The sequence below is a fragment of the Gracilinanus agilis genome, chromosome 3 (genome assembly GCF_016433145.1).
Source record: "Gracilinanus agilis isolate LMUSP501 chromosome 3, AgileGrace, whole genome shotgun sequence".
Lineage (NCBI taxonomy): Eukaryota > Metazoa > Chordata > Mammalia > Didelphimorphia > Didelphidae > Gracilinanus > Gracilinanus agilis.
The window spans coordinates 191672027-191738600 of NC_058132.1; the positions used below are offsets into that span (position 1 = coordinate 191672027).

At 36.1% G+C, this 66574-nt stretch overlaps 1 protein-coding gene across 1 annotated transcript; it reads left to right on the forward strand.

The window, feature by feature from the left end:
• Nucleotides 1-33653: 33653 nt before the first annotated feature.
• Nucleotides 33654-56243, forward strand: FDX1 (ferredoxin 1). Its single transcript, XM_044666299.1, has 4 exons — nt 33654-34051; nt 48927-49051; nt 52271-52400; nt 55182-56243. The coding sequence occupies exons 1-4, from the start codon at nt 33867-33869 to the stop codon at nt 55294-55296; spliced, it is 555 nt and encodes a 184-aa protein (XP_044522234.1). The 5' UTR covers nt 33654-33866; the 3' UTR covers nt 55297-56243.
• The last annotated feature ends 10331 nt before the right edge of the window (nt 56244-66574 follow it).

Consider the following 66574-nt stretch of genomic DNA (forward strand, 5'->3'; position numbering starts at 1 on the left):
CCTCTCTCTGTACTACACTCCAGAATTGAATTTGAAGTTTTCTTTCAAAATTGTTTGGAGGGTAATATTGGGAGAGTTCATTTAAGTGCTTTCTCTATTCCACCATCTTGGTTCTGTCTTTGGTAGTCTTCTGCTTTCCCTCTAATTGGCTGCATTGGTTTTGTTTGTGCAAAATCTTTTAAATTATAAATTCTCAAAATCCAATCTCTCACAAAAGCAATTTAAGCAGAACTCTGAGCACATATCAATTATCAAAGAGATGAATAGTGTAATGCAGGATTGCTGCAAGAATCTTTTGCATTTGCAAAATCACCTGAAGCAATCCTGGCAGTTAGGGAAATGAAATGTTGAACCAGCCTGGCCCTGGTCTCACAGCAAAACCGTTGGAGCTGGGACTATAAATATCCCTGGAGAACCAACTGCGGGGGTTCTGATTCCTTGACCTTCCCTGTCATCCTGCTATCCCCTGGATCTCCGCTTGGGCCCTGGGAGGAGGGAACTTGGTGGGAGGAGAATGTGGGAAATTAGTTTACTTAGGTAGGCAGGGACATCCCTAAACCAAGCCACTATCCTCATTTGTTAACCTGCTAGACCACCCTATATCAAGGCAGTGAAATTTATCCCTGGCTGAGGGGCTGGTTCCCTCAACCTGACCCTACCTTCTGAGACCCTCTCCCAGCAGTGGCCTTCATTCTTTAGCACCAGTTTCCCAGACCTTAACCCTCTTCCCTCAGCTTACTTTGCCTTTAATAAACCCCTTGGCCTTTATTCAAAGAGCTTCGGTTGATTCATTTATACCATCAACTAGGGCCAGGGCCGAAGAGGGAAAGATCACTTTCCCTTGTTTCCTGAGGGGCTAAACCAGGCATTCATCTTGCTCAGGAAGTTTGTTCACTTCCTCTTGGCTTTCAATTTCTCATCAGGAGGGAGGGGCATCTCACTCCTTACCTCAAGGAGCTAAGAGACAACAGGGAGACTGACTGAAACATCTCAGCCTAGGCTCACACAACCCTGGCTGACCCAAATCAACCTATTCTGAAGTTATAGTCTCCCTGCCTAGAAGACTCAGCTGGTACCACCCAGACCCCTCTAATATAAGCCTCATATGGCCCCTATTATTTCTTTATTACAATAGCCCATGATCAATTGGATTCAAGATCTGCCTCTAGTTCAAGGACCCCTATGCTTTGTTTCTCTGGGTTCTAAAAAAAGAAATTGAGAAATTACCAAAAATAGAATAAGGCATTACAATTCATCGTTGGTCAGTTTGGTAAGTAAGGGAACCCTTATGATTGACTAAAGGAGATGTCCATCAAACATCAACATATTTCAGGATTTAGTCAGTAGGATTCTGAGACTTTCCACAATAAGTTAAGAACATTAGAATTGAAAGAAGAGAAGGACAAAGTGTACTGTGGGCTTTTTGTTGTTGTTGTTTTGCCACAGCTCTCATTGTATATTCATAGGAGTAACAGGGTAGTATTAATATAATAGATCTCTTTTTCTAACACAGGTTTCTAACTGATAAACTATAAATCTATTTTTTAAAAAACCTATCCTATAACCAAATATAAATAATATAATCATTAATTCATAATAGGTTAATTAATTATAATTCTTTTATTCTTATAGCATTAACTAATATAACTAACTCAAACTTAATTCTATTTTATTTGAATTATTAATATAATTACTAATACTCATTAATCACAATAATCTAAGTTGATACTGATTAAATTGAGTAGGGATATCAAAATTATCTTCATGTAATTTATCAAACTTATCTATTTTCCTCCTATGATCCTCTCTCTTGTTTAAACATGAACTTCTCTCCTTTTCAAAGACATAAGAAGTAATTTTCCCCATGCTCCACTAACCTGCTTATGATATCAACCTTTACATTTAAATCAGGTACATATTTGAGGTTATAATGACATATGACATGAGATTTTGGTCTGTGACTAGGTTTTGCCAGACTATTTCCAGTTTTCCCAGTAGTTTTTGATGAATAGCAAATTCTTGTCCCAGAAGGTCCTTTGGGTTTATCAAACATGAGGCTATTATGATTGTTTACTCTTATATATTTTGTATCTGATTTATTCCATTGATCAACCAACCATTCTATTTCTGATCCAATACTAGGTTGTTTTCAGGATTACCATTTTATAGTGTAGTTTGAGATCTAGAACTTCCAGGTTGCCTTCTTTCACTATTTTTTCATTGATCCCCTTAGCCAAAACCTTCCAAATTCCCCTAAATTCTTCTCCACTTTTTTTTTCTCCATAGTAACTATTGACCAAAAGACAGAAAGACTTTCCCTTTCAAACAGGCTCTTATTCTGCTTCTTGTGTAAGTTCCTCTTTGATGAATTCATAGTAAATATTTCGCCTCTCAATATTTTAAGACTATAAATTAAAGTGATTTAGCAATCTGTATTGATCATGCATAATAAGAGTTCCCGACATTAATGAGTTACATGTCCTTACAAAAAATTATTTCTTGTGAGCAAGAAAAAAATTAAGGATTTTTAAAATGCTTTTATGACTGATTGAAGAAAAATTCCTAACCAGCTCTTGATATTAGAATAAGAAAAAATAAGACACATTTCAGTGTCAGCTCAAGGTTCTGTCAACAAAAGTTAGGGAAATTTGGCATTCACTCTAATGTTTCTCAATCTCAATTCAAAGAAGGTCAAAATTACTCAGGAATGTGAGCTTTTAGTAATCCCACACCATAACTTAATTGAATTTTTTAAATACTCCCTAGTTTGCCCCCACTTAAAAAAAAAAAAACCCTTTACTTTTGTTTTAGAATCAATACTAATCATTGGTTCCAAAACAGAAGAGTGGTAAAAGGTAGGCAATTGGGGTTAAGTAACTCACCCAGAGTCCTAGCTAGGAAGTATCTGAGGCCAGATTTCAACCCAGGACTTCCCAGGTCCAGGCCTGGATCTATCCATTGAGCCATCTAGCTGCCTCTGCCCTTTTTATTAGATAGGCAGATAGTACAGATAATCAGATAATAGGTAGATATAGACAGGCAAACAGAGTTTTTTTTCAAGCACTTACTATGTACCAGGTTATATACTATGTTCTGGGGACCCAACTATAAGAAAGCAAGATGGTCCACAAATTTTATGCCCTGAAAAGGAGAGAGATTACTCTATTAATACTTTTAAGAGGTCCTAGGTTCAAATCCAGCCTCAGACACTTCCCAGCTGTGTGACCCTCGGCAAGTCACTTGACCCCCATTGCCCACCCTTACCACTCTTCCACCTAGGAGCCAATACACAGAAGTTAAGGGTTTAAAAAAAACAACAACAAAAACAAAAACAAAAAGACATTTAAAGGCATAGATACATGAAAGAAAATGAAAAAAAGAATTGGAGGGCAACTTCAATAGGTGATGAATTTATCAAACTGAGATTTATCTCAGAATAGTAAATTCTCCAGTAGGTGCCTTGGAATCATTCCCTTCAAAATCAAAGAATGCAAAAGACTCAGTTCTGTTTTGTACTGCCCTCAGTATCCCTTCTGAATGGATACTTCTTTCTATTAGATCACAATTTGAAAACTCCTCTATAAATTTGCCAGGTTTTCCTACATTTTCATGTTGTACTAAAAGGTAAAGTGAAGCATTAAAATTTCTGTTGATGATCTCTTAAAAATTCATGTTGCTTAAATATAGCATTCCAATTATCCAAAACTCAGGGCTGTTTTATCTGTCAGACAAAATGGGAAGTTGGTCAAAACCCATCACTCTGAGGAGACTGCCTTGTCTGTTCCCTTTTTCAGGGTACCTTATAGCCCAGTCTGTGGTTCACTGTTTGCCCCTTCCTGCTTCTCCTGACAGCCCTCCAAAAAAGCTACAAGTTGGGTATTCCTGGAGGTTCAACTCAGTTGAAAAGGTATTTATTAAGAACCTTGAATACTTGAATACTTCTAGGAGAGTACTAAGTGTTAGGGCTATAAAAATGAAAATGAAAAATAGCCTCTGTTCTAAAGCAACTTCCATTTCAGTGGTACAGACAACATGTACACTGATAAATCAATGCAAAATATACACAAAATAAGTATAAAATAATGATTGAGGGTGAGGCAAGTAATCACACTCTGGAAAGCAAAGGAAGGAATCAAGAAAGGCCCCGAGAGAGGCTGAGCCTTGAATGGAACTTAGAATTCCAAGACACAGAAGGAGGGAACATACTGCAGATATGAGGTGAGAGATAAAATATTTTCTATGCAGACAGCAAGTAGGTCAGTTCAGCTGAACCTGGTTGAATACACAGAAGGATGTGCCCCTGTTGATAAAACATAGTCCCCTGGTTATGGGGGCTAACAAAGTCATGAGAACTTACTGGCTTTTTCTGCTTTAATAGTGTCCATGGCAGAACCTTCCAAAGAGTTAACGGTTTTAATCTGTACAGGTTATTTAACTATTGTGCAAGACTTTTAAGAGTCCAGATTATGTACAGAAGAGATATGATTTAAGATCCCAATCTCATATTAGTGATTTACCTTCTCTTGATTTAAAGTATTCATCTGTCACCTTCGATCTCTTTCTATTCATTTCCCCTTTTTGAAATTGTCTGTCTTCCTCTAACCCTGACTCTTGCTAGTTCATGTTTCTTTCCCCAATCCAAGGTTATTAGAGATTTGATGATGGCATATACAACACAGTCAACAATTCTTCATCATGTATCAGAGCCAACTGCAATAAAGAGGCTGAAAGGTTATAAGCCTGTTGCATGTAGCCAATCCTAACATCGAAGTGGATGTTGAAGGTTTCTTCTTGTCAATCAATACACACTCCGTATTCCCTGATCCACCCTCCAAAGCCTCTCCATTTCTGAGAATTCCATCAGGAGGGTGATATTACCCTTTGCCCTTTGAAGACCTTTGCTAAAGCACTGCTCACTTCTTTTCCAGGAATTGGGTGAGAACTTATCTTCATCTTTGTCCAAAGACACAGGATTGTCACCAAGTTGGCTAAGGCATCTCATTTCTTTCATGCAAATTCACCATCACCATAGTTGTTTAGTGACAGTTTTGCTTCCCAGTATGCTGTTAGACATCTAGTCACCTCCCAACATAGTACCCCATATTCCCCCACATCATTTCTGGGAACAAGTTATGTAAACTCTCCCAGAAGAAAATAAGCTTGAGGGGAACTTGAGCTACTTCTCCAGTCTACAGAGCCCTTAGAGGGATCAGAGACCTTGAGGTCCAATCAATTCAATGCCAGGAAAGGAATCAGGAAGGTTCAGACAAGGTTAATCAGAACTCCTTCTAACTAGGGAGAGCTAGATAGTACAGTGGCTAGAGCACAAGGCCTGGAGTCAGGAGGACCTGGTTCAAAATTTACATCAGATACTTCCTAGTTGTGCTGAGCAAATCTTGATCCTGATTGCCTAGCTGTTGCCCTTCTCTCTCAGAGTTGTTATTAAAACTGAAAGTAAGGGTTTAAAAAAACAACTAAACCTAAAAGCAGTTCATTTTTATCAGGTAAATGTTCTTAGAGACAGGATCCAAGAAGCCACTGGACTGGAGAAACTTTCCCCTTCCTAGAATAATATTAATCTGTCATAGACATGGCACAAAGAGCCTAGTTAGGTGGGAATAGTTCCCTTATTTTTAATTAGGGAGATCATATGATCCTTTATTCAGCACAAAATGGCATTGTCACTTCAATCTCCATATTACCACTGAAACCACTTCCCAGCCTCTGCTTTTTTTTCTAACAGCTTCAGAATAGTTGTTTAATTGGGTGAAGAATATATGATATCTCTGATAGATGCTAACGTTCTCCATAAACAGTGGCATTGGGAGGCATTGGCAAAATGCCAATTCCTTCTCTAGCCATTTTAAAGATGAGGAAATTGAGGCAAACACAGTGCAGTGAATTGTCCAGGGTCACACAAAGAACACATGTCTGAGGCCAGGTGTGAAGATGATTCTTCCTGTCTCCAAACCCAGCATTCTATTCACTGAGCCACTGACCTGCTCCCTGCAGGGTCATAAGATCCCAAAAGGTGAAAATGCTTGATAACTTACTTTGGATTTTCCAGGATTGTAGCCTCTTCTGGACCCCATGTGAAAGAGGCAAACTTATGGGTAACTCAGTAAATAGGAGCTATCAAGATATAGAGGTAGGTAATATTCCAATGTATTTTGTGTTTTCTAAAACCTGAAGAGTCCTATTAGTTTCTGGGCTTCTTCTTAGATCATAGGTTATTACTTCAGCAGCTTATGCCAGACTGTTCTTAGGATACTCTGAGTTTTTCTCCCCTGCTGTGTTCTTGTGTTCCTCAAAACTTAACTGAACAGTATGAACTCTAGATCTTCTTGGGGCTGATTTCCCACTCCCTTTAATTATATATATGTATATGTATGTACATATATATGTGTATGCGTACACACATATATATGTGTGTGTACACATATATAATTTTATTTTTATTAATATATATTTATTGTCATCAGCGTAATGGTGTACACATCAATTCCCTTAAGAAGGGAGGCTTCTTTTAGATCTCTGCTTACCAGAATGTAGCAGTGTGAAATAGAGTTTGGATAGCCCTGAGGAAGGTCACTTAAAGTCTTAGTTATAGGAATAGGGAAAAACTATTGATGGAGTCAATAATTTGAGACCTATTCACCTGGGCCTGGGTTATCCAGCCTCTCACAATAATGACATGATAAATTTGTTCAGCTCCATGTTGTCCCTTACAGTCTTCCCAGCCTTCCTCAGAGGTTACACAAAATTATTTTAAGGGGAGCTGGTAGAACAATATACTGCAGCTTCTTTTATCTTTATCACTAGAAAGGAAATATCTTTCACCCCTGTGGGGACCCAATATTGTTTTGTGTTAACTATATGGGTGGTTCAGGAAATGCCAGTGTTTCCATTTGACCTATTCACAATAAAGTGCAGAGGCTGCTGAAAGGACCTGTACAGATACTGACTCTAAAGAGTTCATGATACCCTCTTTCCTCCACAGTCTGATCTCTGTAACCCCCTCTTCCCATCCAATACACACACAAATTCGATGATCCCGATGGGGGTGGGGGCTTTAGAGGATATCTTAGGCCCTTCAGGGGCTAAAGGGCCCCTACTTCCCTGGTGCTAGATCTCTTAATATAGTTTTTATAGCAACCTCCTCCCCCCAACAGAGACTGGCTATCAATGGATTTTCTTATCAAACCCATGGTACAGGAGCTATACTCTGAAATGATTAAAACAAGAAAAACTCTTTTTATATTATTAGCTTTATTAAAGTAAGAAAAACCAAAGTTTCCCCCAGCTAAAATTAACGAACTCCCCACTACTCTGAATCTCTTCTCATTCAAAGTTCTTTTCCTAGGCATGGGATTGGTCCTTATATAGACCAATCCTGTGCCTGGAAGTAGGGGGCATGGTCTCACCCTAGCATGGGATGGGTTCATTCAGGACCAGTCCCATGTCAGGAAATAAGGGGTAGTAACCCCTGGGGTATTCTGAGTGATGTAGTTCCCCTAGTCATACCACTTCAAAACCCACAACTTAAAGTTCCTACTAGATAAAGATGTCAACACCTTATATACATCTAGCAAGCTCTGTGCCTCATCTTTCCATTCCCAGAATATCTACTTATACTGACAGCAGTGTTTACCCAAGACAGGTATCTCAATCTTCTGTTCAAATTTCTCCAGTTGATCAAAGTACACCTATATAGTTGTGTGGCAGGGAAGAATGATAGCTAAAATCTAAGACTATTTAGGTGAGGTTCTACCCAGAAGGCAGAAACCACTTATCTCTGAGATGGGTGGGCTAGATTCAGTCCTATTAAACCTATTTTCCTTAAGAATTTCACCCCTTGCTTTGCAGGCTCTCAATGGGGAGCAGACTATAATAGGAACTCATCTTTATGGGATCAGGTACACATAACTCCTCATATTTCCCACCTGAAAAAATGGAACAAAGGGCAGTCTCTATATGGTGTATGAACTGCTTCTACTGACTTTGTAATGGTAAGTCTTTAGAGAACTCCTAAAGCCTCTAGAACGCTATTGAGGAAAGAGTCTCTTCTTTGGATCCATTTAGACCATGCCTCAGCAGCCCAGTCCAACTCCAATGATTCATCAGTTTTTTTTAAACCCTTATCTTCCATCTTAGGATCAATGATATATATTGCTTCTAAGACAGAAGAGTGGTAAGAGCTATGGGAGTTAAGAGACTTGCCAAGGATCACACAGCTAAGAAGTATTTGAGTTCAAATTTGAACCCAGGACCTCCTATCCCCAGACCTGGCTTTCTATTTACTCAGCCACCTAGCTGCCCCATCACAAGCTTCTATTCTTGAAAGCAAGAATATTTCTAAATGCCATTATAATAAGGCTGAAAGTAAACTGACTGGGCAAATACAGCAATTAGAGATATTCTCGCTTTCAAGAATAGAAGTCAGGTTTTGCCACTCCTCTTAGAACTCTCTGATTGGATAGTCTTAACCTCAAACCAGGTCCAAGTTCTGCCTCTTAGGCAAGCCACCTATCATATGGGGACCTCCATTAGCCCCTTCCCTATTCCAGGACACCAAGTAGTTGTGTAGATGGGGATGATACTGATTAAAAATGGGTTTTCAAATGGAATAAAGTGGTATAATTTATATTAAACTCACACAATATTCACACAGCATATTCAAGTGTTTAGCTTGCTAGACAGGGTTCCCTTTATTTCTATATAAGAGAGGTAGGGCCTGATAACTCCTAAGATCTTGGGACATTTTGTCATGTCTAAAAGGTTTTGAATACATGAGACCAATACCTAGTGTGACTATTATAATTACATTACTTAATTTTTTTTTCCAATCATACTATGATAGCCACTTTATATACACAGGAAAGCTATCAGTAACAAACAAATAGAAAGGATTGCGATAAACTACATTTAATATAGATATTTCCAGTAATTATAAAATAAATTTAATCAAATGGAATTTGTCCTTGAGGTTTCAGTATTCAATAAATGATAAATGGATTAGATCTTACAAAAAAGCTTCAATAATTCCTTTGGTTTACTTCTTTAGGTATAAATTCAGGTTGGTCACACTAGTGACCTAAAGTACCAACCAATAAAAAAGATCACCTACCCCAATAGAAAGAGAAAAAAATATCATTTAAAACTACTAAACAATCTCTAAAATATTTTGGAATGAACTTATAAGCACATATTGGAATCATAGGACTCCAAAACACTTTATAATAATGAAGACAAAGTTAAATAATTACAAAGGAATTAATTACATGAAAATACTATTTAAATTAATTTATGTAACCAGTCCCATAGAAATCATTCAACTAAATACTGCTTTATTAAAATATACAAAATTAAAAGAAATTTATTTAAAAGGAAAAAAAAATCAAGAATCTAAAGGGAAATAATAAAAATAGTAGAATCATCAATCTGAGGTTTCCTAGCAGTACCAGATTTCAAACTATACTACAAAGCAATCATCTTCAACCAATTCTGTAGTGTTTAAAGAGATAAAAGTATATCAAGAGTAGATTCAAGCCACACAATCCAGAAGCAATTGAACACAGAAGCATAGTGTTTGATAATCTCCAAAACACAGATTACTGGGAGAAGGAATCATTATTTGATAAAACTTCTGGGAAATTTGGAAAGTATTGATGGAGTAATTATGTTTAGCTAAATCTCTCATCATATACCATAATAAGCTCTAAATAGATACTGTTATAATCATTAATCCAGGATGAGATGGATGTCACCTTGACTGACAGGAATGGCAGTTGAGAGATTTGGAATGTTCCCAGGTGCCGTGAGCCAGGGGCAAATGTCGGTTAGCCCCACCCTATATATACCCCCTTACAGCTACAGTGGAGGAAGTCTCTGGACTCAGAGTCTCAGAACTGGAGATCACAAATCTCTGAGTTGAGACTTGAGCAAGCCTCTGTGAATCAGACTGGGCAAAGGGTGGCTGAAGGATGGTTGAAGGGTGGTGGTTGAAGAAGAGGGTAGGAAAAGCCTGAATCTATTTCCTTGCTAGACTGTGAGAGCTAGTGAACCATCAACACTATTGGTGAGAAAGCTGAGAGAATACAAAGACCATCAATATCTATTTTCAGCAATAGCCTTCCCCATTCTCTGGCTTGGCTGTGGCCAGGTCTGGTCAGAGATAGAGAGAGGGTGAAGACCTCAAGCCTCCATCAGCCTAGCAGCCTCCAGTTTGATTATCAATTAGTACAATAGTCAATAGAGCAATAGGGTTTCCAATTCCCAATCCTTTACCTTGTTATCCTTTCCCTATCAATAGATAAACAGTGTTTAATAGCAAGTATCTTCCTGAGTGGTCATTCTATCATAGCCCTTAGGAAGGGAATTCAAATACGCAGTCAGATCCTAATCATTATCCAAAGCTAATCAATAGCCCATTACCAATCCATCCAACCCCAAATTGGGCCTAGAGAGGTTAACCATTCACCTAACCTCTCAAGGGTCCTCACTTGGGAAGCTATTAAAGGAATCACTGACAGGTAAATCAACCAAGCCTGTCAGGGAGAAGGGGATAATTTACAGCAGCAGCCACGGTGAGAGGAGTAGGTGTTCCTCCCCGCCAACTGCAATTGAGGAGATCATAGATAGACACATATCATTATCATTATATATATATATATACATATATATATTACTCCATTCTTTTAATAATACATGACCATAATCAAAATAATAATGTCATAAACAGAGAAACAGGGGAAGAATTGCCTTTTATGACTATGGGTAGGGGAAGAGTTCCTGACCAAAAAGAGGATAGAAATCTCCAGGGAAAAAATGGATAGATCTTATTTATGTATTCTCACATTTATATCAATTTATATCAATTCATGACTCCACCAACAATGTATTAGTATTAAATTAGCATTACATTTAATGCCAAAAATCTGACAAGTTTTTATACAAGCAATACAAATGGAATTAGAAGGAAAATAGTTAATCGGAGAAATCTTTTTGCAGTGAATTTCACTGATTATGGTCAGAAGTCCAAAGTATATAGGGAAGTGATAAGACTATANATATATATATACATATATATTACTCCATTCTTTTAATAATACATGACCATAATCAAAATAATAATGTCATAAACAGAGAAACAGGGGAAGAATTGCCTTTTATGACTATGGGTAGGGGAAGAGTTCCTGACCAAAAAGAGGATAGAAATCTCCAGGGAAAAAATGGATAGATCTTATTTATGTATTCTCACATTTATATCAATTTATATCAATTCATGACTCCACCAACAATGTATTAGTATTAAATTAGCATTACATTTAATGCCAAAAATCTGACAAGTTTTTATACAAGCAATACAAATGGAATTAGAAGGAAAATAGTTAATCGGAGAAATCTTTTTGCAGTGAATTTCACTGATTATGGTCAGAAGTCCAAAGTATATAGGGAAGTGATAAGACTATATAAAAGAACAAGAACAATTCCCAAATAGAAAAAATGGTCAAAGCTCATGAACAGGCAATTGTCAAAAGATAGGCAAACTATAACAACTAAATGAAAAAGTTCTCCAAATCACTAAGAATAAGAGACATGCAAATTAAAACAATACTGAGGTTCTACCTAAAATTCTCATTGGCTTGTTAAAAATTACAAAAAAAGCAAAATAACAATTTATGGGAAGACAGGTAAACTAAAACTAATACATTGTTATTGGAATTGTAAACTGATCTAGCAAATCTGGGAAACAATTTTAAACTATACCAAAGAAAGAAATAAACTGCATGCCTTTTGATCCAGTGATATCACTACTAGGTAGATACCTCAGAGATCAAGGAAGTAGGGAAAGAGCTCATTAATACAAAAAATACATAGCAAAACCTGTTTTAACAATGATTAGGGAATATCTGAACAAATTTAAGAATGCAATGGAATATTGTTGTATCATTAGAAATAACGAAAGTGTCAGATTCAGAGAAACCTGAGAATGAGTATGAAGCTATAGTTAGAGAACTAGGAGAACTATACCTTGACTATAACCTTGTAAAGGGAAAATAATCTTAAAACCATCACAGGCTGGCCTCTCAGTGATGTGCAATTAATATGCTTAAGAAAACACATTGAATAAGTGTGAAAACAGGAGGAAATATAAATGGTATAAATCACTAGTTGTATGTTTGCTGAGTAAGTATGTGTTGAAAGACCAAGAGTCTTTCTGTGTGGATCTCCAGAGTTACTCCCATAGGAGTAGCCAGGAGGTACTGAGTGTGGATCTTTAAAGCTGATTCTATGTTGGGGAATGAGTTTTAAATGAATTAAGGCAGGGATCAAAGACCCCTTCCTTCGGCATTGCCAGAAAGGGAATGGTTTCATACTCAGTTCCATTGCTGATTCAAATGCAGCATTACTAAGTCATTTATTCCCCAAAATTTCACAGCAGCTTATTCAGCAATTTCAGGTCCTATATGTAGCTTAAGGCATACCTCCTCCCCAGGAAAAACTTCAGGCTCGAATAAACCAGGTTTGATCCTGAAGGCCTGACCACAAAGGGGTTAAATTTTCTATCTGGCTCATTGATAGCCCCACTTGGATTTCTCCTGGAAAGTTTCTAAGATAAAGCTTTATTATGGCTCTGTTTAGGATTTTCCAAAATGTGGATGAACAAAGACCTTTCCCACAAAAACACACAATTGGTATTGGATATAGGGCTACTTCTTATTTTCTTCATTACAGAAATTATGTATAATACAAAGGACTCACAGACGTGTATAAATAAACCCAGAGAAAAAAGTCCCCTTTAATTCTAGTGTCTCCACTTTATTGGTTATCTCCAATTTATATAAACATGTACATATGTGTATATAAAACAGATGTGACAGATATGTACCTGTGTGCCATATGTTTATTACATAGGTACAACACAGAGTATAATATATAACTGTGTGGGTATGTATATAATATGTGTGGGTATGTGTATAGTATTAGTGTGCATATATATGTCTATAGATTACATAGTTGTTTGCATGTCTACCCAATTAGACTATGAGCTTCTTGAGAACACAGACTTTTTTTGTATCCTTAATGTTTAGCACATGCCTGATACATAGCAGGAACTTAATAGGTATATCTTTTTTTCTTTTCTTTTCTTTTTTAAATCTATTTGTTTGTTTGTTTGTTTGTTTGCTTGTTTATTTATTTGTTTGTTTGTTTATTTAGGAATATTTTCCCATGGTTACTTCTCCCTCCCTGCTCCCAGAGCCAATGAGCAATTCCAGTAGGTTTTACATATTGATAAGAATTTCTTGATAGACTAATCTGGAAACGCAAAACATTCTGCCCATTATAATACCCTCTGTGGGTCTCACTTTAGATTTGTCTGAACAGCTCACAGAGAGATCCAAATAACCTGCTCAGCCATGATATGGCTTTAATATTTTAACTACAGGACCCTCCTCCTGGTGATTTTCCTTTTCTTCAAGAAGTCTGTGCCATTACAGTAGTATTCTTCCTCTGGCCAGCTGGTGATTGATTCTTGAGTTTAAGGACTCTCAAATTCAGTATTATCCATAAGGCTGGAAATGTCTATTTTTCGAATTTGGTAGTCAGTGAGAAAAGGAAACAGATGGCAGCCAGAACTGGGAGGGCTAGGGGTTCCAATGTTAGGCCTGTGCAGGAGAGCACATATTGCCCTCTGCTATGTGCTTTTGATATCACCACTGTTGCTAGAGGGAAAGGGAGAAAAATTATTTCTACCTCTCACTCCAATATAGAAATCCACGGGAAAGAAAAGGGGAAAAAAATGTCACAAGAGACAGAGCCACTTACAAAGATGGGGGGAAATTCCTCTGATAGAGTCTGTTTTTCCTTAGTTTCAGACACAATTTGTCATCAAAATAGCTCAGCCTAGCTCCATAAGAGGTTCTCCTTTCCAACAAATGTCTATGTTATGAAATCAAATTTTAAGTGGTACTCTCCTGATCACTGTTGCTACACATATATGCCTGTTTTTTCCTCATATCCTAGATTCTACTAGACTGTATGTTTGGTGACTTTAACTCAAGGACATCAAAATGAACTTTTCCATCTCCTCACTTGCCTTGAGTTTCAACAACCTGTCAAAATTTTGTGAAATTACTAGTTCAAAGCTTGTTCTTGGTAGAGAAAAAAGAAACAACATAAAAAAATTATTTCTCTTGCCTTCACTCTGTCATCCATTATCACTCTTTGACTGAGACAAGTAAGAGTTCATATCCTTTCTTTGATCTTGCTTTTGATGTATCATGATTTTTAAAGTCCTTGGTGCTGTTCTTAGTATCCATAATCAACCTCATTTCATTCTAAACTTCAGAGGTTTAGATACTAATCAAAAAAGGCTGTGCATCTCTTGTATCTTCATCATCTTTTGTTTCTTTTCTTAAAAAATTTTTTTTTACTTTTTTGCTTCAGTAAGAACTCTAATACAGAAGGCCAAGGGCTTGGCAAATGGGGTTAAGTGCTTTGCCCAGTGTCACACAGCTAGGAAGTCTCTGAATCCATATTTGAATCCAGATCCTCCTAACTCCATGCCTTGCATTTTATCTACTGAGTTACTTCACTGCCTCCATCTTTCTTTTTAAATTTATTAGTACCTTATGTTTTTATGTCATTTATATTTTCTAACATATTCCTTCCCCTTCTTTACTGATACAAGGAATCAATTCTTATAACAAAGTTCAATGTGCATATTCCATCATTTCACTAAGATAATCCATTTGGAAGATATCAGGGAGTAGTTCAGGGTTGGTGAACCTTTTCCCAGTTCCAGAGCCCAGAAGGCAAATTCAGATTACCAGAGAGAGTTTGAGGGAGAAAGTGCTTGCTTTGGGTGGCTGGACAGAGGAGTAGGAAATGCAAAAAATGTCCTTGGGAGCTGGGAAAGCCCTCTTCCCAGCTCCCTAAAAATTGGGAAGAACATAGCCAGTAGGAGTTTGAGACAATAGCAATAGAGAAAAAGCTACCACAGACTATTCTGGGTATATTGGATCCCTGAGGAGCAATGTAGCAGTATGGCCCTAAGAGAATGGAGTCATTGTATACCATTACAAAAGAAAACAAAAAGGAAAGAAAAAAGCAGTTCAGCAAAATTAATAAACACATCAACATTATTCTCAATTAACTATATTCATCCATTTTCTGCCTTCTTAAAGAAGAGAGGGAGGTTATCCTAATATCTCTTCTTTGAACCAAACTTGGTCATTACAATTATGCAATTCAGTTTGGATTTATTTATTGTTATTTCCATTTCTATTTTTAAAAACTCAATTTCTGTCTTAGAATCAATACTATCATCCTAAGGCAGAAGGGGCTAGGCAATTGGGTTTAAATGACCTGCTCAAGGTCACAAAGCTAGGAAGTGTCTGAGGTCACATTTGAACCCAGGACCCCTTAACCCCAAGCCTGGTGCTTTATCTCCCCATGCTACCTAGTTGCCTATTTACATTCTTATACTCATTATATATATTTTTCCTACTTCTGTTTCTCTTTTCTTTAGTTTATATAAGTTTTCCCATGCTTTTATGATTTCATGTAGTCATTTCTAATAATTCAATAAGGAATCATTATATAAGTATATTATAATTTGTTTAGCCATTAATCAATATGAATCTGCTCCCTACCCCAACTCAAAGTCTTTACTACTAAAAAAGTGCTGCTATATTTTGGTATATATGAGAACTTTATGACTTTGAAATCCTTGTGAAGTATTACTAGTGGTGAGATTTCTAGGCCAAAGGATTATAAGTATTCTAACTACTGTTTTAAAGCATAATTCCAAATTGATTTCTAGAATAATTCAACCAATTCAAAGCTCCACCAATGGTTTATTAGTATGTCTGTCTTTCTACACCTCCAATGTTAACTATTCCCATTTTGGGGATTTTAAAGCAGACTTAGACATAGAAACCTTTTCTGATACTAGTAGTGCCACCAGAGCTTGGTCTTGGCGTAAGCATTTCTGCTGTTATGACATATATGAATTATATATCTTTTAGAAGAGGAAGATAGAGAAAGGAGCTTTTTTGGAAAGATTTATACTATCTAGTCACTGATGGAGAAAGAAGTAATAATTTTTACACTGGCTCTGGTCTTATTTCTTTTTTGTTTGTTTTGTTTTGTTTTTAAACCCTTAACTTCTGTGTATTGGCTCCTTGGTGGGTCTGATCTTATTTCTACTTCTGCAACTCCTCTAATTTACTTAAGTCAAATTTAGTTGCCCAGTGGAAGGTATTAGGGATATGCTTTCTAAAAAAATGGTGTTGAGGGGGCAGCTGGGTAGCTCAGTGGATTGAGAGCCAGGCCTAGAGACGGGAGGTCCTAGGTTCAAATCCGGCCTCAGACACTTCCCAGCAGTGTGACCCTGGGCAAGTCACTTGACCTCCATTTCCTACCCTTACCACTCTTCCACCTATAAGTCAATACACAGAAGTTAAGGGTTTAAAATAAAAAAAAAATATTTAAAAAAAATGTTGTTGAGATTACCTTTTACAAGTGAGTCCAAGCTAAATAGTTATAGAATTGCAAAGTCTCTATCAGAAGTTGGTTTACTAGAAAAACAAAAAAGAAATCCCCTCTAAAATTCTTCCTAGCTGCCAGGGACAAGCCTCCTTTGAGGTTAAGCTAAAAAAGAAGTGGAGATTTCAAAGAGATAGTTCTGAAAACTGCCTCTGGTTCTAAGGGTGCCATTGAAGCCATAGCTTTATCATAAATAGTGTGTTTTAACAATCTATTCAAAGTATTCTCCTTCCTGGAGAGGCAGGCTAAGATAGGGCTTATTGAACCAAGAAGGCACCTTTACTCCAGGCATTAATGAAGTCATTTTACATGCAGGGGCTGATCTTGACTTCATTAGCATCTTGATTTGGTTTACTTGCATAATTTTTGTTGCTTAAGCTATGTGACACAGTAGATAGAGTGTTGGGCCTGGAGTCAGGAAAACTCCTCTTTCCGAGTTCAAATCTAGTCTCAGACATTTAACTAGCTGTGTGACCCTGGACAAATCACTTAACCCTGTTTGCCTCAGTTTCCTCATATGTAAAATGAGCTGGAGAAGGAAATAGCCAACCACTCTAGTATATTTGCCCCAAAAATCCCAAACGGACTCATGAAGAGTTAGACATATATCAAGGGGCACCAATCAGGATCACACAGGACCTGGCAGCCTCCACACTAAAAGACCCCAAGGCTTGGAACATGATATTTAGAAAGGCAAGAGAACTGGGTCTACAATCAAGGATCACCTACCCATCAAAACTGACTATATATTTCAAGGGGAAAGTATGGGCATTCAACAAGATAGAAGATTACCAAGTATTTGCACAGAAAAGACCAGGACTAAATGGAAAGTTCGATATCCAACCACAAAAACTAAGTGAAACATGAAAAGGTAAATAAGAAAGAGAGGGGAAAGAAAATTCTTATTCTTAAATTTACCTCTTTAAGGGCCTTAATAAGATCAAATTATTTGTATTCCTATATGGAGAAATATTATGTGTAATTTTCAAAAACTGTACTCACTATTATAGTAATTAGAAGAATTATTCATACGGAGAGGTTAGAGCACTAAATGGTCTAAGATGAGATGGGGCGGGGGGAAAAGAGGCAGAGTGAATAGTAGATGGCATCAAGAGAAGCTACAATGAAGAAAAATAGGATATTCTATACCACACAAAGAGGGCATGGGAAGGGGAGGGGATTGATACTATTATAAAAAGGAGAGGAAGAGAGCATTAAGAAGTAATATTTAAACCTTACTCTCAGTGGAATTAACCCTGAGAGGGAAGAGTAGCTATATCCATTGGGGTATAGAATTCTATCTAACCCTACTGAGAAAGTCAGAAGGGATCAATCAAGGGGAACAGGGGAGTGGGGAGGTCAAAAAAGGGAGGGGAGGAGAGGAGGGAGGGAATTCATTGGGCCTTAAAAAATAAAAAGAGGGGAATAATAAGGGAGGGGTTAAAAAGAGAAGTTAATCGAGGGGGGGACAAGGGGGACTGGTCAAAAACAAACTACTGGTTTAACAGGAAATAGGGTAAGAAGAAGAGGTAGAACTAGGAGAGGATACCAAAATTTTGGGGAAGACACAACTGATAATTATAACTCTGAATGTGAATGGGATGAAGTCGCCCAAAAAATGGATGCAAATAGCAAGGTGGATTAGAAACCAAAATCCTATCATATGTTGTTTACAAGAAACACATATGAGGTGGGTGGACGTGCACAGGTTTAAGGTGAAGGGCTGGAGCAAAATCTTTTGGGCTTCGAATGAGAAAAAGAAGGCAGGAGTGGCAATCATGATTTCTGACAAAGCCAAAGTAAAAATAGATATGATTAAAAGAGACAGGGAAGGTAATTATATCCTGATAAAAGGCAGTATAGACAATGAGGAAATAACAGTGCTCAAAGTGTATGTACCAAACAGTATAGCATCCAGATTCCTAAAGGAGAACCTGGCAGAGCTCAAGAAGGAAATAGATAGTAAAACCATACTAGTGGGAGATCTAAATATTCCTCTTTCAGATTTAGATGAATCAAACCAAAAAATAAATAAGAAAGAGATGAGTGGTAAATGAAATCCTAGAAAAATTAGATTTAATAGATATGTGGAGAAAAATAAATAGGGACAAAAAGGAATACACCTTCTTTTCAGCTGCACATGGTACATTCACAAAGATTGACCATGTAATAGGGCACAGAAACACCACAAACAAATGCAAAAGAGCAAAATAATAAATGTAACCTTCTCAGATCATAATGCAATAAAAATAATAATTAGTAAGGGCACATGGACAGGCAATTCAAAAACTAATTGGAAATTAAATAATATGATTCTCCAAAACCAGTTAGCTAAAGAAGAAATCATAGAAACAATCAATAATTTCATTGAAGAGAATGACAATGATGAGACATCCTACCAAACTCTGTAGGATGCAGCTAAGGCAGTACTTGGGGGAAATTTATATCCTTGAATGCATATATTAACAAATTAGGGAGGGCAGAGATTAATGAATTGGGCATACAACTTAAAAAAACTAGAAAGGGAACAAATTAAAAATCCCCAGCTGAAGACCCAATTAGAGATTACAAAAATTAAAGGAGAAATCAATAAAATTGAAAGTAAAAGAACTATTGAATTAATAAATAAGACTAGTTTGAAAAAACAAACAAAATTGACAAAGTACTGGTCAATCTAATTAAAAAAAGGAAAGAAGAAAACAAAATCATCAGTATCAAAGATGAAAAGGGAGACCTCACCTCTGATGAAGAGGAAATCAAGGCAATCATTAAAAACCATTTTGCGCAATTATATGGCAATAAATATAGCAATCTAAGTGAGATGGATAAATATTTACAAAAATATAAATTGCCTAGATTAACAGTAGAAGAAATAGAATACTTAAATAATCCTATACCAGAAAAAGAAATTGAACAAGCCATCAAAGAACTCCCTAAGAAAAAATCCCCAGGGCCTGATGGATTCACACATGAATTCTATCAAACCTTCAAAGAACAACTAATTCCAATACTATACAAACTATTTGACATAATAAGCAAAGAAGGAGTTCTACCAAATTCCTATTATGATACGAATATGGTACTGATCCCAAAGCCAAGTAGATCAAAAACAGAGAAAGAAAACTACAGACCAATCACCTTAATGAACATAAATGCAAAAATCTTAAACGAACACTAGCAAAAAGACTCCAGCAAGTGATGATGAGGGTTATTCATTATGATTAGGTGGGATTTATATCAGGAATACAAGGATGGTTCAACATCAGGAAAACCATTCACATAATTGACCATATCAACAAGCAAACCAACAAAAACCACACGATTATCTCAATAGATGCTGAAAAAGCCTTTGACAAAATACAACATCCATTCCTACTGAAAACATTAGAAAGTATAGGAATAGAAGGACCTTTCCTAAAAATAATAAACAGTATATATCTAAAACCATCAACAAGCATCATATGCAATGGGGATAAATTAGAAGCCTTTCAGATAAGATCAGGTGAGAAACAAAGATGCCCGTTATCACCTCTATTATTTAACATTGTACTAGAAACACTAGCAGTAGCAATTAGAGAAGAAAAAGAAATTGAGGGTATTAAAATAGACAATGAGGAGACTAAGCTATCACTCTATGCCGATGATATGATGGTTTACTTAAAAAATCCTAGAGAATCAACTAAAAAGCTAGTAGAAATAATCAACAACTTTAGCAAAGTTGCAGGATACAATGCACATAAATCATCAGCATTTCTATATATCTCCAACACATTACAACAACAAGAGGTAGAAAGAGAAACACCATTTAAAATCACCCTAGACAACATAAAATACTTAGGAATCTACCTACCAAAACAAACACAGCAATTATATGAACACAACTACAAAACACTTTCCAAACAATTAAAACTAGATCTAAACAATTGGAAAAACATTGATTGCTCATGGGTAGGACGAGCTAACTTAATAAAAATGACCATTCTACCCAAATTAATCTCCTTATTTAGTGCCATACCTATCAAACTACCAACAACTTTTTTTTACTGAATTAGAAACAAAGTTTCTAATAACAAAGTTTCTAATAACAAAGTTCTATAACAAAGTTTCTATAACAAATTTCATTTGGAAGAACAAAAGATCAAGAATATTAAGGGAAATAATGGAAAAAAAAGTGAAGGAAGGTGGCCTAGCAGTACCAGATATTAAACTATACTATAAAGCAGCGGTCATCAAAACAATATGGTACTGGCCAAGAGACAGATGGGAGGATCAGTGGAATAGTCTTGGGGTAAGTGATGTCAGCAAGACCTTGTATGATAAACCCAAAGAGCCCAACTTTTGGGACATGAATCCACTATTTGACAAAAACTGTTGGGAAAATTGGAAAACAGTATGGGAGAGATTAGGTTTAGATCAACATCTCACACCCTACACTAAAATAAATTCAGAATGGGTGAATGACTTGAATATAAAGAAGGAAACTATGAGAAAATTAGGTGAACATAAAATAGTACACCTGTCAGATCTATGGGAAAGGGAAAAATTTAAAACCAAGCAAGAGTTTGAAAAATTACAAAATGTAAAATAAATAATTTTGATTATATTAAATTAAAAAGTTTTTGTATAAACAAAAACAATACAACCAAAATCAGAAGGGAAACAACAAACTGGGAAAAAAATCTTTATAATAAAAAATTCTGACAGAGGTCTAATTACTCAAATATACAAGGAGTTAAAGCAATTGTATAAAAAATCAAGATATTCCCCAATTGATAAATGGGCAAGGGACATGAATAGGCAATTTTCAGATAAAGAAATCAAAACTATCAATAAGCACATGAGAAAATGTTCTAAATCTCTAATAATTAGAGAAATGCAAATCAAAACAACTCTGAGTTATCACCTCACACCTAGCAGATTGGCTAAAATGAAAGAAGGGGAGAGTAATGAATATTGGAGGGGATGTGGCAAAATCGGGACATTAATGCATTGCTGGTTGAGCTGTGAACTGATCCAGCCATTCTGGTTGGCAATTTGGAATCATGCTCAAAGGGCTATAAAAGAATGCCTGCCCTTTGATCCAGCCATACCATTGTTGGGTTTGTACCCCAAAGAGATCATAGATAAACAGACTTGTACGAAAATATTTATAGCTGCACTTTTTGTGGTGGCAAAAAAACTGGAAAATGAAGGGATGCCCTTCAATTGGGGAATGGCTGAACAAATTGTGGTATATGCTGGTGATGGAATACTATTGTGCTCAAAAGAATAATAAACTGGAGGAATTCCATGTGAACTGGAAAGACCTCCAGGAATTGATGCAGAGTGAAAGGGGGAGAGCCAGAAGAACATTGTACACAGAGATTGATACATACACTGTGGTAAAATCGAATGTAATAGACTTCTGTACTAGCAGCAATGCAATGACTCTGGAAAATTCTGAGGGATTTATGGAAAAGAACGCTACCCACATTCAGAGGAAGAAACACAGAAGTAAAAGAACCGCTTGAACACATGGGTTGATGTGGACATGGTTGGGGATGTAGACACTAAATGACCACACCAATGCAACTATCAATAATATGTAAATAAGTCTTGATTGATCACATATGTTAAAACCAGTGGAAATGTGCATTGGATATGGGGTTGGTGGTGAAGGGGAAAGTAAAAACAAGAATCATGTAACCATAGAAAATTTTTCTAAAATAAAATATAAAAAAAAAAAAAAAGAGGGGGCAGCTGGGTAGCTCAGTGGAGTGACAGTCAGGCCTAGAGACAGGAGGTCCTAGGTTCAAACCCAGCCTCAGCCACTTCCCAGCTGTGTGACCCTGGGCAAGTCACTTGACCCCCATTGCCCACCCTTACCAATCTTCCACCTATGAGACAATACACCGAAGTACAAGGGTTTAAAAAAAAGAGTTAGACAGGACTGAGCAACAACAACTTTTGTTGCCCCACAACACATACCAGCATTGATTAAATTCCATTCATTTGAATTCAATTCAACCTGCTTTCAACCCAGCACTAGTACACCTAAAGGCTTTTTGCCTGCAATTCAAGCATGACCTAGACCGTTACCACATTAGTTCTCTAGTATATAAGCTATAGTTTTAGTCTTATTTTTTGGCAGAGGCGGTAGGAAGGTTCAAGAGACCTTCTAGGAAGAGGTGTGATGGACTTTTTGAAGGTGGGAGTTCCTTTATTATCTGTTAAGGGTATTGGACCAGGGGAGTTATAAAACTCAAATTGCCTATAAAGCAAACTCTGTCATTTTGGTGAATCTATTCTGTTTCTGGTGAAGTCAGGTTCTGGCTGACTGTTGCAAGTGGCTCTAATCTAGAGCTATGTTGGGATTTATTGCTTCTGCTCCTGCTCTCTTGTTAATATCTTTAAATCCTTCTTTTGAGAGTTATGTTTATATCTTTTAGCCATTTATCTACTGGGAAATAGCTCTTTATTACATATTTGTGTTAGTTACCTATGAAGCTTAAGTATCAGGCCCCTATTTGATAAAAAAAAGTTTTGGTTATTTTGTTCCTAGTTCTATTGTTTTTGGACATACATAAGTTTTTCTATTTCATGTACCTGAAAATATCTATTTCATCTTTTGCTATCACATATATTATTTGTTTGGTAAAAATTACCCCCTAGTGTTATCAAAAAAAGAAAAGTAAATAAGCTGAATAGGTAGGTGTGAGGAAGGCTAAAGGGGAATAGGAGATTATAAGGTGATTGGAGGATAAGGTGATTGGAGAAGGAAATGAAGGTAAGGGAAGGTATATAGGAGATAAAGGAAATGGGGTATGTAGGAGAGGCAGCTCAAACAGGTTTATTCCCAGAGGCTTGAGAAAGAGGATACAGGGAGGAAAACTAGGGCCAGTAAGAAACGTTTAGGCTTGACTGGAGGGTTTCTCTTGTTAGTTTCAGTCTCTTGAGGGAGGGGTTGAGGGGGCTCCTCCCTGCCAGTCAAACTGAGGGCTGGAGGAAGTCTTGAAGGTGGGTACTTCCTGTCAAGATGGATGCCTCAGTTGTCTCAAGAAATAAAGGAAAATGATTCTTTCCTCTTGGCCCTTGTCTTAATTTTCGACACAATGACTCACCACAGGGTTTGAATAGGTAACAAGGGGATTTATTAATACTAGGGTCAGTCAGAAGGGGAAAGAGGTTCAGGATTTTCTAATTGCTGTTAGGGAAAGGGGTGAGGGTGGGGGATGGGTCATGGAGAGGTTTAGACAGAGAGAGAGACCGACTCTGCCAGTCAGGAAGATTTGACTGCCTTTTAAATAAAGTCTTTATCAAACCTAGGGATAACTTATTTGAGGATACTCCAATTATCTAAAGAAACTAAAACCCATTATATTCAATCACCAAGCCCTCCCTTCCAACCAGAACCCAAAGGAAAATCAGGGAAGAGGTCCAGAGAAATGAGATAGGTCCAAATTTCCCAAAAACAAAATAAGCACAGGCCGAAGCAATTAGGCCAAAGCCGAAAGGCCAAAGCAAAAGCCTCCAGCCACAGCGAAAGCCAGAAGGCAAAAGCCCCGTTAGTTGGAACTTCACCTCTTTTTATAGCTTTAAGTTCTGACTTTCTGAACATTCTAAGATGTTTAACTGACTTTTTGTGACCATTAGAAATTACAGAAGCAAAAAATTTCTGTTAGCCACCTTGCATTACACTAGCCATAGTTCTGAAAGTTATCTGATCTGATTTTCTTCCAATTTTTAGTGGTATGATTTTATTACTTGGGTTATATATTGTTAGCTCTTTTCTAGAAATGTCTTTTTAAAAAAAAATCTTGTTTGGGAGATGAATTATCTGAGCATTCACATTGGTCTCATAAGATAGCTCCCTTTTTTCTTCCACATTGGTGCAATGGTAATCTTTTATTCTTCTTTTATTCAGTTTTATCATGCCATTCCTCCTAGAACATTTGGTTAACTGAAGTCTATTTTCCGTTCATATTAATCTCACCTGACTAAATGGAATAGTAATATTAAGGGAAGACTTTTTTTTTAACATTCCTTAGATAAGAATCCAAATTGAAGTTTGAGTTTCTCAAAGTGATCTGCCTAACTATATATGGAAGGATTCTAAAGGCAACTATTTGTGAAAGAATTTTCCTGATGTTGATTTTGCAGTTGTCTTTGAGGCATATAACTCTCCCCTCTCATTCAGTTTAAAGAATTGTGAATCCTTTAAATATAGTTTAAACTACTCACGTCCAGAGAAAGAACTGTGGGAGTAGAAACACAGAAAAAAAAAGCATTTCCTTGATCCCATGGTTCGATGGGGATATGATTGGGGATGTAGACTCTAAATGACCACTCTAATGCAAAATATTAATAATATGGAAATAGGTCTTGATCAATGAAACATGTAAAACCCAGTTAAATTGAGCATTGACTACAGGAAGGGGGAGGGAGGAGGGGAAGGAAAGAATATGAACCATGTAACCATGGAAAAACATTTTAAATTAAATAAAGAAATAAATGCAATTTAAAAATAAATAAATATAGTTTAATCTGTAACTTGACTTATTTTACCTATAGAATCTATTAAGCTAGTTCTGTTTTCTTAGGCGATATATGAGATTATGATTTTGTTTAAGTTTATTCAACTTTCATAGGCTAAGGTGATGGAGGAGATTGATATATATATATATATATATAATTTCTCCTTCTTTTTGATATATATTTGTCTATAAAAAGTTTCATTAGACTCCTAATCTTTGTTTAGACTTAAGCATAATAAAACCTAGGTTTTTATCTCTACAATTTCTGCATTGTGGTAGGTTCGTTTGGCAACAGTAACCAAGTAACAAGTAATATGTACTCAAAGATGAAATATTTCTCCCATAACATCAGATCATTTATGTTGTCAGAATTTCATTTCTCTGAGTCATTCAATCCTCCCAAAATAGAGCCCTCCTATAGAATTTTAGGCCTTGGAATCCTATCTAATTTTTCTCTCAATTGCTTAAAATCTACTTTTCCAAAACCTAAAATACATATTGCATCTTTTCCTTTCTTCTCTCCATTCTTTCCCAAGGATACTATCTTTTCTACATCAGCAATGATTTCTTCTTTATAGTTCAGAATCAGGTCCAGAATAACAATTTCCCTTGCTGTTTTCTCTTACTTTTTAAAAAATCCTTATCTTGTATTAAAACTAATACTAAATATTGGCTCTAAGACAAAAGAATAATAAGGACAAGGAAATTTAATAACTTGGAATTAAGTGACTTGTCTAGGGTCATGCAGCTAGGAAATATTTGAGCCCAGATTTGAACCAATGACGTCTGGTGGCCAGATCTGGCTCTCTCTTTCTGAGCCACCAAGCTACTTCATTTCTTCTTTTTAAAGAATAAAATCATTATTAAGGAAAGGTAAAAAATATATTGATTATTCTATTTTTAACATAAATTTCCAGCAGATTATGGATCAAGATTATTAGCATATGAATAAATAAAATATTTATTAATTGCTTAATATATACAAAATACTGTTTAGCATATCAAAAAGTAAAAGAGTCCTTACTCTGAAGAAGTTCACTTTCCAATGAGATATCATTCCTTTGTGTCAAGTTTGTAATGTGTTTTCCAAGCTCATCACCTACTTCTTTCTTCTGTTCAGGTAGCTTATCTTATACTTGGAGAATCAAGACTTTAAGCTTGTTTTATTGCATTTTGTAACAAATAAAAAGATAGGTTTGGCCAGAGTTATATAAGTGTGTACTAATAAAATGTGTGTGTGTGTCTGAAAGAGAGAGAGAGAGAGAGAGAGAGAGAGAGAGAGAGAGAGAGAGAGAGAGAGAGAGAGAGAGAGAGATATTTCCTTTAAGGAAAGATCAGCCTGAATAGAACTGATTTTTCATTTGGCTGGCCAAGGTCATGTCCCTGCCACAACCTCACCATAGATCAAAAGTGGAAATAAAGAGGGCCTCTCCTTCCCTAGATCGAATTTTTAATTTCACTCCTTCCTCCTTCCTCCATTGCTCCTGGGGACAACAGGGGACACCAGGGGATGGCAGGCTATTGGATATAGTGTTACTCTGTAACACCCACCATTGGGGTGCCAAAGGAGGCATTTTCCTTTACACAGTTTTTAGAAACTTTGACATTACTGTAAAAGACTATTGGTAGTTTATACATTGCTACCTCGAAAGACTCCAAGAAAAGCATTTTCCTTTGCATTCTGGCTCAAGAGGCCTGATTCAGGCCAGTCTGGCAATTTGGACTAAATGAGAAGCTTTGTAGAACATGTAACATTTAACAAAATGAAGTTTACTTGATAATATTTGAATGGGTATTCAGCAAGGGAACTATATTGATTTGATTGGGTTTCATACCCCTTCCTTTGCATTTTAAAAGGTAAAATTTAGACCTGTTATCCAATTGTGCATAGTACTTTTGTGCTTAGGTAGCTACTTTGTCATTTGAACTATGGCCCCCCTAGACTCAGGAATGGTTTTATTACCTTATAGGGCAAAAGTAGCCTCGCCTATATTTATGGCAGGTATCTTAGTAGATGTTGCGTGCACTACACCATGGAAAACCTTGTTGCCTTAAGTAGAACAATGTTTGAACAAAGCAACAACTTGTTTAACTTGCTAAAATAAATTATCCATTAATATTTTATGTTTTTATCAAAATATTTCCTCTCAAACTCACTTAGTCACTGAGACTCATTGATTCTATTTTATATAACTTCATTAATCTTCCAACTTTGAATAAGAAATATCTTAATTCATTTCCTAACTTTGTATCAACCAATTATACCATCAATTTTTTTTTATCTTCTCAAAGATTATAAAAAGTTCATTTTTGCTCTAACATGGAAAGGAACTATTTTTTACAGCACTTATTGAATTAGTACTGTAATTGTAAAGTGATTTACTACTTTTCTCCTTCCATTGATTCTCTCCCAAATGCTTTCCACAATGCTTTCTACCTCTAGTTCTTGGTGTGAACATTTTAACATACAATGCGACTCCACTTCCTGTTTTATTTCATCTATTCCTTGTCAATAAGATATAGCATTTCATATCCATAATCCAATCATGAGTTACATCAGAGCAAGTTCCAGTGATATTTATGTATTTGTATCTCCCAGAATCTGAATATGAGTCATCAATTTTTAGCACACCTAGTTTGAAAGGAGGAGATAAAGGCTAGTGGGAGCAAAGAGACTACATCAATATATCAAAAGGATTATTCACTACAATCATTTGGGATTTATGCCAGGTATACAAAGCTAGTTTAATATTAGGAAAATCATCAGCATAATTGACCATATCAATAATCAAACTAACACAAATCACATGATTATCTCAACAGATGCAGAAAAAGCCTTTGACAAAATACACCATCCATTCCTATTGAAAACACTAGAAAGCATAGGAATAAAAGGGCCTTTCCTCAAAATTATAAGTAGTATTTATTTAAAACCATTAGCAAGTATCATCTGCAAAGGGGATAAGTTAGAAGCCTTCCCAGTAAGATCAGGAGTGAAGCAAGGATGTCCATTATCACCATTGTTATTTAATATAGTAATAGAAATGCATGCTGTAGCAATCAAAGAAGAAAAAGAAATTGAAGGAATTAAAGTAGGCAATGAGGAAAGTAAACTATCACTCTTTGCAGATGATATGATGGTATATTTAGAGAATTCTAGAAAATCAACTAAAAATCTAGTAGAAATAATTAATAACTTTGGCGAAGTTTCAGGGTACAAAATAAACCCACACAAATCATCAACATTTCTATATATTTCCAACAAAACTCAACAGCAAGAATTAGAATGAGAAACTCCATTTAGAATCACTTTAGAAAATATATAATATTTGGGACTCCATATGCCAAGACAAACACAGGAATTATATGACGACAGTTACAAAACACTTTTTACACAAATACGACAACTGGAAAAAACGTTAATTGCTCATGGGTAGCTTGAGCTAATATAATAAAAATGACAATTCTACCTAAATGAATTTACTTATTCAGTGCCATATCTATCAAACTACCAAAAAACTATTTTATAGAATTAGAAAAAAAAACAATAAAACTCATCTGGAAGAACAAAAATTCAAGACTATCAAGGAAACTAATAAAAAAAAATATGATGTATGGTGGCCTACCAGTCCTAGCTAAGAGACAGAAGGGTGGATCAATGGAAATGACCTCAGCAATCTGGGGTTTGATCAACTCCAAAGATCTCAGCTTTTGGGATAAGAACTCACTATTTGACAAAAACTGATGTGAAAATTGGAAAACAGTATGGCAAAAATTAGGTTTAGAGCAATATCTCACACTATACCAAGAGAAGGTAAAAATGGGTATATGATTTAAGCATAATGAGCGATATTATAAGTAAATTAGGGGAACATAGAAGAGTTTACCTGTTGGATCTATGGAGAAGGAAAGAATTTATGACCAAACAAGAGAAAAGAGAACATTACAAGATATAAAATGACTAATTTTGATTATATTAAATTAAAAATATTTTGTACAAACAAAACCAATGCAAGCAAGATTAGAAGGGAAGCAACAAACTGGGGGGCAGGAGAGGGAATTATAACAAATTTATCTGATAAAGGTCCAATTTCTCAAATATGTAAAGAACTAAGTCAAATTTATAAGAAACCAAGTCACTCCCCAATTCACAAATGGTCAAGGGATATGAATAGGCAGTTTTCAGATGAAGAAATCAAAGCTATCAAAAAATCACATGAAAAAATGTTCTAAATCTCTCTTGATTAGAGAAATGCAAATCAGAACCTTACCACTTAGCAGATTGGCCAATATGACAGTAAAGGAAAATAATAACTGTTGGAGGGGATGTGGCAAAATTGGGAAGCTAATGCATTGCTGGTGGTAAAGGAAGGAAGGAGGGAAGGAAGGTAGAAATGACAGAGGGATGGGACAGAAAGAAAATGGGTAATTGTGTTTGGCTCAAAACCATTGTTGCCAATATTCCTGATTGCAATTGTGGAAGCAGTTATCATAGGCACTTCTCAGGATACAAAAAGGAAAGAAAAAGTTCTCATAAAATATTTTAGAAGTTTTGTGTCCAGTTACTTGATAGGCAAGTTTTTAACAGCTAAAGTTTTGGTAAATGTTTAACAACTGATTCTCCAAAAAAGTATGATACTTTTTTTTTAGCTCTTACCTTCTGCCTTAGAATCAATACTGTGTATTGGCTCCAAGTCAGAAGAGTGTTAAGAGGTAAGCAATGGGAGTTAAGTGACTTGTTATGGGTCACACAGGAAATATCTGAGGTCATATTTGAACCTAGGACCTCCCATCTTTGGGCCTGGCTCTCAATTCATCAAGCTACCTAGCTACTTACCTGTCTTTCTTCTTTTTTTTATCTTTCTTTCCTTTCTTCCTTTCTATCATTTTTCTTTCAAAAAAGCCTTTCTCTTCTGTCTTAGAATTAATGCTAAATATTGGTTCCAAGGCAGAAGAGAGGTAAGGGCTAGGCAATTGAGATTAAGAGTGACTTGTCCAGGTTTACACAAGTAAGAAATGTCTGAGGTCAGTTTTGAATGGAGGACCTCTCATCTCTAGACCTGGCTTTCTATCCACGAATACTCTGTACCTTTTCATTAGTTGCTGACTTCCTTACCTTCTCCCCATGCCTAGAAGGCTCTCCTTCCTCACATCTACTTCTTGTTCTCCCAAATTACTTCCACATTCTGCTTAAACTCTGCCCTTTCGCACTTCTTGTCTTCCCTTCCTCTTAGATTATTTTTCATTTACACTATATATATCATAAAGCTATTTGCATATTGTTTCCAATGTGGCAATTAGAATGTGAGTTCCTTGAAGGCAGGGACTGTGTTTTTCCCTGTTTTGTATCCATAAGAGTTAGCATAGTGTTTGGTCTACAGTAGATGCCTAATAAATGTAACTGATTAACTCATTTATCATATATTCTTGATCCTCAGGTTGCTAGGATTAATAGAAGACTGTTCCAAATGCATCTTAGACCCTAAGACTTGGGGCACCAAAGATATTACCAATAATTAAACATTTATTAATCACTTACTATGTGCCAAGGAGCCTGGCATAGAGATAGAAAGTCAAGAAGGTCTTGACTTAAATCCTGCCTTTGAACTATATTGACTATGTGATCCTGGGCAAGTCAGATAATCTATCAGCATCCTCAGAAAATGCTCTAAGATTATAAATTGAAGTGCAAATACTGATTTAAATTGGTAGAGTTTGCTCAAAGGAAGAATTATCAGTACTGCTGATATTAGAGATCTGATCCTCTTTCTCTGCTCTCAACACCATCTGTCAAATGTATCAGCCACTGAGCAAAGTAGATACTGGCTATACAAAGACAAAAATAAAATAATAGCCTACAAGGAGCTTACAAGTACTTTTATAGATATCAGAAGAGAAGACATACATCTTGTGTGTACATATAAGTACACATAAAACATAAACATAAATAGGAAGGGGAAAAGGAATAGTTTTGCAGGTAGAAGAACAAGAACTCATAAAAGCCCAGGGAGAGCCCAGGAGCCACAGACAACCAGATACAAAAGAATAACTGAACAACAACATGTGTGAGGCACTGTGCTAAGCACTTAACAAATATTATCTCAGTTGATTGCCACAATGGCCTTGTTAGGTAGATTGCTTTTATTATTCTGATTTTACAGTTGAAGAAAATGAGGCAGAGATTAAGTGGCTTTTCCAGGATTATATAGCTGTAAGTATATGAGGCTGGAGTTGAACTCAACTCTTTGTGAATCTAGATCCAGTATTCTATCCACTGTACTACCTAGCTATAGTAAGGGGAAAATATGTGGATTTTTTGGGAAATGTGACATTTGAGATATCTTTAGTACATCTACTTTGAAATGTCCATCCAAGAAGCAATTGGTGATGAGGGATTATAGCTCAGGAGAAGGAATGAAATGGCAGATTTTCAGCAACTCCTGGCTCTTTGAATTTTAGCTTCCTAATTAGGACTGTGGATTCTGGTAAGATTTGCTTTCAGATTTTCATTCCCAATCTTGGAGGCATTAGGATTAGGATTTAGGGTATTTGTAGCTAGGTGATTTTTTTCTACCTCTTTCCTATATTCCTTACTTTGATATCTCTGCCTTGCTGTAAATAAAAGCTGCTTACAGTCATTTTCACTTGAGAAGTTAATTATTTATATAAATGGTGATCACAATAATTTTTTAAAAATTCTTATATTTGTCAAACCCATTTTTAATTATTACATAAGCCAGAATTAACCAACTGGAAAATGAAGCAAAAAAAGTCAAAGGATAAAAAGCTAATATTCTTTTGTAAAAGCTATTTGAAGTTAACTCGTTATGAGATATCAAATGGTCAAAATAATATTGGGGTAGTAATCATTGGAATTGATATTGAGATGAATACATGAGATGGAAACTTTGATGGTACCAGAGACATTCCCAAATCTCTTTTATCCTTAGAAACCCGAGGGAAGATATAGCTAGCCTTTTTTGAGGACCTGGCTTTTTAGTCACAGTGTAAATGGGTTAGTGGCCTCAGAGCTTCTGTGCTTTTTATCTATATAATTTCTCCAAAGTCTGCCCCATAAGCTTCTTGGGGAGGACTATTTTTGCTTTTTATTTGTATCCTAGCCCTTAGAACAGTGCTAGTATCCAATAAATGACAAATAACTGCTTTTTAAAACTGACTGATTATTTGGAAGATTGATTCGGGTAGCTGCATATAGAATGGATTGATTATGGGTATGAGAGAAAAAAATCTGGCAAAGAGGAGACTAGTAAGAAAGAGTTCAAGCAAGAGTTAATAGGAGTCTTAAGCACTGTGTGATAGTGGTAGTAGGAAAACAGTGTCAGATGTGAGAGATATTGTTCAGTTTAAAATCTGAGCTCATTAGAGAGCTTTCCAGGTAGATACAAGCAGGCATTAAACGAAACATTGTTGAATAATTCTTGAATTAATAAATGATTTCCCCTTTTCATTAGCTAAATAAGATATGATTTTGTATGGAATTTTGTTTAGTGTTTCCTATCCCTCATGAGTTTTATTTGCTTTTAGATTCACTAATCATGTGATTAGTGAATTAGACATACCTATCTTTCATCAGAACTTTCTGAAATCTTTCAAGTAGAAGACAACATGGTTGACTATGTCAGCATTCTAATTCTTTTGTGAGATTTGTTTTGTTTTGGCCTGTTAGAAAATGGAGTAGAAGGATGGTAAGGAGAATTGTAGTTTGTGGAGATTATTTTTCCTCCCTACTATGATAGGGCAATCTGGTTTAATGAAAAGAATGTTGGACTTGAAGTTAAAGTACTTGAGTTTAAATCCCAGCAATACCAGTTTTTTATTTGTGTGATCTTGGGCAAGTCCATTAACTTCCTATGCCTCAGTTTCCTTATTTGTATATTGTGGGGGATGAACCAGATGTCTCTGTGGTACTCTCCATCTCTTAATCTTTGATTTCAAGTCATTTCAACTCTCTGGGGTTCGATTTCTTCTTCTGTATGAGGGGGCTGGACTTGATGACCTCCGAGGTTACTTCCAGCTTTAAATGTTGTGAAATATATGGTGAATTTTTGAGAAAAAAAAAGAGGAAGCAAGCAGGATCAGACACAATTTCATATACATTCTTTAGTGTTCTGCTGTTTAAATCGTGTTGGCTTTATTATAATTTTTTTTTTTAAAGAAAGCAGTATAAAATGGAGAATTAGCGTTCCATATATATATTCCTCTTTTGGGTTCCACCAAGGAAATGTTCTTTTGAGTGAATGTTTAAGTTCAGAATAAAACAACACACTACAGTCCTAGATTGCATAAAAGAAAAGTAGTTACATAAAGTTACCATGCAGCATTTGAAATACGCCAGACCCTCTGGTCTATCCGTCAATACGTTAAAGAAGAGCACGTAAAAAGAAACAAAGATAACCGTAGCGTGCTGCCCAGGGTGATAATGACCAAGAGGGGAAACCTTGACCAGGGAAAAAAAGAGAAACACATATCAGGGACACAAAAACACTCCAGGACTGGCGTAGGGGTGCCCTTTACGTCATCCTTGCCCAATAGCCCAAGGGCAGGGGGCGGGTGCTCCGGCAGTCTTACTCTAGTAACTCACGCACTTTCTGCAAGCGAGCGCGAACCGACGGAGCTGGGCCCTAGCGACGGCCCGTAGGTAGCGTACAACCCTCTCAGGAATCGGCAGAGCGTCGGCTGCCCTGTGCCCTTCAGCTCTAAAGAAATCTGGCCAGGAGGTAGCGGGCGGCCAGGGAGGAGGTGAAATACACTAGGCCGTCATTCCTTAACCCAGGCGGCATGGCGGCTCCAGGCTCTGTCAAGCTCTTGCTTGCCGCGTCGGCGGCGTTCGGGGCTGCGTCCCGCCGTTGCCTCTTCCTCGCCGGAGCCGGGAAGCCAGGCGGGCACGGGGAGCTAGACCGGGAAAATGCCGCTTGCCGGGGGGCGAGCCGGGGCTTCAGCTTGTCTGCCCCGAGCCGGCGCAGGTAAGAGCCTGCTGCTGCCGCAGCAACCGCAGCCTGGAAGGAAGGGGGAAGGGGAATTCCCAGAGCGAGCCTTGGCCCGACCCGGCTCCGTCTCTGTGTGGCTCTGGTTCTTCGCTCCCCGGCTTGTTCCGGGGAGGCTTCCTTCGCTCCCGGCCTCACCACCTCCCTCTGCCTTCGCGGACCGGATACGCCCGGGGGGTGGGGGGTGGGGGGTGAGGAGAACGGGCTCCCGTGGCTTCGGAGCTATGACAGCTACCTAAAAGTCTGCAGGCTGCTGCCCTCTGACCCACCCGGCTTCCAGTTTCCGGGGACAGCGGGGACCCACCTGCCTTACTTCATTTTTTTCCTTCCCTGGGAGATTTGTGCCCTGAAATCTTTTTAACCCTTCCCCGGGGTCACTCTTTCCTTCTTTACCCTGTCACTCATTTACTTCTCTGGGAAGATTCCCTGGGATCTCCGTGTTAGGTAAACTAACAAGCTAAGTTGTCTATAAGTGGCTTCTGAGACAGTCAGATACACACTTCTGTACGTACTCCATCGTATACACTCATATGCATATATATTTGTTGTTGTTCAATAATTTCCACTTGTGTCTAGTTCTTTGTGAGTTCATTTGGGATTTTCTTGGCAGAGATACAGGAGTACTTTGCCATTTCCTTTTCCAGGTCTAAGTCCCCAGCCTGACCCTTTATCCACTGCAATACACACACTGTCTCTTTATCTCTGCCACTATGAGGCAGCTAGATGTTTTGTTTTGTTTTTTAAAATTTATTTATTTTTAAACCCTTAACTTCTGTGTATTGGCTCCTAGGTGGAAGAGTGGTAAGGGTGGGCAATGGAAGGGGGGGGGGTCAAATGACTTGCCCAGGGTCACACAGCTGGGAAGTGTCTGAGGCCAGATTTGAAGCTAGGACCTCCCATCTCTAGGCCTGACTCAATCCACTGAGCTACCCAGCTGCCCCCGAGGCAGCTAGATGTTAAGGTAGATAGATTGCTAGGCTTGGAGTAAGGAATTTCTGAGTTAATTTTATGCCTCAGACCCTTACTAGCTATAAATTACTTTTTTGGTCAGCCTCAGTTTTCTCATCTATAAAGTGGGGGTAAAAACACCAGTTTTTTTGGGGAGCACCAAATGAGATGGCATTGATAAAGTGCTTTGCAAATTTTAAAGCTCATGTTATTATTGTTTATTGTTATTATATGCCTCATGCAATACCCCAGGATTTATCTATTCAGAAGGCATTTATTAATTAGGTAATGTGCCAGACTAAGTACTAGGAATAAGAATGAATGAATGAAAAAACACTTATTAAGGATTTAGTATGTGCCAGACACCTTCTTAAGTGCTGAGGCTATAAAGTGAGTGAATGTATAAAAAAGCATTCCTTAAGAGCTTAATATATGCATCAGGCACTGTTCTAAGTGCCTCAGGATACAAATAACAGAAAGAAAGACCATCTTTGCCCCCAAGGAGCTATCTTATGATAGAAGAAAATAATATATAGGTACCAGGAAAGGGCTTTTTCATCTAGAAAGTCATAAGGCCTATATGAATGAAGCCATGGGAAAGTTGATTGATAATAGCTTTTCAAAAATGGCAATATTAATTTGATTTCTTTCTCTAGAGCAAGAGGTGGAAAAAAGTGTGGAAAGAGGAGAATGATGCCAATGTTAATGGCATTTAGATGGCCTGAGATTGTCAGCATTCTAAGGGCTTGCCTGGTTGCAACTAGACATGGAGAATTCAGTAATCTGGAGCCCAGAATCCTAGGGCAAGAGTTCAAGCAAGAGATCCCAATTAGAGGCTGTGGAACCCTGAGCAATTTCTGCTCTTTGGGAGCTTCATCTGTGTTTGAGAGAAATAAGATGGGCATAGTCAACAAAATTTTCTAAGTGCTCAACACTGCTCCTAAGCACTAAGGACACAAAAATAAAAGACTGCTTTCAAAGTTCTCATAGTCTTCATGAAAGAGACAACATGCAAATTAGAAATTACGTATTGGATAAATTGGAAATAATTGACAAAGAAAAGGCACTAGAAGTGAGGGATTGGGAAAGGCTTCCTGTAGAAGGTGAAATTTTAGCCAGGATTAAAGGGAAGCCAGATATCAGAGATGACACTGAATGTTCCAGGCATGGAGGACAACTAGTGAAAATATCCTGATTTTGGAGATAAGAGTTGTGTTTGAGGAATAGCAAGGAGGCTACTGTTATAGGACTGTAGCATAAATTCGGGGGAGGGGGGGGCGTATAAGGTCTAAGAAGACTAGAAAGATTATGGAGAACTTTGATGCCAAACAGGGTTTTTTATTTGATCCAGAGATTATAGGAAAGCAGTGGAGTTTATTGAATAAGGGATGGGGAAGTAACATGGTCAGATCAGGGCTTTTAAGGAAGATCACCTTGACAGCCCGGTAGAATGAACTGGAGTGAAGAGAGAAGACAGAGACCAACCAATAGGCTGTTGCAACCAACCAAGTGTGAGGGAATAGGGCCTACACCAAAGTAGTGGCAGTGTCAACAAGGAGGGGGAAGTATGCAGGAGATGTTGTAAAGTTAAAATCAACAGACTTTGGTAACAGATTGGTTATAGGAAGTAAAAGATAATGAGAAGTCCAGGATGATACCTCAGCTGTGAGCTTGGATAACTGGAAGGATGGAGTACCCTCAACAGTAAGAGGAAAGTTAGGAAGAGGGTAGGGTTTCTTGCTGTAAGGTTCAAACGTAGGGCTATTTTGATTTAAATTTATTTATAATTTGGAGTATTCTTTCACAAGGTTAATAGACTAAAGTTCATATCCTTTAAGTATTTATCTATTGGGTACTGGCTATTGGTCCTTTTTGTTTCTATTAACCTGGATATCAAAACCTTCTTTATTAGAGATATTTGATATAAAGACTTTTTTTTCCCAGTTGATTGTTGGCCTCAGTTTCCTCATCTGTAAAATGAGCTGGAGAAGGAAATGGAAAACCTTGGGTCACAAAGAGTCAGATATGACTGAAAAAAAACCTATTGAACAGAAACAATATATTCTATGGGCTACTATTACATAAAAATAATAATAGCATTTTAATGTTTGTAAAAATATTTTATTAATATTGTTTCATTTGATCCTCAGAACAACCATTTGAGGTAAGTGCTATTATGATATCCCTTCCCATTTACTAAAGCTGAGAAAATTGAGATTAATAGAAATGGAGTGACTTGACAAGGTTCACATAGCTAGTATTTGCAGAATGATTCAAACTCAAATCTTCCTGAATCCAAGTTCATCATTCTATACACTGTGTCCCCTGATTGCCTTCCTACAGATATAACTAAATGATTATCATAAAGATAAATACAGATAAACACAATACTGATTTTCCCTGAGCTGGTAGCCTCCAGATCTTTTCTCATATCTTTTTCACACTCATTCCCTACCTATCACAACTTTATACATTCATATATGAGGGGAGTCCAGTATTTAAAATGATTATGCAGTGAATGATTTTGTAATGTAATCATATTTGTAAACGATCATCCCACAGTGTAGTAAGGCATATAGGTATATAAATCTAGATCAGTAGTAATGGCAGAAGTGGTGGCATATGTTAGTATGTTAAGCATCTGTGATTCCTTCAGCTTCATCCACAGATCCATCAATTCCCTTTACAGATGAATGGATCTAGTTGTAGAGTGTTGCCTGAGGACAGAAAGGTTAAGTGGCACTTGGAGATACTCACACAGATAATTGTCAGAGGCAAGATTTGAACCCAGGTATTCCTGTCTTCAAATGCAGCACTCTATATCATTATACTGTGTTGCCTCCGCAAGCTAATTCTCATGTTTATATAGTCCTTGCTAGATTAAATCACCATTTTTCTAACAGGAACTCTGTGACTTAAGTAGTACAAGTATTATTATCCTCTTTTTATAGATGATGAAAACTAAGACCCAGAGAAGGTTGATTAGTGAATATAGAGTTAGGTCACAAGGAATTAGATGGTCTTAGGTGATATTTTCAGTGCGCCCTCTCTGGCAAACTAACCACTCATTCCCTTGGATAGTGTTAGAAACAAACAGCAAAATTATTCCTTACTCTCCTTTGTCCATCAGTGTTCTAACATCATTCTTTGAGATTTAGTTAATTATGTCACTATTCATTTTATGTTTATTATATGAATTTTGGGATCTGTCCTACTCTTAAAAACATAGACACTGGGACTGGGCCTGATCAGATAAAGGGCATCTAGTTCAACCTCCTATTCAATGCAGAAATCTCCTCTGCATCAGTAATAGATTGAATCTTTCATCTACTTGAACACTTCCATTGATTGGGAACCCACTTGATTTTATATTTCTGTCTTTCACATATTGCATTACAGTCAAACTAAACTATTAGCTGTTTACAAACACAAACTCTTTTGAGTGCCCAGGTGCCATCTTGTCTGTGAAACCTTCTCTCTCAATTCTCTCCCTTCTCAAATTAAGTTGTTATATTTTATTTGTATATGTATTTTATACTTTCTATAGAACATAATTCTTAATCTTCTTGGTCTCAAGGATTTTTTCCTTTTTCTTTGTATTCCTAATTAGATGTTAATTGGATTAATTCAACAACCTGTTTACAGACTGTCACTTAGTGTGGAATACTTCTGCAGATGTCTAATTTTATTAATCTTTTGTTGGTACTTACCTTCACTTTAAAAGAATTAAATTCACAGATCTTATGCCCACAATTCAGACTGTTTGGAATGCACAGATGGATCTCTATGCACTGGCTGTACCCAGGAGAACTGACATCTAAGTGTGTAAGAAAAATTTGCAATACAACTGTAACATCATCTAATATTATTTTTCTTTTCCTTAGTTATGATATAGAAAAGAAGTTATCAGGCAAGATATTACCCTTTGTATTTTCTAAAAATATAATTCATGAAGACATACAGCACGTGCTTATCAAATTTGCAGGTAACACAAAGCTAGATGTCAGTCAGCATCCTAAAAGATCTCGAGGCTAGATCTTAAAAGACTAGAATAATGAACTAAACTTAATAAGATGATATTTATTTGGAAAATATGTAAAATTTATGGGGATTTGAGACTCCTTGAGTCTTTAAAAGAGCTTTGCAATTTTCTAAAGGCAATTTAGCCTTTCTTCTGTTTAATTCTGGGCCCCAAATTATTGTCCATTTGTTCTAAAGTTGCATATATTGATTTACAAGCTCTATAGGTTTTCAGTTCAACAGCATGTTATCCACTTGATCTTTTTTCTGTGGATGTTTAGTCCATATAATTATGAGTTGTTTATGGATCTCTTTCAGAGGGTTCTGCAATATTCCAGGGCTTGATTCAGCTAGCTCAGTATCTACTAGCAAGATTACCTAGAAAATCTTACCATCTACTGAGAAAATCCCTTTTTAGATTGGCTCTTACTAGCATTTATTAAACACCTACTGTGTGTCAGGAGGTGAGACTATGAAAACAAAAGTGAAACTGTTTTTACTTGACTAGCTTCTCTTTCAAGGAAGTAAGCCCAAATTCACACAATATGTGAAAATAGCCATTTCTCAGATTCTTTGCTAAAATTTAAACTTGCCCTGTCCCTCTTTAAAAAAAGAAGAGAAAGAAAGAAGCTTTCTTTGGCTTTTATGCAAAAATACATTTGGTGGTCTAGCAATACCAGATCGTATACTGTATTATAAAGCAGTAATCATTAAAACAGTTTGTTACTGGCTGAGAAATAGAAGGGTGGATCAGTGGAATAGATTAGGGGTAAGTAACCTAAGCAATCTGGTGTTTGATAAACCCAAAGATCCAAGCTTTTGGGATAAGAACTCACTGTTTGACAAAAACTGCTGGAAAAATTGGAAAATAATATGACAAAAATTAGGTTTAGATCAATATCTCACACTCTACCAAGATAAGGCCAAAATGGATATATGATTTAAACATAAAGAGCAATATTATAAGTAAATTAGGGGAACATAGAATAGTTTACCTGTCAGATCTATGGAGAAGGAAAGAATTTATGACCATACAAGAGAAATAGAACATTACAAGATATAAAATGATTAATTTTGATTATATTAAATTAAAAAGGTTTTGTGCAAACAAAACCAATATAACTAACATTAGAAGGGGAACATCGAACTGGAGAAAAATTTATAACAAATTTCTCTGATAAAGGTCTAATTTCTCAAATATATAAAGAACTAAGTCAAATTTGTAAGAATCCACGTCATTCTCCAATTGATATTCAAAAGATATGAATAAGCAGTTTTCAGATAAAGAAATCAGAGTCATCAATAATCATCTGAAAAAAATGTTCTGAATCCTTCTTGATTAGAGAAACACAAATTAAAACAACTCTGAAGTACCACCTCATACCTAGTAGAATGACCAATATGACAGTAAAGGAAAAGAATAAATTTTGGAGGGAATGTGGCAAAATTGGGACACTAATGCATTGTTGGTGGAGTTGTGAATTGGTCCAATCATTCTGGAGGGCAGTTTGGAATTATGCTTAAAGAGCTTTAAAAGAATGTGTACCTTTGGGTCCTGTAATACTATGCTAGTTCTGTATCAAAAAGAGATTTTTTTTTAAATGGGAAAGGACCTGTTTGTACAAAAATTATTTACAGCCATTCTTTTTTGTGGTGGCAAAGAATTGGAGAGCAAAGGGATATTCCCCAGTTGGAGAATGATTGAACAAATTGTGGGGTATGATGATAATGGAGTACTATTGTACTATAAGGAATGATGAGCAGGATGATTTCAGAAAGAGCTTGGAAGACCTAAATGAACTGATACAGAATGAAATAAGCAGAGGGAGGCAGGTAGGTGGCTCAATAGATTGAAAGCCAGACCTAAAGATGGGAGGTCCTGGGTTCAAATCTAGCCTCAGACACTTCCTGGCTATGTGACATTGGACAACTCACTTAACTCCTATTGCCTAGCTCTTACTGCTTTCTGCCTTGGAACCAATACACAGGATTGATTCTAAGAAGGAAGGTAAGGGTTTTTAAAAAAAAGAATGAAATAAGCCGAACCAGGAGAACATTATTCACAGTAACTGCAATATTGTAGAACAATCAAATGTGTCAGACTTTGCTACTAACAGCAATTCAATCATCCAGGACAATTCTGAGGGTCTTATGAAAAAGAATGCTATCTACCACTAGAGAAAAAACTGTTGGAGTAGAAGTACAGATAAAAAACATGATTTATCACTTGTTTACTTGGGTATGTTTTGGGGGGTTTTGGTTTTATGAGATTATTTATTCACTTACAAAAATTAATAATATGGAAATATGTTTTGTGTGATAATACATGTATAACCCAGAAAAAAATTTTTAATTCATTTGGAAATGCCAAAAGTTCTTAAGTGCTTCACATACAGAGGCTTGGCCATTGTGTGACAATGATAATAAAAATATAGCCATTAAATTTATATAGTTATGGGTAGGTAAGTGGGATTGAGAATAGGAATTAAAGAACTCTAGCCAACTGGCTAATATGACATTTTTAGTGGCAGGGGGACCTTAACCTTCTTAAAATATATATATAGACTTCTTTTTTTTAATCTTTTAAAAATTTTATTTATTTTTAGGTTATATGTAGCAACCATTTTTGACAATTTTTTTTACATTTTGCGATTCTGATTTTCTCCCTTCCTTTCCCCCATTCCATAGGCAGCAAATAATCCTTATATAGGTTATTCCAGTGCTTTCATGCAATATGTAAAGTATGTATAGATTTTTAAAATGTCAACAAGAATTTTTTTTTAAGTAAAGTTGGGAAAGGTAACCTGTCTGGAAAGCTCTTTTACCCTTCATTTTTTTTTCAGTTTACAAATACTTCATCTTAGGATTTTTGTTAAAGGAGAGCAATTCACTTATATCTTGTCAAAGTAGATTTTAAAGAGGAAAAATAAATAGGATACAATGACTGAAATGCGATAGAGGAAGTCAGCCCAGTATGGGAAATTCTCAAGAATGGTATTCTGAAAGATACAAAGGGAAATAGGTCCAGCTAGTAGGAAAAATAGGATTTGTTTTAAGAGATTGTTGTGGATTCATAAGGAACTCACCAACCTCCTTAGATTTAAGTAAAGAAATATACCAAAGAGGGAGAATGTAAGATTGAGCCTATTAAAACAATATGAGGATTGATAAAGCACAGATTGACTCAGGCTTTGGAGAAAATCTAAGAACAGCTAAAGAACATTTGTCTTTTTAGCCTCATTTGGGATGGGTGAGGAGATCATGGAGAAGGGCAAGGATCTTTGCTTGGGGTGGATGGGACCTTGACTGACCAAATGGAGGAGGTGAAATTACCCAATTCCTATTTTGCTTTTGTTTTCCTTGACATGGAAGGAGACTTTTGTACTGACAGAACAAAAAATTTACTTGAGTTAGTTACCAAGATAAACAAGAAAAAATAGAATCTGGTTGCCCTTGATCAAATTTAGATAATAATAATATGAATTCTAATTTTTGAATAAAAAGAAAGGGGTATATCTGAGAAAAATATGAGGGGACCTCAGAGGCCAACTACTTCAAACTTCCCACTACCTCCCACCATCCAGTAATAGATAAGGAAACAGACTTTGAGAGGTTGAGTAACTTTCCATGTACTTAAAAAAAAAGGCAGATTTGATTGCTGAGCCACTGTAAGTGATATTTCAAAGACTGTGGAAAATGAGGTATAGTAAGATTAGAAAAGGGTAAAAGTCCCAGTTTTTTTTTTAATATTTTCCATGGTTACATGACAAGCAGTTCCACTGGGTTATACATGTATCATTTTTCAAAGCCTATTTCCAAGTTATTCATATTTGCAATAGAGTCATCTTTTAACATAAAAACCCCAGTCATATCCCTATCAAACTTCGCGATCAATCATTTGTTTTTCTTCTGTGTTTCTGTTCCCACAGTTCTTTCTCTGGATGTGGATAGCATTCCTTTTTGTAAGTCCCTCAGAATTGTCCTGGGTCATTGCATTGCAGCTAGTACAGAAGTCCATTACATTTGATTGTGCCACAGTGTATCCATCTCTGTGTACAGTGTTTTCTGTGTACAATGTTTTCCTGGTTCTGCTCCTTTCACTCTGCATTTCTGGAGGTCATTCCAGTTCACATGGAATTCCTCCAGTTCATCATTCCTTTCAGCACAATAGTATTCCATCACCATCAGATACCATAATTTGTTCAGTCATTCCCCAGTCAGTGAACACTGCCTCATTTTCCAATTTTTTGTCACCACAAAGAGCACAGCTATAAACATTTTTGTACATATATTTTTCCCTATTATCTCTGGGGTACAAACCCAGCAGTGGTATGGCTTTGTCAAAGGGTAGACAGTCTTTTAAAGCCCTTTGGCATAGTTGAAAATTACCATCCAAAATGGTTGGGCCAATTCACAACATCACCAGCAGTGTAATTGTATCCCAATTTTGCCACATCCCCTCCAGCATTTATCATTTTACTTTGCTACCATATTGGCCAGTCTGCTAGGTATGAGATGGTATCATGAGTTGATCATGGAGATCAGAGTTGTTTTGATTTGCATTTCTCTAATCAGGAGGGATTTAGAATAGTTTTTCATGTCCTTATTGATAGTTTTTATTTCTTCATGTGAAAACCACTTATTCATGTCCCTTGACCATTTGTTGATTAGGGAATGGCTTCATTTTTTTGTAAATTTGACTTGGTTCCTTATATATTTGGAAAATTAAATCTTTGTCAGAGAGATTTGTTATAAAAATGTTTTCCCAATTTGTTGCTTTCTTTCTAATTTTAGTTGCATTGATGTTGTTTGTACAAACATTTTTAATTTGATATAATTAAAGTCATTCATTTTACATTTTGTAATGTACTCTATCTTTTGCTTGATTTTAAATTCCTTCTTTTCCCACAGATCTGACAGGCATGGTATTCTATGTTTACCTAACTTATTTATTATTTCACTTTTTATATTTAATTCATTTACCCATTTTGAATTTATCTTGTTATAGGGTGTAAGATGTTGATCTAAACCTAGTTTTTCCCACACTGTTTTCCAATTTTCCCAGTAGTTTTTGTCAGATAGTAAGTTCTTGTCCCAAAAGCTGTGATCTTTGGGTTTATCAAACACTAGCTTGCTGGGGTCATTTACCCTGAGGATATTCCATTGATCCACCCTTTTGTCTCTTAGTCAGTACCATATTGTTTTGATAACCACTGTTTTATAGTACAGCTTACTGTACTTTAGTATATAAGATCTGGTACTGAAAAGTCCCAGTTTTTAAGAAAGAGGAAAGCAGTCTTCAAACTGTAGTTTGACTTCAAATTAATGGGAGCTGCTTTAATTTACCTTTAACTAAATTAAGAGAGGAAGTGTACTTACTTTTCCAAGATGATAAATCTTCCAAATGGTTATGTCCACATTATTATTGTTTTCTTTGATGAATAAATTGTAAACCACAACTGAAAATGATATTTTGGTGTTTTTATTGCTATAAAATTGTATCTTTTAAAGAATATTATTGCCAGAACATTTGAGTTGGATATTGCCTAGTGTTGAGAATCTTTCTGATTACTTAGAGAAACTATTAGAATCTTTCCAAATAAACTCCTTTTACATAAATAAAATTAATAAAAAGATTTTAGCTAAAAAATAAAATGTACTGTGTGAACCTGGGCAAGTCACTTAATCTCAGCTGCCTAGTCCAGTGATGGTGAACTTTTTAGAGATAGCTTGCTGTGGTCTGCCCCACCTGAGACTAGAATGCTTTCCCCACCCCTGCCTTTTACTCCACACAGGAGAGGGAAAAAGCACTCCCATTGGGCTACTGGACTGAGGGGTGGGTGATGTGGAAAAATGTAGTCAGGTGTGGTAGAGAAGGAAAGATCACAGCTCCACCCAAGTCCTTCTGCCTTCTGACTGGGGACAGAGTGTGTCCACAGAGAATGCTTTGTGTGCCATCTTTGGCACCTGTGCCATAGGTTCACCATCGCAGGCCTAGCCCTTACTGCCTTTCTGCCTTGGTATTGATTCTAAGATAGAAGGTAAGAGTTTTTTTTAAAAAGTACAAAATATAAATTTTTTTTCTCTCACATCTTGCTACTTATCCTTCTCCCCTTCATTTGTTTGGACACATTTCTAGAAAGAAAAATCTATCCTAATAAATCCATCACTCTAAGGAAACAGCTCTATTCAAGGTTATTAATGACCTACATATTACTAATCTGACGTCCTTTTTGGTTTAGCCTTCCTTGACCTCTTAAGTATCCTTTGATTCTGACTTCCTCTGTTCTTAATATTTTCATGTCCATGAGATCTCACTTTCATGGTTCTCTCCTTATCTCTGATTATTCCTTCACTTTTTTATTGGCTCTTCCTATTCTTACCCCTAGGGCATTCCTCAGGGAGGTATCTATTTTTAGTCCTCTTCTGGCTTCCTTGGTGATATCATCAACTTCATGAAGATAATTGCCAATAATCTATTTCTCCCCTCCCCCACTCTCTAGTTGCCTGCTGGGCATTTCCATTTGGATGGTACTGGCACATTAAATTCAGTGTTCCTTAAATTTAGACTCATATTTCCCCTACAACCTGCCCTTCTCCCTAACTCCTTAATTTTTTGAAACCATGTCTTTGTCCCCATTCCTTCTCATCTAAGCCATTATAAGAGCCTCTAGTCTTAAGATCATAGTGACATAGATTTAGATCTGAAAGGGATTTTAGAGATGACTGAGTCCAACACCCTTATTTTACAGGTGAGAAAATGAGACCTCCTATTTCCCTCCTTTCCTTTATCATCTTTCACCCCAGTGGTGTCAGACTCAAGTAGAACCTAAACATAAGGATCCTGGGGAACTGCATGTTGATTTAGTTTTAAAATGTAGCACGTCTGTTTTATTGTTTTTTTATTTATTGTGTTAAATATTTACTAATTATCTTTGAATCTGGTTCTACCCACACTGAGGTCAGTGTGGGGAGTGTTGCAGATGGGCTAAATGTTTGACACTTGTGAGTATTTTTCCTTCCTTCCTTCCTTCCTTCCTTCCTTCCTTCCTTCCTTCCTTCCTTTTTTAGTTTTTATTGATGTCTTTTGTGTTTTATGTCATCTTAGCTTTCCCCAGTGTTCTCCCATCTCCCAGAGAACCATTTCATAAAACAAATGGTATTTTTAAAGATAATATAGAAAAAGAAGAGAAAAAAAATCAGCATAACCAATCAATACACTGAAAAAAAATCTTAAAACATATGCAGAATGAAACACTTGTATGGCCCTCCCTCTTGTCTCCACAAAGGTGTGGAGATAGCCTCTCATATCTCTTCATTTGAATCATGCTTGACCTTTATGTAAGTTTTGCTACATTCATTTCTGATTTTTTGTGTATAATTCTTTCCATTTACATTATTGTAGTAACTGTATATTCTTTTCTTTTCTCTACTTATATAAAAAGGAAACAACACACAAAAGAAAGCTGAAAAGGGAGAGGGGAGAGGAAGGCCATTGTGAGGGGGGAGGAAATTGAGCAGCATAACTCGGATTTCTGATGACATGGTGATTTGCTAAGCACTAGGACATCAATCTTGTCAAGTCCTATAGCAAGTCTGTGTCTAGAAAGTATAGAGAGCCTGAAGGGAAGTCAGTAGAGTGCTGATGATATGGCAATTCCCTCCTTTACAGATGAGATAACTAGCGATGAAAGCAGGAATACTCAGGTTTAAGTGTTGCCTCTGATGCATTTAGTTGTGTGATTATGGGAAAGTCATTTAATTTCTCAGTAATCCAAATGTTAACACCCTTAATACTATAAATTACAGACTAATTTTCTCCTGTATTGGTGCAAAGAGTTCTCCATATGATAAAATCATGGATTAAGGCCTCCCTCACTCTCCCAGCCAAAGTTACAGATAAATAGAATGAAGTACAGGGGTTAAGAGAGACTTGTCCCTCACCTTTCTTTGAGTACTTTTCCTCTCCTTTGCCTTGCATTCCACTTAATCTGGTATCATGATTATTTGTGTGCCTTCTTTCTGAATTGTTTCATGAGTTCTCTGAAAGCTTGTCCTATGTTCTGCCTGTCTTTGTGTCTGCACATATGTGTGCTTGATGAATGTGTGTTGAATTGAATTGATGACCCAGGGGATCTGTGTTTCTTTCCTTCAGCTCTAACAACTTTCTGTGATTGTCACTTTTTCTAGTTGTTCCTAAAGAAACCATCTGTTACTAGTTGTTGCCATCTATTGGCTGTTGTGAAAATTGCAATAAAATTATTTTATGGAGTATTTTTTGCCCAAGGATAAAAAATAAGGTAGTTAGAAAGAATGATAAAACAAAACCCAGATGTTTAAATCATTTATTCAGCTATCTTGTTGGAGGAGGATGGAGAACATTATATGGCCAAATATTGTACATATTTCATTGAATCACTGATAACATTTAGGTCTTGACACTGAATCCTCCTGATAAAACATCAGCAGATTTAATTATTTTGTGGTACTTAATGTTTTTCAGTGAACCAAAACAATTTTCTCTTTGTTAGAAAGTAGGTTACATACTTTGTCAACAGTCTTTTGCAATTGTAGCTCCACATAGTTTTTAAGTGTTTTTAAATTGTCTTTATGATATAGTATATAAATTATTCTGGTTCTCACTCCATTTTGCATACAAATCTTCCAAAATTCTCTACAATTGTGCCTTTCATCAATAGAACAATAATATTTCATTATATTCATGTTCCAGAATTTATTCATCTTATTCCCTAACTGATGAACTTCTCATTAGTTACCAGTTATTTATGACTTCAGAAAGAGCTATCATAAATATTATTATATTTGTGGGTCCTCTTCCTGTTTCTTTAATTTCTTTGAGGATTAAGTCTAATAGCCTCAGTGGAATCCTTAAACACATTTTCTAGCTTCTGTCCCATTTTAATATTAACAAGATTGGGTCCAAACAAGATTATCCAGGTATTTTGTATAGTGCCAGACTGTTCTGATGCCTCCCAGCACCAGTATCCTAGTTCTGCATAGAATATTAGTGATTTTTAATTGATGTATTTTTCTCTACTGATTTACCCATACTTCTTGATTCTTTCTCTTAATGACATGTTCCTTGGCTGAGCATACATGTGCAGTATGAAGTTGGAATAGATTATGATAAATAAAAATATATAAATATATAAATGTGCCCCTACGTCATTATTTCATGGAAGGAAGATGTAAAGTGAAGCAGTATCTGAGAGGGAACTCTATAGGGCCAAGTTGGAGATAGGAGAGATGGAAGGGAAAAGCACCATCCAGTGATATATGAGTGTTATTTATTAATGTTACTATTCTGCTCAGATTGCGTCCTGCAGGATGGAACCTTAAGTAGATTTAGTTCAATCCCTTTGTTTTATATATGAGGAAACTGAAGTCTAGTTGCATGTCCAAAGTCATACAACAAATAATGAGATAATAATTTCAGGACTTCCTACCAGCATTCTTTACAGCAATGTAATGGGGAATACCTGTTGCCTTCATTTTGTAGATAAATTTTTGATGAATGAGGTCTTTGTTCCTGAGCTCTATACATTATTTAATTACTAATATGGTAGTTGTATTTCTATTAGGTCTAATCCTTGGTGTAAAGAGGTTATTGATAGATGTTGAACATATTTAAATTGTTGGTTGATGAGAAATTTGTTAAATCCCAGAATTTGTGGTTTGTACAATTATCTTCCTATTAGATGGTCTTTTGAAAGAGAAAAGATGAAAAGTTCAGAAATACCTTTAATGCTGTTTAACTCCTTTTTTTATTTGTTTGTCATTGTAGGCTCAAAAAAGCTTTCTTATAAATATTTGTCAAAGGTTAAAGAATAGTAAAGATAAAGATGCTTTTTTTTTTTAATTCTAGCTCAGAAGATAAGATAACTATTCATTTTGTAAACCGGGATGGTGAGAAATTAACAACCCAAGGAAAAGTTGGTGACACACTACTAGATGTTGTTGTTAATAATAATCTAGACATTGATGGGTTTGGTAAGTATAAGTAATTTAATATAGTTGTGAAAATATTGATTGTTTTCCCCCCCAAATTGTATATGGCAATACAAATTATTATTAAACTCTAACTCATAAAATTTGCCAGAGAATTGTTCATCTCAATCAAGCAAAAAGCAGTTAAGTGCCTACTGTGTACTTAAAACCAAGTAGATGATATTCATAATCTTTGAATCAATTAATCCAACCCCTTTATATTGCATATCTCCAAAAATAGCCCTTTGGTAGGACTATTCATGGCCAAGTCATTTAACTTCTCAGTATCTATAAATGACCTTTTATTGTATTATTGTATTTTGGTTGGGAGTTGATGAAATCATAGGTTTAGTACAAAAAAAGAAACTTAACTTTTGTATTTACCATTTAAACTCATCTATCTTCAGCCTCACTATTCATCTGGTAAGAACCAAAACTCAGGGTTGTTTCAGAGAGTTTATCAGATAGGGAAAATGAAAAATCCTATTTAAATATAGAGTTTAAGCTCTATATTAGCATAGAATGGTAATTTACCTACCTAAATTAAAGTAGAAGAACTGCTTTAAAAACAAATTAAACAACTATGATAGCTGGGACAGATAGGTGGATATTGCTGGGACAGATAGTGGATAGAGTACCAGGCCTGGAATTTGGAGATCCTGGGTTCAAATTTGGACTCAGACACTTCTAGCTATGTGACCCTGGACCTCTCACCCCTTAGTAACCCTTAACCCCAGTTGCCTAGCCCTTGCTGCTCTTCTGAAAACAAAAATCTGACAGAAATTTGAATCCTTTGTAAACTATTGCTACATTCTATATCTACATGGTTTTAGGTATATAGTAGGCACCTGCTTTTTGCTTGATTGAGATGAACAATTCTCTGGCAAGTTTTATGAGTTAGCTGTCTCCTTCCCACCCTCTCACTTGGGCCATATAAATATCTAGGCATCTTACTTTGGTTTGAGAATACTACCAATAGCAGCCTACTGAGAGACAAGCTATAAGTTGTCATAGCCATGCCTGTACGAAAGATCAAATGTCTTTCCAAATAAAAAGAGGCTTTCTTTTCTTTGATTCTCTTTCTCCTAAGTTTTTCCTTTGTCTATGAACCTTCTTCTTAAATGTCTAATTTTTGGTGTACATAGTTCAAACCAGTATGTGTCAATCAGGGAATTGGACTTTTGCATGGTCTATCTCTGTAGAATCTTTTTATGGAAGTTTTTAGCTTTAACATATCAGATATCAGGACCAGTTTATATATACTCTACTTGAATCAGAGATGATCGAGACTATGATATTGATCTGTAATTTTATAAGGTACTTATGTGAGACAAAAAGATCCTCACCCCTTCCCAAAGAGAAGGGGAAAAAATGGCAAAGAACCCTCACTAGAATTAATGAGAATTTTAATAAAAATTTTAATAAAGCTATTAAAAGACATGTCATCTAAAGAACAATTGAAGGAACTGTGGTTGTTTAACACAGAGATTTAGGAGATAATTGCTTTCAAGTATTTGAAAGAGCCATCAAAGAGTTCCGGAGGGTAGAATCAAAGCAGATAGAGGGAAACATTTTGGCTCAAGAACAACATTCTAACAATTAGACTTTTCAAAAAGTGGATTGAGGGGAAGATAGGTTACAGTTCAAATTTGGCCTCAGATACTTCTTATCTTTTTAGCTTCAACCCTGGGCAAGTCTCTTAATCCCAATTACCTAGCTCTTCTGCCATGAATTATTATTATTATTATTATTATTAATTAAAGGTTATTTAAACAAAAACATAAAGTGGATTGAACCATTGTATTACATTGTAAGTTTCCTGTCACTAGGTGTGTTGTAAAAAGAAANTATTATTATTATTATTATTATTATTATTATTATTATTATTATTATTAATTAAAGGTTATTTAAACAAAAACATAAAGTGGATTGAACCATTGTATTACATTGTAAGTTTCCTGTCACTAGGTGTGTTGTAAAAAGAAAAAAAGTGATTTGAACATATGTACCCTTTAGCAATATTATTTCTTTCTCATCTCCATGTCTTTGCACAAGTAGTCCCCATATCTAGTATATAGTTCCTCCCTCACCTCCACCTCTTAGAATGCTGGTACTTTAAACAAAACTTAGTGCAACCTCCTACACAAATCCTATCTAGATTTACACTAGATGTTACACTCTTGTTTAAAATTGCTTTGTATTATTTTGTATATACTTTGTATGTACTTATTGTATACAGAGCAAGGACTGCTTTACTTTTTACTCATCCTTAGCATCTAACACAGAACCTTGAACATGATAGGCGCTTTACGAATATTGAATTAAATTGGATATATCTGAGAGAGAAGAAGAGAGAGGGAGACAGACAGACAGACAGAGAGAAAGAGAGAGAGAGGAGTAATTGAATCAAGAAATGAAATTGGTCATCACACTTAAGAAAAAACTAGTGTGGTTTTAGAATGCAGGATACATCATAGGCAGGAGAGACTAAAGAGTGAAATGTGAGATAACTGATAGTCAAGTAGTATTGGTGGCCATGGAAAGAAGGCAAGAACTTAAGGCAACCTTGTGGAGGAAAAATCAATAAGACTTGCTATTGAGTGTCTTGAGACATAAAGACAGTATATTTTTTTGAAGATAAAAAAAATCCAGCATGAGACACTTGCTCCCACTCTTTTAAAGTCATGCAATTCATAGTGATACATTTGATCATTCTCTGACCATGTGAAGTGAGATATTGATAGACTTTTTCATATTTTTTCCTACAAGTAGACTTATTTTCTTTTTACTTGTTAAAAGTATTTTGTAAAACTTAATGTCTCGTGCTGAGTTCTGTGGGAAAAAGTCAACTATTGTAAAAAATGACATGTATTTTCTTTTTAGGCACACATCTTGTTTCTCCTTTAAATTGTAAGCTCAGCCTGTAATGTGTGTGTGTGTGTGTGTGTGTGTGTGTGTGTGTGTGTTTTTACTGAATTCTCCACAGCTCTTACATAGTAGTAATTCAACAAATGGTTGGTTGTTTTTTTTAAACAGAAAGTATCCATAGAAAAATTGCTTAAATTTTTTTTCAATCCTCATTCCTATTCCTAATTGAGGAAATTGTCCTGCCATTTTAAAGTTCTAAGATAGAAATCCTTAATGGGAAATCCTTAGCTTTAACTTTAGGGAACACATTGTATTTCTTTTAGTGTATCAATTCAATCTTTGTCCCATTTGTAGGTGCCTGTGAAGGAACATTGGCTTGTTCCACTTGTCATCTTGTCTTTGAAGAACACGTATTTGGAAAGTTAGAAGCTATTACTGATGAGGAGAATGACATGCTTGATCTGGCCTATGGACTAACAGATACGTAAGATTTTGGACTCTTCTTATTGGTCTGAGTAAAAGTTAAGAAATTATAAAATCACTTATTTCCAAGGCTAGCCACATGAGAAAGTCTCTTTTACCTAACATATTATATATATGGTTGAAGTAGAATGATGCTATATGTATGTTATTTCAATTGGTCCACTAAATTGAAATCATAAATATCTGTAAATTGCCATCAGAGCTTTCTCTCTATATGTATATATATATTTATATTTAAGTGTTCAGTATAGAATGAACACAGCAATGGAACAAATTTAAGTTGAGGAAACATTCTTTTTTAAAGACTTTAACATATACTAATTCTAATCATGATAAGTAATTTTTCTTTTCAAAAGTCTCTACCACATAACATAGCACTTTTATCAGCAGAATTATTTTTCATCTTATTTAGAACTGGAGTTGTAAAAGGTCTTAGAGAGGTCATTATTAATGAAGTTTTACATAATGAAATTTTTAATTTTTAACTACATATGTGACCCTAATTAGAAATCAACTTTTTTCAAAGAAAAATTTGAAATAAAAAACAAAGAACTATTTAATTCCTTCATTGGCTGACAGTGGGAAAAGGGCATTTTTCTTTAGGATTTCAGAATAAAGCAAAGCATGTATGACTATTTTACCTTCTGGGTATTCAGGAGCCATAATCTCTACCAAATATCTTTCTTCTGTAAGAAAATATTTAGAAGATGTACTAACTTGTTTCTGAATATTTTCTAATTCATATAGTAATAAGTAATTCCTAAGCATCTCTAGCTTGTTGGGCGAGATGCACTCCTCATTAGAATGCTTCAGCAGGACAGATAGCAGTGCTCTAGTGTATGAAGAACATAATGGCAGGATAGAATGTAAGGCCTTGAAGACCTTAGAACACAGCAGCAAGGGAGATGATAAGGCCAAGAGGTCCTCCACCTCATTGAAGTTGGTGATTTCTTGCTCATCAAATCAGTGAAGGAGCTATGTCCACTTAGCAGGGCTTGGAGCAGCCTCATTGTCTACTATAAAGGAAAGGAAATTGGGCCTCAGAGCCTTAGTATAGTCATATCCATAGATTTTGTTGTCTAGTCTAGCTTATTTCAGAAAGGTTCATCACCAAGTTGGACAGAAAAGGGTGAACTTTTTGCACATGACAGCACATAAAGTATGATATAAGGCATAAAATGTGCAAAGGTCCAGAAAAGGTGTTCTAGGGACATGTGATAACAAAGAGAAAATTTCCAGACAAGGAAATCAGAAGAGATTGCTCTTGAGTAAAATCTTAATGGAAGATAAACATACTGAAAGACAGAAGGAAAGGGGTGGGGGAAATGCATCCTTGACAAGGAGGGTGGTCTCCGAGAGTGTATAGATGCTTAATACATGTTGCATTGAATTGAATGACTGTTATGGAGAGTTCTCCATGGCTCTTATAACTTTGTAATTTATGAAAAGGCAGTTTTTGGATTACCTCTGAGTTTCACTTATTCGTATTCCCTCTATATCCTGTTATTCTTCATGTAATTGAGATTTGGCTATATGAGGCATCATCTTAAAGGCAGATTAATTTCTTTAAATCAGCTACAGTCCTAGGAAAAAAGCAAGTTACCTTTCCTGCTGTCCTCACCATTTTTAACTTTTCTGCAACTTAAAAGTTAAAACACTGTGAACAATGTTCTCCTTTTGGATATTTTCTCTTCCTTTGGCTTCCATGATACTTTTCTCTCCAGGTTCTCATCTCACTCCTTCACAGTATCTTTGTGAGTTCTTGTGCCACATCTTGCCCCTTAAGCATAGATGTCCCAAAACACAATGTCCCAGGCCTTCCTCTTTTTATGCTCTCCACTGTGGCAATCTCATATACATTTATCACTTTCTATCCAGATAATTTCTAGGTCAAATAAATATATCTCTCTTGAAATCCAAGCCTGAATCTCTTTCAATCTTCTGTACATCACTACCTGTATATCCTGATAGATCCTTTAATTCCATATGCCTAAACTAAAATGACCTTCCATTCCCAACCTTGCCCCTTCTTCATCCTCTCCTGTTTCTCTTGATGTGACTACCATCCACCCAGTTACCCATGTTTGACCCCTCAGCGTCCTTCTGGACTCTTTCCTTTTCTTCATCCTCCACTAGTTGCTAGATATTGCCTTCTTTCCAGCCACATTATCCATACTCAAACTTTGTCCTTCATTACCTCTTATATGGACTATAATAATATCCTTCTAGTTGGCCTCTCTTATTTCAGGCAAATATTTCTCTTTCCAATATGTCCTCCATATAGCTATCAAAATAATCTTCCAAAGGCATGTGTCTAATGATATCAGTCTCCAGTCCAAAAACCTTAAGTGGTTCCCTTAATGCAGGCATTTAAGACCTTTTATAATCTGGTTCCTGTCTACCTCTCCAGTGTTGTTACATATTATTCCTTTCATGTTTTCTGTGTTCTAGCCAAACTGGACTACCCTCTGTTTTATTGAACTTAAGAGTGCTATCTCTTGTTCTACCCCTTCTCAGAGACCACCCCCCTTGCCTAGCAAGCACTCCCACCCCCTTCTGTGTTTCGGAATATTCATCTTCCTTTAAGGTCATTACATGTCCCTAGAATATCTTTTCTGGACCTTTTCTTTGCTCTTGTTTTATGCCTTAACTTTGTATGTATATCTTCATGGATATTAAATCAATATAAGAAAATGGCAAAGTTTTCTATGTAGCTATCATATTGTGCAAGGACTCAGCTAAAAATAAAGAGTATGTTGTTTTTTGATTTGTTTTTCAACAGATCACGTTTGGGCTGCCAAATCTCTTTAACAAAGTCTATGAACAATATGACTGTCCGAGTACCTGAAGCAGTCGCTGATGCAAGGCAATCCATGGATCTGGGCAAGAACTCATAAACTTCAATCAATCAGAATATTTTCATGGAATTTTACCTATATTTTTATTACAATAGTTTCTCTATGTAATTAAATGAGAACTTGCCAAATAGAATTTATTGCAATTACTAGCTTTGATATTTTAATTTACCTTATAAAATTACTATATTTTGTAATTCTTAAAAATTATGCGGCCTTTTTTTCTTTTGGTTAAACTTCAGATTGTCCAATGTTGTTATAAGAATTCACATAATATTAGTTTACATTTTGTAGTGCTTAGTTTCAAATTGCTTTTACATTACCTCATTTTATACTCATTATGCCTTTAACCTCATAGTGGTTTTACCACTATTTGATCTGTGGTGAGGCGTGGAACAGCTAAATGTGTCCAACACAGGTAGTTAGTTACAGAACTGAGACTAGAACATGGGTTTCCTGACTCCTTAACTTTTTCTAGTAGACTGGGAGAAATAAGTAGTAAAACAGGGAGAAATTATGAATTCTCTGTTAAGAGTAATTATGGAATGTATGTGTCAGTGCAGAAAAACACAACTGCTCAGTGAACTGCTTTATTTTCTGAATATGTTAGAACAGATGATTATCATAATATGGCCTTTCAGAGTTAAGAACATTTAGGATAATTTGAACATAGGTGCTTCTAAAATCCCTGACAAGTCTGATCTTGATAATAACAAAGCTACAGGAATTTTTTAAAGGAAAGTAAAATTCTTGGTACTTTTGTAAGTAAAGTAAGATAAATGTTTGTGATTTTATCTAAATATTTGATTTGCAATATTCTTTAATAGTGGGATGAAATCGTTTAAAAATTCAGTCTTTTTTTCTGCAGAGCCAGAGAAGAAAAAAAGAAAAAATTCTATTGGGCTCTGTAATTTGTTAATCCTCTGTGGAAGCAAGTTGAAATTTCCATTTTGTCTGACAATAAATAAATTCATTAGTGGGTTAGACAATATAGTTTACGAAACTGGAGTAAACCCTCACAAATCTGGACTCATTGAGGGGCAAAGCTATTTTTAATTAAAAAATGTGAATTATCTAACAGTTTTAAAGAAATATGGGATAATTACCTTAAGTCACACATGACAGCATTAACTAGTGCTGCTTAATAAGTTATTTCTATATTTATTTAGGAGGCAAAAATTTGTAGCTAGGATGTTGTTAATATAACCCAAGAACTTAAAACACTTTAATTGTTAAACATTCCTCACCAAACCCTGCTTTCTTTATTGATTTGTTTAGCAGTCTCTTTTATCTGTCATAGTCCTGTAATACACTTCACTCAAAAAAGTAAATTATCACACATTCCAAATTAGTGGCATCTAAATTAATTTAATTTCATTGTTTTCATTCGAGAATCATAGAACTGAAGGTAACCTAGTCCAGCTGCTATCTGAATCTTGCATCCCTTCTTATTTGATGCTTGGAGACCCTTAGTGATTAAGAACTCACCTCTCAGCAAGCTTTTTTGACTGCTCTAATTGTATTTTCAGGTAAAACCTGCTTCTCTATAATTTGTACAACTTTCAGAGCCAAACAGAAGAGACTCCTTTGCTGATTTTTATAAAAATCTTTGCATTCCTTTAAAAAAATTTAGATTTTTATTTATAGAGAAATTAATTTTAAAGAGATTAACTTTGAGGCCTTTTTATCACATATAAGAAATAAGATGTTTTTCATTATCATCGTTAATTGGCCTTTTTTCCTTCTCCTTTTAACATTTTGAAAAAAAACATTCATGATGGTTTATTTTGTTTTTGTAGGTAATATTCAGTTTTAATGAGTAGCATCTAACATTTCTTCTCTTGCCAGTACCATTCAAGGGCTGGAGGGAGATATACTTTTCGGTTTCATGCAACTTTTAGTTGTATTTCATGGCTACTGTTGGATTAGAAATATTTCACATTCTATGAAATCCTGTCAAATTTAAGCTCCACTTTTTGCTTAGCATACACTAATACATTCAGCAAAGCCACATTCTTTTCTTATGCTGTACTTATTTGCTGTAAACCAGACCACACAAAAACTAGGTTTTATTGTAACAACATGGGCTGACCTTTCTATTCCAAGTAATGGTATTTTTTCCACTATGGCTTTATATCAGTGGATAGAGGGCAAGCCAGGGACTCAGTAAGTCTTACTTTGGACACATCACTAGATGTGTGATCAGGAGCAAGTTACTTAATCTCACAAGTGTCTTGACAACTTGATAAGCCTATAAATCATGTACATTTTACCAATCTCTTTCCTCTTCTTTAAAAGGAAAGGTGGGGGTCAGCTGGGTGGCTCAGTGGACTGAGAGCCAGGTTTAGAGATGGGAAGTCCTGGGTTCAAATTTGACCTCAGACACTTCCTAGCTGTGTGACCCTGGGCAAGTCACTTAACCCCCATTGCCTAGTCCTTACCACTCTTCTGCCTTAGAGCCAATACACAGTATTGATTCTAAAATGGAAGGTAAGGATTTAAAAAAAAAAAAAGTAAAAGTATCCTTTTAAGCTCTTAAATCTATGACAACCCTGTGATTTGCAAAAGAGTTTTCACACTGGAAGTTTTTCCCTGCAATAAAATCACAGATCCACACTAAAAAATGTTTATTTTAATTATTGTGTTGTAATATTTCATTTTAATAGTTTAAAAAGATCAATTTAATGTATATCATGGATGTTCACAGTTTCAATTATAATTTAACACAAACATTTCCTTTTTCAAGGTTATAGGGAAGAATGTCTAGTAAAGAATATTAAAAAAAATAGGCTTGGAAAATATAATTTTTCTTCATTTTGATTCATTATACCTTTTCCCTTTTCCCCTTCATTTTCAGTTTCTCTTGATTGTTTTTTATAGACTTTTAACAACCTAAAATTTTGTGGTAAACCACATTTTGGATCATCAGTTTTCTTAAATTTAAAGATTTATAAATAAGACTGTCTTAAAAATAAAAGAATTATGTGTCTGAACAAAATACATGACACTTTTAAATGCATATCACAACTAGGCTTTTGACATACTTAACTAGTTTCCTCTCAAGCAAATATACAGGCATAACAGTATAAATGTAATTGTGCAATAGGACTTCTTTAATGTGTCAGTATATCACATTATACCAAGTTATTTATTTTTTACAAGTTATTTTTCAGATTTTTTTTATATTTATAAATATCCCCCCCCAAAATATTTGAGATCCAGTTGGCAGAAGGAATGCCCAAGTCGTGAGTATTTTTTAATTATATTTTTATTTTGAATATTTGCCCATAGTTACATGTTTCATGTTCTTTCCCTTTCCCCAAACCCCTCCAATTCCCATTAACTGATGCATAATTCCACTGGGTTTTACATGTATCATTGATTAAGACCTAATTCCATATTATTGATAGTTGGACTAGAGTAATTGTTTAGCATCTACATCCCCAATAATATCCCCATCAGCCCAGGTGTTCAAGCAGTTGTTTTTCCTCTGTGTTTCTTTTCCCTCAGTTCTTCTGAATGTGGCTAGTTTTCTTTCTCATAAGTCCCTCAGCCTTGCTCTGGATTCTTGCATTGCTGCTAGTAGAGAAGTCCGTTATGTTCTATTGTACCAGTGTATTGGTCTCTGTGTACAGTGTTCTGATTCTGCTCTTTTCACTCTGCATCAGTTCCTGGAGGTCTTTCTAGTTCACATGGAATTCCTCCAGTTTATTATTCCTTTGAGCACAATAGTATTCCATCACCAGCATATACCACAATTTGTTCAGCCATTCCCCAATTGAAGGGCATACCCTCCTTTTCCAGTTTTTTGCCACCACAAAAAGCACGGCTATAAATATTTTTGTACAAGTCTGTTTATCTATGATCTCTTTGGGGTACAAACCCAACAATGGTATGGCTGGATCAAATGGCAGGCATTTTTTTTATAGCCCTTTGAGCATAGTTCCAAATTGCCACCCAGAATGGTTGGATCAGTTCACAACTCCACCAGCAATACATTAATGTCCCAATTTTGCCACATCCTCTCCAGCATTCATTACTCTCTCCTTCTTTCATTTTAGCCAATCTGCTAGGTGTGAGGTGATACCTCAGAGTTGTTTTGATTTGCATTTCTATAATTATTAGAGATTTAGAACACTTTCTCATGTGCTTATTGATAGTTTTGATTTCTTTATCTGAGAATTGCCTATTCATGTCCCTTGTCCATTTATTGATTGGAGGATGGCTTGATTTTTTGTACAATTGATTTAGCTCCTTGTATATTTGAGACCTTTGTCTGAGTCTTTTGTTATAAAGATTTTTTTCCTAATTTGTTGCTTCCCTTCTAATTTTGGTAGCATTGGTTTTGTCTGCACAAAAACTTTTTAGTTTAATGTAGTCAAAATTATTTTACATTTTGTAATTTTTTCTAACTCTTGCTTGATTTTAAAATCTTTCCTTTTCCAGAGATCTGACAGGTATACTATTCTGTGCTCACCGAATTTACTTATGGTTTCCTTCTTTATATTCAAGTCATTCACCCATTCTGAGTTTATCTTGGTATAGAGTATGAGATGTTGATCCCAACATGAGTGGTTCCCAAACTTTTTTGGCCTACAACCCCCTTTCCAGAAAAAATATTACTTAGCGCCCTGGAAATTAAATTTTTTTTAAATTTTAATAGCAATTAATAGGAAAGATAAATGCACCTGTGGCCATCACCACCCTCCTGGATCGCTGCAGCACCCACCGGGGGGCGGTGGTATCCACTTTGGGAATCTAGACCCAATTTCTCCCATATTGTTTTCCAATTTTCCAAGCAGTTTTTGTCAAATAGTAGATTTTTGTCCTAAAAGTTGGGTTCTTTGTGTTTATTGTAGACTGTCTTGCTCTCTAGCTTACTGATCCTCCCTTCTGTCTCTTCGCCAGTACCATATTGTTTTGATGACCGCTGCTTTATAGTACACAGTTTAAGATCTGGTACTAGTAGGCCACCTTCCTTCATATTTTTTTTCATTATTTCCCTTGATATTCTTGGTCTTTTGTTCTTCCAAATGAACTTTGTTATAGTTTTTTCTAATCCAGTAAAAAAAGTTTTTTGGTAGTTTGATAGGTATAGCACTAAAAAGGTAAATTAATTTGGGTAGGATGGTCTTTTTTACTATGTTAGCTTATCCTAACCATGAGCAATCAGTGTTTTTCCAATTGTTTAGATCTAGTTTTGTGTGGAAAGGGTTTCGTAGTTGTTTTCGTATAATTCTTATGTTTGTCTTGGCAGATAGATTCCTAAGTATTTTATATTGTCTAGGGTGATTTTAAATGATGGTTCTCTTTCTAACTCTTGCTGCTGTGATGTGTTGGAAATATATAGAAATGCTGATGATTTATGTGCATTTATTTTGTATTCTGCAACTTTGCTAAAGTTGTTGATTATTTCTACTAGCTTTTTAGTTGATTCTCTAGGATTTTTAAGTAGACCATCATATCATCTGCAAGGAGTGATAGCTTAGTCTCCTCATTGCCCATTTTTATACCTTCAATTTCTTTTTCTTCTCTAATTGCTACTGCTAGTGTTTCTAGTACAATGTTAAATAATAGAGGTGATAATGGACATCCTTGCTTCACTCTTGATCTTATTGGGAAGGCTTCTAATTTATCCCCATTGCAGATGGTGTTCCAAGTCATCAATATTGAAAGAAAGTCAAGTAACCACTGAGCTTACAAAATTTCTTTTAGGCGAGAATAGTAAAAGTAATGACCATAAAGAGCTTTCCTTTAAAGACTTCAAAAAAACGAGATTCTATTTGTAAAAGGAGGGGACTAGGACTAGATAATTTCTGATCCCTTCTAGTCCAACTCCTATAGTCTTATATTCTGCCTTACAACAATGACATAACTTAATCTTAAGACCTTTAATAGAGGTACAGGGTAAACTTAAGACAGGAATCTTACCTTGGTACTTACATTTTTTTAAAATAGAAAGTTATGCATATAATACAGTTAAATATATTTCAAGTGTAAGTGTTTGAATGGGAAATTTAAGTCAATGTATCAATTCAAGTCCAAATATTACCTCAGATACTAGCTGTATGACCCTAAGCGAGTCATTTGACTGCTCTGTGCATCATTTTCCTCAACTATAAATGAAGAAGTCATGGGCTCTGAGGCCCTTTCAAATTCTAAATTTAAGATCATGTGATCTAGATATACTCAAAAATTTTTTTTTGCTCTGCTGTGATTTCCTTATACTAGAGTTTCAAAACTTATTTTTGTTGTTGGATATAGTTTACAGCTACTGCTGATAACCTTCAGGAAGCTTTGTTAATGGGTGCAGATATCTAATATTCTTTTCCTTGGCAATCTTAAGTTAACAAGCATTTATTAAATATCGGTTATATGCCAGGATCAATGCTACATGCAGGGGATATAACATGGCCCCTGCCCCTAAAGGACTTCACATGCCAGTGGGAAATAATCATTAATGCCATTAATTAATAATAATAAAGTCATCCATTAACTATCATCTCTACTTCAGTACCTCCTAAGCCCATTTTTTCTAGCTGACTTCCAAGTCTGATTTCCAACAGTCCCATGGGCAAAACCTATAGCACCCCAAACATACGGTCCAAACCAAACTTAGCCATTTGTCCACCCCCCCCCCCAACCAAATCTTTCTGACTGCTTCTTGCTTTCTTCATTCCTGTGAATCACCTACCCTTGAAACCTTGGTATTAAATAGGAATACAAAAAATATGTGGTGAGAGGAAATTATGCAGAGGGAAGACAGAACATTTATTGAGTACAGGTACATAAAAACAACAAGACATTACATATTTGCACACAAAAGGGGAGACAAGTTATTATTTTGTTTCATAAAAACATGAAGCATAAAGAATTTTACAGTTTAATTTGGAATTTTATTTGGTCATATTTGTTGAGATTACAATAAATCCTTGCTTCATATGAACTTTATAATACATTATTTTAAAAAGAAAATAAAACATATTGGCACCTTTAACTCTGTTCTCTCTTTCACCCCATTGTCACATCCTGTCCATTCTATCTCTGCAATTTATTTCCATTCCCATAATCACGACCAAATGTTAGTCATCATTTGGAGCCTTGTAATGTTCTCGTAGTTTTTCCCTTTCCTCTTCTAAGTAAGCCATCACACATTTTCCAGATTAACCTCCTTATGAATATATCTTATGTCAAATCTGCCTAAAACCTTTCTGTAGTGCCTATACACAATAGTTGCTTAATAAATATTAATTGAATTTAATGGTTTTCCATTGCCTAATGATTAAGTTTCAGGCAGTCTACTAAGTTTAAGGCCCTCCACAACCTGATACCTCCCTACCTTTCCTACCTTATATCAAATTATTACTTTCCAGTTATATCATGCTTTAGCCCTGGTTCACAACATTGCCTTCTGGCTTTCCTGCTTTGTGTTATTAACTATGCCTGCAATTATTCCCACCCTTATTTTTGTCTTAAAATTAGGTCTCTAAGAGCCAAGTATATACATGCTTTAAGAATATGAATAGTTTTCCAAAAAATCACAAACTATAAATGACCATGTTAAAACAATGGTGTTTTCACCTTACAGCTTACCAGTTCGTCGATCATAGAAATCAGTGTTGGAGGTGTCCTGGAAAGGTTTGTACAGCAAACTGTGAATTGGCCCAGCCATTTGGCAGAAATGATGGCTAAACTTTATAACCTTTGACCTAGCAATCCACCATTGGGTATATCTATCCTAGGGAAGTCAGAGTGAAACAGATTCAGTATATATTAAAATATTCAAAGTTCTTTTGTGGTACCAAAGAACTAAAAATATAGCGGGGATCTACCAAATGGAGAACAGTTGAAAGAAATTAATTGTAATGAAATGTTCAGTTTGGTGATAAATATAAGGAATTCAGAGAAACAGGATCTGTATGAACTGATAGAAAGTGAAATAAGTGGAATGAAAAACAACAATACATATAACCATAATTGAGCAAAAAGATTAGGATGAAGAAATGCCATGGCAACTAAAAAACCTGGAACAGTCCTTCAGTACAGCCAGGGAAAAGCACTTCCTTCAACTTGATGTAGAGACAAGGCACTACTTAGTCAAAATGAATACATTGTCAAACAGTTACTTTATTGGATATTGGGGTTAACTTGTTGCAAAGGTAGGGTCTGTATGTGTGTGGGGTGTCAAATGACATGTAAAAACAAAAGGCATCAGTAAAAAATTGGGTATCAGCTCTTCTATGAAGCTTTCATTGATTCTTCTCTTAGGGAATTATATTTCCAAAGTTTTGTGCTTTCATTAATATGAATATGCCTCGCTGACTTGTAATTTTTTTATACTGAAAGTAATCTGAGATGACATTTGAATCTGAACAGCATTTATTTGGAGTTTTAAAAACCTGTAGGGGGAATTCACAGAGGTTCCAGGTTAAGATGGCGGCAGAGTAAGAAGCAGCTCTTAACCTCTCCTGACCGAAACACACAAAACTCCTCAAGGGGACATAAAAACAAGTCCAGATGAATGGAGGAACCCTACAACAGGGCACAGCGTGGAAGGTGCGTGGAATCGGGGCATTTCCATGCTATAAAGGGGTGAAACAGCTCTCACTAAATCGCGGGCTGAGCAACCACCCCAACCCCATCCCCTCCATACACACCACTTATAGCGCCGAAGCCAGCTAAAAAGAAATAGAGCAAGTTTGGGGCACCCATTGAGTCATTGGCAGCTCCAAGGCCTGTTCCTGAGAGCAGCAAGACTTAGGACCCCAAAAAGCTAAAGAAAACACAAGAACTCTGAGCACGGGAGCAGGGCACAGGTGCGGGCGGAGGCGTGGGTGGAGGCAGACACAGCCACAAGCTAAAGCTCTGAAACCCTGAGTGGGGAACCAGTGCAGACGGGTATACGACTGTGGAAGCAGCGCCCTGAGACTTGTAAAGAAACCTCTGGCAGACGATCAAGCAAGGGGGTCCACCAGGGGGCTTGACCTTGGAAGAAACCAGAACTCAGACCTCAGGAGCCAAAAGACCGCGGACAGACCCTGAGTGTGAGGATAAACCTGAGAAGCTGCTGGGCTAACGATGGCTACCCAGTCTCAGGAAGTTCAGAAGAGAAAGATTAACAACAAGAAAAAGAAGTCTTTAACACTTGACAACTTTTACACAGAGAAAATCCAGACAACCGAGCAAACAGAGGGGGAGAACAAACAAGCATCCGGACCCTCCTCAAATTAGGAAAACTCCTCACAAGCTATGGAAGAGTTCAAAACTGAGATTTTGAGGAAAATGGAAGAGATCTGGCAAGAAAATAATAGTTTAAAAGGTAGAATCTTGCAATTGGAAGGTGAGGCTCAGAAACCAAATGAACTGATAAGCAAATTGAACACCAGAAATGACCAGATTGAAAAGGAATACCAGAAGATTATAGCCGAAAACCAGAAGATTATAGCCGAAAACCAAAAGATCATAGCCGAAAACCGAAAGATTATAGCCGAAAACCAATCCCTAAAGGGTAGAATTGAGCAATTAGAAGCTAATGATCTCTCAAGACAAAAAGAACAAATAAAACGAAGTCAAAAGACTGAAAAAATAGAAGGAACATGAAATATCTCAATGACAGAGTGACAGACCAAGAAAACCGGTCTAGAAGAGACAATTTGAGAATAATTGGTCTTCCAGAAAAACCAGAAATTAATAGAAACCTGGACTCCGTACTAAAAGAAATTATTCAGCAAAATTGCCCTGAAGTCCTACAACAAGAGGGCAATATAGACATTGAAAGGATCCATAGAACACCCGCGACATTCGATCCAGATAAGAAAACGTCCAGAAATATAATTGCCAAATTCAAGAGTTACAAGCAAAAGAAAAATTCTTACAAGAAGCCAGAAAGAGACAATTCAAATATCAAGGAGCACCAATCAGGATCACACAGGATCTGGCAGCCTCCACGCTAAAAGATCGCAAAGCTTGGAATACAATATTCAGAAAGGCAAGAGAGCTGGGCCTGCAACCACGGATCAACTACCCATCAAAATTGACTATATATTTCCAGGGGATAGTATGGGCATTCAACAAATTGAAGAGTTCCAGATATTTGCACAGAAAAGACCAGGGCTAAATGGAAAGTTTGATATCGAACCACAAAAATTGAGAGAAACATAAAAAGGTAAATAAGATACAGAGGGGAAAGAAAGAAAACTTATAATTTTTAAATTTGCCTTTTTAAGGGCCTCGGTGAGATCTAATTATCTGTATTCCTATGTAGAGAAATGTTATGTATAATTCTCTGTAGTGAACTCTATTCACTATTATAGTAATCAGAAGAATAATTCACAGGGTGAGGGTGGAACACTAAATAATCTAAGATGATATGGGGGATGGGAAAGAGGGGGTGAATAGCAGGGGACACCAAGAGAAACTTGAGTGAATAAGAAAAATAGGATATTCTATTACACACAAAGAGGGCATGGGAAGGAGAGGGGACAAATACTATTATAAGGAGAGGAAGAGAGCATTAAGAGGTAATAATCAAACCTTACTCTCAGTGTAATCAACCCGAGGAGGGAAGAGTAGCTATACTATCCATTGGGATATAAAACTCTTATCTAACCCTTCTGAGAAAGTCAGAAGGGATAAACCAAGGGGAGCAGGGGAGTGGGGAGGTCAAAAAAAGGGAGGGGAGAAGAAGGGGGAGGGAATTCACAAGGCCTTTAAAAACAAAAAGGGGGAAAAATAAGGGAGGGGGTAGAAAGGGAAGTTAATCAAGGGAGGGGATAAGGGATAGCAGCTTAATAGCAAACCACTGGTTTAAAAGGAAATAGTATAAGAAAAAGGGGGTAGGAATAGGGGAGGATACAAAAATGTCAGCAAATGCACAACTGATGATTATAACTCTGAATGTGAATGGGATGAACTCGCTCATAAAGCGGAAGCAAATAGCAGAGTGGATTAGAAACCAAAATCCTACCATATGTTGTCTACAAGAAACACATATGAGGCGGATGGACATACACAAGTTTAAGGTTCAGGGCTTGATCAAAATCTTTTGGGCGTCAAATGAGAAAAAGAAGGCAGGAGTGGCTATTATGATTTCTGACAAAGCCAAAATAAAAATAGATATGATTAAAAAAGACAGGGAAGGTCATTACATCCTGATTAAAGGCAGTATAAAAAATGAGGAAATAACACTGCTCAATATGTATGCACCAAGTGGCATAGCACCCAAATTCATAAAGGAGAAACTGGCAGAGCTCAAGAAGGAAATAGATAGTAAAACCATACTAGTGGGAGATCTAAATATTCCTCTGTCAGATCTAGATAA

Excerpts from the sequence above, each read along its gene's own strand:
- FDX1 (XM_044666299.1), top strand. The coding sequence starts at position 33,867 with ATGGCGGCTCCAGGCTCTGTCAAGCTCTTGCTTGCCGCGTCGGCGGCG. Across the intron at positions 49,052-52,270 it reads TCTAGACATTGATGGGTTTG|GTGCCTGTGAAGGAACATTG; the intron begins GTAAGTATAAGT and ends TCCCATTTGTAG. Across the intron at positions 52,401-55,181 it reads GCCTATGGACTAACAGATAC|ATCACGTTTGGGCTGCCAAA; the intron begins GTAAGATTTTGG and ends GTTTTTCAACAG.